The 52,056-nt window shown below is 41.9% G+C and overlaps 1 protein-coding gene across 3 annotated transcripts; it reads left to right on the top strand.

Annotated features, from left to right (window-relative positions):
- Window positions 1-9,312: 9,312 nt before the first annotated feature.
- Mtmr6 (myotubularin related protein 6) lies at window positions 9,313-47,607 on the top strand. 3 transcript variants are annotated; one of them, XM_052191275.1, is made up of 15 exons: window positions 9,313-9,471; window positions 21,323-21,439; window positions 24,541-24,703; window positions 26,646-26,803; window positions 30,263-30,391; window positions 33,880-34,014; window positions 35,021-35,134; window positions 36,323-36,455; window positions 37,246-37,355; window positions 37,716-37,841; window positions 40,752-40,801; window positions 41,208-41,408; window positions 42,721-42,852; window positions 43,535-43,661; window positions 45,790-47,607. In XM_052191275.1, the coding sequence occupies exons 1-15, from the start codon at window positions 9,448-9,450 to the stop codon at window positions 46,036-46,038; spliced, it is 1,968 nt and encodes a 655-aa protein (XP_052047235.1). In that variant the 5' UTR covers window positions 9,313-9,447; the 3' UTR covers window positions 46,039-47,607. The 3 variants fall into 3 exon arrangements, with proteins under 3 accessions (XP_052047235.1, XP_052047233.1, XP_052047234.1); XM_052191273.1 differs by lacking the exon at window positions 35,021-35,134 and having other exon boundaries at window positions 9,314-9,471; XM_052191274.1 differs by lacking the exons at window positions 9,313-9,471; window positions 24,541-24,703; window positions 35,021-35,134 and having other exon boundaries at window positions 21,346-21,439.
- Window positions 47,608-52,056: the final 4,449 nt, after the last annotated feature.

Here is a 52,056-nt window from a genome sequence, read left to right as displayed (position 1 = left end):
AACTGTGGGCATATGGAATACTTAAGGTAATTCTGTAAATCGGTGACTTTAAAATACAAAGTTTACTGAAAAATTTTAACTCTAATAGAAGCTTGTGAAAAAAAAAACATCAGAGGAGCCATTCAAATTAACAAGAAATGTTGTCTTAATCTAATTTTCATATATTTGTGTTTGATATATAAAGTTCACCTATACAACAGTGATAATTGATTCATATCCCACAGGGACAAAAGAAAACCTGGAAGTTTCAATCAATGATATTAAAATGTATGTAAGTCCCTTCCTTCTGTTGACACTTCCTATTGTATGTAATTCTACCACAGCAGCACACAGTCTTGAGAAGCTACAGTTTACAGCTGTGGAAAGTTAACTGAAGAGGGGATTCCATCTATGCACTTCTGGAGAAGCCCCCATGGCGCTGTGCTAAGCTTTCATATGCAGCTGTTTTGTACTCCTAACCCCCAGCCCACTCCTATGATTAAACCAGTGAATTTGTTGGTGGCCTAAACAAGATCTGGGTTGGATGTGTTCTTTTGTGCCCTATCTGGAGTGAGTAGGCATTTGTTCATATCTCCCCAGGAAAAGATCACACAAAACCTAGTTTGGTATAAACAACAAAACATTCTCTAAAGGATGTCTAAATACTCTTTATCATGACATTGCAATATTTTTTTTTATTTTTTATTTTTTTGCTTTTTTGGATTTGGTTTTTTTCAAGACAGGGTTTCTCTGCATAGCCCTGGCTGTCCTGGAACTCACTCTGTAGACCACGCTAGCCTCAAACTCAGAAATCCACCTGCCTCTGCCTCCCAGAGTGCTGGGATTACAGGTGTGTGCCACCACCGCCCAGCTTATTTTATTGTCTTTTATTTCCTTACACAGATCTGCATAATTTTTAGTAAGCTAAGCCTGATGAGAGATATAATCTCTTATTGCTCCTACCACTTCAAAAACTGTTACTTATGTACTCCTTTACTGTGATTTTAATTTAATTTTCCTTAGAAGATTAATTATCAGAATTATTTGAAGTTTATTACAAAGGCATATTGCACCAGCAAGGATTTGGTGCTTGCTACTATAAAGTCTTGAGTCACATTTAGCCCCAGCCCATTTAAACACCATTTACCTCTTGAATGTTCTTGGACTAGATAACTGAAATGAATCCAAATACAAATCTGCCTAATGGCATTTTTATGGTTGTAATGTTTCCAACACAAGCACCTCCCCTGCCCCTGTTCTCATTGTCAAGGTGGATTTCCTTCTCTGCGGCATTGGATTGGATGAGTTTCTTTCTGTCTAGGGCTTTATGTAGTTGGGACTTCCACTGGATTCTCACCTGAAGTGGACCCTGCACTTGGGCTTTTAGTTGGGCATCTAAGAGGGCATCAAAGCAGATAGCAAACTCACCTGATTGGCATGGCCTTCCTGCAGAATCGACATCAGTGTCCTGCTCACCTCTGTAGACGCATACCTTCCTCCATGTTTCTATGTAGAAGATCTTACTGTCTTGCCAGTTATTTAATTCTTCATAGAATTTGATTTTATATTTTCCATTACTTGAGGTTTTGTTTTAAGCAGAGTGATTTTCAAGCTTCTCATATTACCATAAATGGAACTTCAATATGGATTTTGAAAAGCAAGTCAATATAGAATGATTAATAAGAACACAGACTCTGGAGTCAGACTGTCTGGCTTTATGCCACGACTCTTGACTTTGTCTACTCTGTAATATCAGACAACTTCACCATATTTCATTTTTGTCATTTTTGGAATGAGAGAAGTAACAGTACTTTCCCCATAACACTGATAAGATACTTAGTGTCCTTCCTGTGACCTGATAATCACAGTAGACATTAACTAATATAAGTATTTCTGTCAGAAAATTTGGAAGAGAGAAAATGTTAACTGTCGAGATACAAGAGGGAGGGTGATGAACGGGTAAAACAATAGTTTGAACAAAATGACATAAAAAGTTTTACTATCAGAGTCTTGATGTAATGTGTCTTTCTGTATTCTCATCTTTTCAGAGCAGTGTGTGTGTGTGTGTGTGTGTGTGTGTGTGTGTGTGAGCAACTGTGCCACAGGACATCTGTAGAGGTTCTAGAGGTTCTAAGGCTTGAACTTGGGTTGTCAGAGTTTTGTTGCAGGCAGTTTACCCATGAGCTATCTTACCAGTCCTAAAAGTGCCATTTTCTGATTACAAATGTGAAACTGCTTACTTTATAAATCTTAGACGACATGGAGCAGGGCTTCTCCACCCTTCACCTCTGCCATCGAGGTCAGGAGGATTTGCTTCTCTGGGCTTTTCTGGCACATTGCAGCTGGCCTGGACCTACCAGCTGTCATTAGTATTCTGCCAGCCCAAATAAGATAATAAGATGGCTCCAGATTTTACCAGACATCCCATGGAAAGAAAATGCTTCTAAATAGTGTCAGAGGAGCTAAAAAAAAAATTACTCATGGTTCTATTTACAGCAGTTACAAACTATTTGCTGGTCACCTTGAACTTTCTGTATTGTAGGTAGCATTTTGTTCATGTAATAATATATTATCATTTTTGTTGAGAAATATCCCTCTATAGACACACACACACAAGTAAGAGAGAGAGAGAAAGAAATTTTGTATATAAGGTGTATGTGGGGTGTGTGTGTGTGTGTTTCTGTGTCTGAGTCTGTGTTGCATGCACAGAGGCCAGAAGCAGGCATCATGTGATCTCTTCTATCACTCTTAGCTGATTCCTTTGAGGCAAGATTTCTCACTGAACTTGAAGCTTGTGTTTTTCAGTGATGCTGATAGTTAGCAAGCCCTAGGCAATCCTGTCTTCATCGGTCGTCCGCTCTGGGCTTACCAGTATGCACAGACCACACCTGGCGTTGATGTAGATGCTAGAATCTGAATTCTGCTTCTTGTGATTTTGTGCAGCAAGTGCTTTTAACTGCTAAGTCACAATTTCTCCAGCCTCTAGAGAGCTAGTTTTAATGAGTGCCTACACTGACACGGAATGAACGCACATCAATCACAAAATCCTGAGGAGATGGAGAATTGTTTCAAATAAAACTACACTGTCTTATTTCTTTGGAATAAATCCAAGTGTTAGTAGAATCACTTCTCAAACTGAAATACAAATGTTTCTAGCAGTCTGGCTGGGTCCTCTAAGTCTCCATGTGTAGAAATCATGGAGTGAGCAGGGAGAAGCTAGTCTTTGACAGCCTGTGGCGCACTCAGGGTCTGATAACCAAGAGCAAGCCAGTGAGAGCCACAGCGGGCAATACCATTAGTGCTACTGCTCCAGTGTAGGCCTCAGGTAACTGGTATTCTAAGCTGTGCAGTTGCTACAGTTCTGGGATGGGCCTAGAGGAGCCCATGGGAGAAGATGGGACTGCAGTGTGTGTTTATGTGTGTGTTTGTGTGTGTGTGTGTGTGTGTGTGCACCCGCTTGAACCCGCGCATGCATGCGCATATGTAGGCAGTAAAGGCATCAGATACCCTGGAGCTGGAGACACACACAGGTGCTTATGATCCACTGGCCACAGGTACTCACAACTTCTCTATAAGAGCAGAAGATTCTCTTAATGGATGGGTCATCTTTTCAGCACCAATATTTCAACATAGTGAGTTTCAAGACAACCAGAGCTACACGGTGAGACTTAATCTCAAAGCAACAAAAAAAGAGAGAAATTTGTAAGCTACCTTTTACTCTGGGCCTCCAGGAGGGCGTCTCCCAGCTAAAGCCTGAACAGCCCTTCCCTTTATATAGGAGGGTATAGCGTCCATCACAGGGCATCCCGCATTTGTGCTTGCACCAGTCACAGAATCAGTTATACCAGGCCCTGCTAGGCTTCCTCCTCTAGACTAAGTGGCCATTGCTGCAGGATCATCTAGAGATCATGAAAGTTTGTGAGCGCAGTGTCTGGTATAAACTAAACCAATCCTGGCTGGCGCTGCACCATCAGGAGCCAAGACAATCAGCCATAATTATTATGTAGTTTTCTCAGACATTTGGAGAGCTTTGAAAGCAACTGGTGCTGGTTTGAAAAGCCAAGATGCAGATCCCAAAGCATGTCAGAACCGTGTTTTAATGTGCTAATCATGATGTTGACATGAGATATACAGCATTTTGGGAGTCTCAACTAGTTTTTATAGGGGCCTGCAAAAGAAATACAAAGAATACAAAAATCACACATTGATTCTTGTGCTGGTGAATTTTCTAAGTTTGGTTTAGTTATTTGGTTAAATCCTGGACATATAATCTTTATTAGTCTCACACTAAAAATCTTAAAAATCTTGACAGAATTTGTAATGACAGGCCTTTTGACATTGGAATGTTGGTATTGAAGAGATGGCCCATCTGTGAGGAGAACCTACTGCTCTTTTAGAGGACTCATGTTGCCAGCACCCATGGCCAGTGGAGCATAAACACAGGTATCTCCAGCTCCCAGGTATCTGATGTCTAAACTCACACCAATATAATGACTTCCCCGGTTGTTGCATAGATAATGTCCCTTCTTTAGTTAATCTTCCACACACTGTATACTCCAGCACCTCTGGAAACATGAGGCCATGCGCAATTATGGGCAGAAACACACAACAAACAACAGGAGGTATAGGAGGAACTGCCTGGAATCTCATGGTCCTATGAACCTCCTCAGCCCTTCCTGCTTTGAGAGAATGCCAACAGGCCTGAGCTGACAAGTAGACCTAGCATCTTTGATGAAGATGATGGATCGTAAGCTCAGAGGGTCCTGCTCCACAGCGTTAACTTATGGTACTTTAAATGTTTGTGCAGCAAGGTATTTTAAAAGAGAGATCAGACAATACTGAGTTGAAGAAAAGGAAAAGAGAAAAAACAGATAATGCTGATAATGGATTTAAAAATCTGTATATGCATAGAAAACTGCTGTGATAACTTTCCCCAGGGAAATGTGAGTGACATCATCTCATCTCAGATAAGGCACAATGACAGACCAAAGTTACAGTTCCACCCAAAGCTAGTGCTGGGAGACAATGAGTTGTTTTTTTAAAAACTCACTTACAGGAGTGTGATTGAAGGTTGAGCTACAGACATGAAATGTGGGTGATCGTAAAAAACTGTATCTCCAAATGTTTTCACCTCAGTATGGATGATAGCAGCACCGATGGAACCCCTTTTCTGTTAGTCTCCCACACTTTATACTCTGGCACCCCTAAGACCATGACCAGTGGAGCAGTATTACATGCAATTGAAACAAGGCACACAAGACAGTGTCTGGAATCTCAGCTCAGGGTGATCACACTCCACATCTCCTCTTTCTACATGAGGGTCCCTTGCAGGTACCACAACTTCTCTCATTAAGGTGGTAATAGCTTGTGTTCTTGGAAGACTACATTCTACAACAATATTTTCTTTTCATAGTGGCATCAGGCTATGAGTACATCTTATGTGATCTTTGCTGCCAAGTGTCAGGAGATAACACTGGTGTAGATAAAAGAACACTTTGACTTAAGATGCTACGTGATGACTTTTTTGGGGGGTGGATTTTGGTTTTTTTCAAGACAGGGTTTCTCTGTATAGCCCTGGCTGTGCTGGAACTCACTCTGTAGACCAGGCTGGCCTCAAATTCAGAAATCTGCCTGCCTCTGCCTCCCAGAATGTTGGGATTACAGACGTGCGCCACCACCGCCCGGCACGTGATGACTTTTTATTTGAAAGACATTTGTCAGGGCTAGAGAGATGGGTTGTCAGCTAAGAGCACATGCTGCTCTTCCAGAGGATCAATTTCCAGTACAGGTCAGGAGGTGCACAGCCTCCTGTAACTCCAGTTTCAGGGGACCCAACTTCTGATCTCCTCTGGCACCTTCATATCTTGTTGTTGTTGTTGTTGTTGTTTTAAATCCCAAACCTTTGATTTACCAAATGAAGATTCAGGAACCAGCTGCTGTGGTGAAAGCCTGCTACCTCAGCGTGGCAGAGCACGCACCCAGCTGACCTTCCTAGTCCATGAAAGTCCCAGAAGGAGAAAGCTCCTCCTCTTTCTCCATGCTGTCTTGAACACCCTTCAACTCAAAGGCCCTCCTTTCTCCTTGGGTTTTCTTATGCTCACCCCCTGTCATCTGGTTGCTTGATCCACCTCTTGCCCTAGAGTTGACTTTGTTTAGTTCTTGTTTACAGAGAGCTCTTGGGTTAAAGCTGTGTGCTAGGGCTGAGCCACACCACAGGAAATAGGTTTTTTCAGTTCACAATGTGATCAAATATCCTGCAACAGCACAGACAAACATATATACATGAAAACAAAATTAGTCATAAAAAGTTTGTCTGATTATTACTAATATATAATAGAAATTCAACTTGAAGTTAAAAGTGGGAAGAACAACCTTTTTGAAAGAGAAATTTACCTTTTTTTCATAGTTGTTTATATATGATGAATGTAAGTCGATGGACAGACCCTGGAGACATAGTATACTTGGCTATAAATCAAGGCTTAAAGCATATCTTTAAAGGCAGAATCAGAAGTACATTACTCTCCATCTTCCAGATCACAAAGGGAAGGGACTTAGCACTATCTTACATTTGGTTGAATTGCACACAATAGACATATTTTGAAGATTTAGATTTTGCCAACATAAGAACAGTTTTCAACGAGAATAAGAGTTTGTTGGGGTCCAGGAGTCACCTCATAAACCAACGTGAACACTGATCTCAGTCAGACATGGGTCGTTTATTGAGCATATGCCTCAAGATTGATCGATCATGGCTATAGGTCAGATGTGGGAGCTGACTGCAATGCTGAATCAATTCATGCCAAGTCATCCACCAGTTAGGATTTAGGGACAGGGCATTCCCTGGGAACATGCCCTTGTTGTGTATTTATCCTGACCCCATTGGCTGGGGTATTCAACTGTGCAGGGAACTTGTCTTGACTAACATTCATGTCTTAGCTTCCTACCAGTATGTCAGTTACCCACGTGCATGTCTATCAGTTCCTAGGGAAGTCTTGGGGACTTAAACTTTATTTGACTCCTAGTCAAAATGGAAGTCTTATTCCAAATATGTGCAAGTGTCTCTCTTATGGTGGGGTCCATACCAGAGGCAGCCTATAAAGGCAAATACGATAAAAGCCCATACATAGGTGCAGGATGTGCTGCTGGGTGGTTGGGTCTGGTCCAAGCTTATTGTGGCTAACTATAGAAAACAGTTCTAACTGACTTCTATTGTGATTGTTTTCCAACAACACCAAAGCACAGAACATCCTAGTTACAACATATGAGAAAGTTTTCTTATGGCATTGGTGACTGTAGCAAATGACAGGCTAGACAGATGACAGTTACACAGACCTTAACATTTTATCTAGGCCTTAACAAGTTGATTCTGGAGCCAGATTTGAGTGACCACTTTCAAGGGTCACATACCCAGGTTACCCCAAATACCATGTTACATGTTAGGAAGTTTATGAAATTTTGATACTAATAGAACAAAGAATGTTATACGTCAAGCCGTTTTGCAATTAGATCAGTGAAAATATCAGGAAGGCAGATTATAGCAAGGCAGACCAGTCTCTGCTTTGGTCTCAGATGCTCCCTGATGACAGTATTAACCTTTGGGTTAGTGGAAGCTAGGCATCTTGTTTGTACATTCTAAAAGAATAAACACAACAGTCATAAGGGTGTTAGGTCACACGCAAGAATGGACAGTAATTTGATGACTACTTAGGGGCTAAAGATAGCTCATGGTAATTTGGCTCCCACTTCCTAATCAGCTCTAGGTATTTGGCCAGATTCTTATGAGAATTATTACATTTCTGACAAACATTAACTTAATTTCTCCTTTTTAAAGTATGTTTTTGTGAAAGATCTCATATTATTAAAAGAATTGCTTTGGGAGGCAGAGGCAGGCAGATTTCTGAGGCCAGCCTGGTCTATATAGAGAAATCCTGTCTTGAAAACAAACAAAGAAAAAAACCAGAAGAATTGCTTATGGAGGAAATGAACACTAACCAAAAACAAAGTTGATTGATCAGACTTAACAGTGGCCTGTTTGGAAATCTTTCAAACATTTTTCAATCACGAATCCTTTTTGGCAGAAAAAATTTTACTTGTCCTTGGTTATATAGATACATACAATAGGTGTACAAATCAAACATTTGCTGATACTAATTTGCTTGTTTGTTTTTGTTATAGTCTCACTGTGTGGATCAGTATGCTTGGAAACTTACAGACAACTTGCCCCTGCCTCTGGGGTGATGGGATTAAAGGCACGTCCCTGCACACAAGGTAAATTTGTTTTTACATACAATTCTTTTGTAATACATCTTTACTACTTATTAATGAGTAAAGTTGAGATGGATATGTTTTTCCAATACAGCTCAATTCAAAGATACACAAATTTGATATATGCTAAGGAATGATAACAGGAAAATATGGAAAGTTTTGCTTTCTGTAATCAAACTGCTCTTCTGTAAGAGTAGAAATTTTTGTACAAACTAGACACCACAATTCATGACATATAGTAGATGAAATCTGAGCTGAGGCAGTTACTAGCATGAACAGAGCAAAGCACATTTGTAGAGTGTTGAGAACCAAAGCTTATTCCAGAAGCAATGCCAGAGATAGGCTGTGTTTTTAATTAAGCTTTGGTCAGCTATTGGCCCTCAGGATTACTATGTACAGTTTTAAAAGTTTGGGTTTAATTGAAAACCCTTTTGCAGGAGGCAGCAGAGAAGCTATCGGTTAGGAAGGTAAACTGCCCATCCCTAGCCATTTTTGTTTATGAAAAACAAAGGTCAAAAAATTTCCAATAAGAATTTAACAGATAAGCCAGCTTTCCAACCCTGAGCAATATCTTTCAAATATAAAAGACATTGATATAGCATCTTAAATTAAAGTGCAGTCTTATATACAAAACTATAAGAGTTATATCCTGCCTTTTGGCAACAAAGACCATATAAAATGTACTCAGACTTAATACTGATAATCATAATAGTTCATTACAGGATCCCAGTGCTTCATGAGTTAAATGTAATTTAACATGGCATGGAAATGGAATTTAGATGCATCCAGTCTCGAGCTCACTAGAAAATTCCTTTTGGTACGGATGTATCTTTAAACCTAGAAAAGTCTTCTAGTTCCTATTGCTGGTCCTGGCCAAGCAGAACAGTTGGTCAGTTTGGTTGGCCGGCGCAATACTAGTCCTCCATCAGAGAGGGCGCTGTATAATAGGCCATGCGTGCGACCCGCTAGCGCAAGCTCTCGATGGGCGACGCTCTGTCTGCTGTCAGGATGCCCTCTGTGGCTGGGATTTGCGGAAGTGTTTCTAGGCGACAGAGCTCTCAGACGACGCCTGCGCAGTGGCCGCCGGCGGCGGGGTGGCTGACGCTGCCGGGTTGAGGGAGTTCCTGCGGGTGGCTGTCACCGCCCCGTTTGTCTCCCGATGGTGCTCTCCTGAGGCCAGCTGCCTGCGGGCGTCGCCCCGGGATGGAGCACATCCGGACAACCAAGGTAGTCGGCGGGAGATCCTCGCAGCTGCCGGGTCCATCCCGGAGAGGCGGACGGGCAGTTTGGGGGTGCGGGGCCTCCGTTGCGGGCCGGCAGTTTGGGGGTGCGGAGGCCCTGTAGACGGCGCAGGCGCCTTGGCAGGAGGTGCTTGGGGAGTCGGTAAACGGTGGCCGCCCAACGAGCTTTGCTCTTTTGGACAAGACTAGGGCTGCTTTATTAATTTGGGGGGCTTTCGGCCGATCGCCGACTGGCTCGCCCCCAGTCGGGTGGGTCCAGTATCCATCGGTACACTAGTCTTGCTCTGGTTTAAGTGCCCCGCCCGCACTTTCCGCGGTGCAAATGTTAGCGCATCCGAGGCCACTCATTTTTCTAGTTCTTCAGCCACTTAGAGTTGATACTTCTGTGCTTCCAACTTTAGGCATTGTCCTAAGTGTAGGGAGCCAACTTGACAGCAGTTATGCAGAAGGGGAAAGAAAGGCTGTGTCTTATTGTAAAAGGTCCATGGAACTTTCCTATAACTGAGCTTGCTTGTCAAGTCCGTCCTTAATTTTTGTGTGAGAAGAATTCAGAGAATGGCCAAACTTCAGCCTCGGGAGGAGCCAAAACAGAAATGGAGATCAAAGGGCTTGAGTAACCTTTTAAGATGGGAAAAACAGCTCTCTGGGCTTCGCCAGGGCCTTGACTGTCACTTACTACCTGTCCTAAAGGTCTTAAAGTTACAGGTCATTTGGGAATAAACTGATTTTTTTTCTTCATTGTTCTTTAAAACGCCTCACAGCTTTTGATGTTATGGATAACATAACATGAATTTTGTTAGGATTTATTTTGGAGTTTGCCTATACTATTTGTAGTAAATGTGGAGGAGCTCCTTTCACGAAATTTTGGTTTTTTTCAAGGTAGGGTTTCTCTGTGTAGCCCTGACTGTACTGGAACTTGCACTGTTGACTATGCTTGCCTTGAATTTAGAGAGATCTATCTTCCTTTGACTTGAGTGCTGGAATTAAAGGTGTGCACCACCACTGCCCGGCAGATTTTTTTTTTTCCTTTAACGAGAAGGAGAGTTTAAGCTGCTGACATTTGAAATTTGAAAATGGGAGGATGATTCGATATCCAGCAGAAGGTGCTAAGGCAGGAAAGAGAATGAGAGTGGGCATGGGAGCCCTTCTTGTCCCAGTCACAGGGCCCTAACAGCTGTCGGCTCAGAAACTGCCGTCTACTCTGAGCCAGCCTCATTGCTTGCTGCTGAGAATCTATCTCTCTCTCTCTCTCTCTCTCTCTCTCTCTCTCCCTCCCTCTCTCCCTCTCTTTCTCTGTGTGTGTGTGTTTCTCTCTCTCTCACACACACACACTCACACACACAAACAAACACACAAACAGTGAAAGCAAATGGAATCTAGTGAACTAAACACACCCTATTTCTAAGTGAATAGTGAGAGTGAGCACTGGTGGGAAAATCTTGATGACACCCTTCATTAGTGAAAAAATTACCTCCATCAATTTATGAGGACACAGTCTGGCCTTTGGGGTCTATAACTGTGCTTTTATGATCCTGAAGGGTTTTCTTGAAACCGTACTTTCCCTGGTGGCCCATGCTGCTGGTGGGTAAGGCTGCTTTTTGCTCGAGTTTAGATCTGACTTCCTTATGTCTTTTTAAAGGGTAAGAGATTTCCAGTTGGTTTCCAACTGAAGTTGCCTCTTAAGGGAGCTCCTCTGTTATTTTGTGTCACTGTTGTGACAAGGGGGCATTTCTCTAGACTAGTCTTAAGTGGGTACATGTAGACTACAGTGGAGCAGAGGTTGCCAGGGACTGTCATGTACACACTTGCCTGACGCTGGGCATCCCACAGCAAGAGCAGCATGAGCCTCACAACGTAGTCTGATAATTGTTATATAGACTGTACCGTTTCCTTAAATTATGGTTTGGAAAAAGAGCATAGTCTTACAAAATTGCTTTGAACATAGCCAAGATTTTGTTTTTATTATGCATACTCTTCGTCTAGACATATTTAAATTGCTGCAAAAAATTTGTTTTAAACTCTGTGAGGTTTAGTTGGTATGATCAAAATTGTTTGTAGGGCTGTCAGAATGGCTCAGTGTGGGTAAAGGGACCTGATGCCAAGCCGGACAACCTGGTCAGGTTCTCCAGACCCCACACGGTGGTGGGGAGAGCCAACTTCTGAAAGAGTCTTTCTCACCTCCTCTCAGGTTTCTTGGCCTGTGCATGCCCACCCCACTCCTCAAGTAAAAGTAATACACATTTTTAATTGACTACGATAATGTGTGACTGTTCGGTGACTTTTTTTAAAAGTTTAACAGCTGTTTTTGAAAAGTAATGATTACCATCTGTTAGGCAATTATATCAGTGGACACAGTTAGATGATACTGTCATAATTTCACAATGTTTACATTTCACATATATGTTAGTTCATTAGCTCTCATCACCGTGATGTTTACTTTTAATAATCAACTTGACACAAGATAGAATCACTTGGGAAGGGAGTCCCAGTGAGGGACATTGGCCTGTGAGAGATTATTTTCTTTTTGTCTGAATTGGCTTGGGGTGGGACCGTGCATCCTAATGTGGGCAGCAGCATTTGTGGTCTGGATCCTGAATGTGTAAAAGTAGAGGAAGCAAGGAGTGTCATTTGTGCATGTATTCTGTCTCTGCTCAGCTGTAGATGTGACCAGCCTCCTCGAGCTCCTGCTGTGACTTCCCCACAATGGTGGTTGTGATTTGAAGCCAAATAAACCCTTGCTTTATGTCAGTATGTGTTATCACAGCAACAGACATGGAACTAGGACCATCATTGATTTAAAAATGAACCCTGCCAGTGGTTTTAGAATCTCCATTTATAGACGAGGAAGAAATTAGTAAGCTTGAATGACCTGTCAGATTAACCATGTGTGGCAGTTAGAATTTAAACTAATGTTTGACTCCAGAGGCGAGGTATGCTCTTCCTAGCATGAACAATTGTAATAAAATTGTTAAATTGATAAAAATCTTAAATTCATTAAGAAAACAAAAACTAAAAGGGTGTCCCTTCTCTAGATTTACCATACGTAATAGTTTTGCATTCTTGTTTTTGTATTGTTTAGAGTTCTCATTTGCTTTGCCTTCTGCTATTAGAGATTAAATAACTCGCTAGCTCCAACATTCGGTTGTTAGCGATGTCATCCTATTTTTCTATCACATTGCCTTGAAACAGGGTATCTCACTGAAGCAGATGCTCCCCCTTTTAGACGCTGGCAGAACTCTTTAGAACTCTTGTCTTTGCTCTCCCAGTGTTGGGGCCACAGGCACATATGACTATGGCTGGCTTTGCACATGGGCGCTGGGGATTCAGTCTTAGGTCCTTGTGTTTGCAGACCAAGTACTCTTACTCACCGAACTATCTCCCCAGCCTTGAGACCTCAAGGTTTTGCTTTTTTTTTTTTTTTTAATTATTACTATTTTTTTATTAGATTCATTCCTCTGGGTGGGTGTTTTGCCAGGATATCTGTTTGTACACCATGTGTGTGCTTGGTGCCCAAGGAGGTCAGAGGACGACAAGAGGGCCCGGGAACCACAGTTACTGATGGTTGTGAGACGCTGTTTGGGTGCTGAAACAACAAACACTTTTAATGAGTGACCTATCTTTCTACCCCCAGTTTTGGCTTTAAAGACTTTCATGTGTATGAGTGTTTTGCATGCCTGTTGCCTACAGAGGTTAGAAGAAGGCATTCTACCTCTGGAACTAGAGTAATGGATGAGTGTGGACCACCATGTGGCAACAAACCCAGGCCCTCTGCAGGGCAGCAAGTGTTCTCCACCACCAAGCCAGTTCTCCAGCCTGAGATCTTAGATTTTGAGGCAAACTTGAACACTTGCCCCAAGTAGGACACCACTTTAGCTAATACCGTTCCAGGTTCCAGGTAAGAAACCGCTGGTTTGTCAAGATTAAATAGCTTGCCCTGTGTCTGTTAGCTGACTAGGAATTAATTTTACCTTACTGGCTGCTGATAAGAGCTGGTTTCTGAGCTCCAGGTCTCTCAGATATGAAACCTTTCTCTTTACCACCACATTCCACTCCTAACAGAATAGTTATCTGGGGAAGATATTGGAGTGTGAATGTAGGGTGGTGTGAGCAGGTGTGGAGAAGACGAGATGGATGAGAGAAACTAGGTGGTAAGGTTTTGTGTCGTAACCAGCGAATCATGAGGATGTTGAGCCAGGGGGAAAGTCTGAGGAAGAGAAGCACGTATGGATGTCTAGGTAATCACTGAAAGTCTTCATTGGGGTAAGCTTATGTCAGAGAATACTTCAAGACTCCGCAGAAAAGTAAGGGAATGTTAGGGCCTAAGGCCTTGCAGAAAGGGGCATGCAGAAGTCATGGTGCTGAGGTTGGAAAAGGTGAGTAAAATAGAGGCTGAGAGTCAGAGGGTCAGAGAGCATTCTTTCATCCCTAATTCCCACTGTGCCCCTCTCTGCCTGCTGCTTGGGCCAGGCCTGTTGTACATACTAGGAAACCAGGCAAATGACATTGAAACACAAGAACTGCTTTGAGAAACAGAAAGCTGTGAGTTAAATGTGGAACTGTTGAGGGGAAGGGGCTTCCCAACAGAGGGAACATTGCCCTTTCGGGCCTAGCAGCTAAGAACTCAAGAGACACCTGGAGCACTGTGGGTAATGGAGATGGCCACAGAATATCAAAATCTGGAGACAAATTATTGCAGACTTTTGAAGGCCACCGTAAAAATCTTTTTAAAGTGTCTCTCTGTGTGTGTGTGTGTGTGTGTGTGTGTGTGTGTGTGTGTGTGTGTGTGTTTGTATGAGAGAGAGAGAGAGGGGAGGGAGGGAGTGAGAGAGGAGCGGGGAGAGACAGAGATAGAGAGACAGGGAGAGACAGAGACTTGAGTACTAAAATATATGTGTAGATATCAGAGGACACCTTACAGGAGGTAGCTCTTCTACCACATGGGTCCTGGGGTTGGACTCAGGACATTGGGCTTGGCAGCAAGTGCCTTTGCCCATGGATTTTTGATTCGATAATACTTTTTCCTTCTTAAGAGTTCCATAATTGCTTCACTAGTAATGTATGCTGCCAGGTGTCCTCCAAGCTGAGGACACAGGATCCAAGAGTCAGTGCCCTCACCTACTGTCTGCCCCTCGCATACCAGTGTAAAGTCCTCCTCTTCCTTTTCCACAGCTGGTTCTTCTCAGAGCTGTCTGTAGGATCTGAACGTCTCAGGAGATACATGGCTAGAGAGAAGCACCACCGTCCTCCCAGTAGCTGACTGTGCTTTCTGTGCAGGAGCCCCAGCCCACAGCATAACGTAGCTACAGACTAAGTGCTGTTCTTGATCACAGAAGTTTGGTTGAAGAGAAGGAAAAACAGGTGTCTGAAAGTCTTATACTCTAATTTTCTGAGTGGTGGTCTGTGCTTTTCATATCCCGTGGCCTAATCAGTTAAGTTTGACTTTCTCCTGTAAACCATGGACAGAGCACCTCCCAGTTTCTTTCTCCTTCCCCATGCTTTCTCCTTCTTTTGCCATTTGTCTTTCCCCATTTACCTTTCGCTTTCTAAGGATCCTGAGACTGCTTTTATGGTCCTCAAATAGTGACCTAAAATAGTTGTAATTGCTTCCAAAACAGGTACCTTAAAATATATGGGGGAAATGGGAAGGAGTTGCTGGGCTTTGGTCTGGCTTTTAATTTGTTTTTCGATGACTAACAAAGAAAAGTTTTTGGAGGAGGATTTGCAGTAAAGGGCAGAATACTAAGTGTGCTCCCCAAACTGCTCATTCTTCAGAGCTTTAAGCAGAAAGTAAATGTCCAGGTTTAACTTCAGATTAATGTCCTCATTCGCTCCGTCCACGTGCTGAGACACAGCAGAAGCTGCTGCCTGGGTGTAATGCTCTTCAGTGGTGCAGTTCCTTGGTTTGATGTAACCTGGCTTTTACTAAAGCACTGATTAACTCTCCATCAACTGTGCTCAAGATTGGCTTTTCTGACTCCCTTTCTCCTGACTGTGCCCACTCTGACAAGTCAACAAGGAATAAACAGTATCCCTCCATTTCAGAGTCCTTCTTTCTCCTCACACCAGTTTTGTCATTAGATAAAATGGGCTTCCTCTCTGCCCTGCTTCCTCCTGGCTCCATTATCTCTCCCAGCCGCACCTGCACTGTTCCCTTACTCTCTGCATTGATACTGCAGAGGTGGTGTCAGTGCCTACCATGGACTCCTTACTGCACTTATAGGCCTGTTTGGGTTCCTTCATCAGATAAAGTGCTGGTGTGCCTCCTCCAAGAATTCTGTTTTCTCTGTATTACTCTCCGTGGAGAGAGTGCTTTATTTCTTGCTCTCAACACTAGGCATTAGAGAAAGAGTATTTTACAGCTTTATATTACAGTAATTACTAAATTTTCCTTTATTTTAAACAAATTATTTTGTGTGGCAGTGGAAAGGGTGAGATGAAGGATATGTGCTGTGGTACACGTGTGCCATGCATGTATGTGAAGGTCAAAGCACAACTTGTGTCTGTTCATTCCTTCCACCATGTGTGGGCCTAGGAATTGGACTTAGGTGTTCAGGCTTGGATAGTTCTTGCCGAGCCGTCTTGCTGGGCCTTGAAATTGGTTTTTAGACACCACGGATACTTTTCCTTTCTCATTTTGAATTTAGTTAAAATGAGGACTAGCAGCCTCAAGCTGCCTTACCAGATAACTGCAGTAAGTTTTGCAAACATTTATTTAGTTTATTTCAGCATCTCACTGCTTCTGTTTATAGGGCACAAAGGGTACAGTCATTATCTAATCTGTTCCTCTCTTAGGAGTAGTTGCTTTTATTTTAAAGACTAGAGAATGAGACCAAATAGGTTAACCTTGAGTTAATAGGCAATAGATTTTTACTGAGAGGACTAGTAAATGCCCTTTTCTTTCTTTCTTTCTTTCTTTCTTTCTTTCTTTCTTTCTTTCTTTCTTTCTTTCTTTCTTTCTTTCTTCCTTCCTTCCTTCCTTCCTTCCTTCCTTCCTTCCTTCCTTCCTTCCTTCTTTCCTTCCTTCCTTTCTTTTTCCTTCTTTTCTTTCTTTTTCTTTTCTTTTCTTTCTTTTTTTTTTTTCTTTCGAGACAGGGTTTCTCTGTGTAGCCCTGGCTGGCCTCGAACTCAGAAATCTGCCTGCCTCTGCCTCTAAGCTGGGATTAAAGGCATGTGCTACCACTGCCCGGCTAAATGTCCTTTTCTTAACCCCCATGAATGGCGTTGCAGATGGTTGTGACCCAGTATGTGGGTTAAGGGAATTAAACCCAGAACCTCTGGAAGAACAGCCAGTGCTCTTAACCTCTGAGCCATCTCTCCAGCCCCTAACTGTCCTTTTCTTAATACTGTGTATTTATGTACATGTTCAAGAACTTGGAGTGAGTGTGCATGTCTGTGTGTTTGTTTTAAAGGGCCAACATTATAATAAAACCATTTAAAAAGTGGGAGACTTAGACATGCTGAGCCTCAAGTGTTTAGGGCAATAGTCTAAAGGTAGCAGGGGGAGAATTTGGACGAGAAATAGAAGGTAAGTTGTTGGATAAGAACAAGCAGAACTTCTTAAATACTGTCTTGGTTGTAGTCCTCCATCACATGGTAGGGTTGAGATGAGCCTGGGGACTGGCACCTTTGCAGTTTGGGATGTTATTCCAATGAACAGCTGGACCTTGAATCTTGAAAAGAGCCAACCAAATTTAAAGATCTAACTTTGAGGACAAGAAATAAACATATAGATAATTACATTATTTTCAATTGGAATTTTCACCTTGATGTAGACCTATAAAAATCCCATAATTCCTGAGTTCGAGGCCAGCCTGGTCTGCAGAGTGAGTTCCAGGACAGCCAGGGCTACACAGAAAAACCCTGTCTCACAAAAAAGAACCCCATGGTTCTCCACAGTGCTCGGAGAAAACACTTGTATTCTAGAGTACTCTAAATCTAATCTAATTTCTCTGAGAATTGCGGTGGGGACAGAGACTTGGACTTCCCAGTAAGAACCAGACAGTAGAGCAAGTTCAACAGTCTGTAGCCTAGTAGTTTTTCTACTTATTTTTAATTTTTGGCTCATACAAGGATTCCTGAATGAATATTTCCTGGTCAGCCACTGTAGAACGTGAAGGCAGCATGGGAAAATAACAGAATAATGAGATAAGGAAGAATCCAATTTTATAAATCCCTTTAATGATTTCAGCAAGGGACGACTGGCACACTGTGGGCATCTTACATTTGGTTTTCCATTATGAGAAGTGAGTTCCCTGTGGCAGTTCATCTGAAGTGAGTGAGCAGCCTTTGTATCAAACTCTATTCTCGCCACCAGGAGGGAGTCAGAAAGAACAAAAGAGACTGTGCTTGTCCTGAGAGATGTACTAGTTTTTAGCGGGAGAAACAGACACTCGAACAGGCTTTTGTTTTTGCATACTAAGTACTCTGATATTGGTGGAAGGAACAGAGCTTGGTGTAGCTGAGTAGGTGAGTCAAGTAGTTAGTAGGATGATTTCCAGTGCTGGCGACTTAATGTGGATGGTGTGACGTAAGTCACACATGAAATGCAAAATGAGAGGAAGGGGGGACATGAGCAAGTCGTGACTCTTAAGATGTTCAGGTGCAGATAGCATCATACCTGGCTACGTGGTCAGTTGGGCATCAGACTACTCAAGGCAGAACTGCTCTTCTGGTTCTGGGTAGTGTTCAGTTGTCTGTAGGTAGTAAGTGCCACTGGGGTTGGGAAAATGAAAATTAATAATGTATGTTAAGCATTTGTCATAATACTATGTCAGGCAATAGTCTTACACGGAGAGCAGACAGTAAGAACTCAGTTCAGCCAGATTCCGGGATCGTTAGCAAACAGGCTGAAATAACGATAAGGGATAAGATGCACGTGGAGAATGGAGCCTTAGCTGCCCAGGGCGAGGCCTGCCTGGCATGCCTCTATCCCAAGTCACAGGAGGCTGCAGCAAGAGGCTGAAAATGTCCAAGGTGGCCTGGGCTACCTGGCAAAACTACCTTCCTGACAACCCAGTGCAGCATAGGACATAGTATATACTGGGGAAACAGCTGTGAAGGACCAGGAGTACTGGAATGAAAACTGAGATTGTCTTCCATACAGACAAGCTTTGCAAGTAATTGTACCTTACAGAAAAAAAATGTACCACAATTTGAGGTTTGGTTGAGGCGAATTTACTGTCTTTTAAGGATTTACGAACCAAGAAGCTTCTCATGGACTTCCTTTTAAAGTTGACTTCCTGTTTGTTCATGGCCCCACCCTTTAAAACCCTTTTTTATTTTTTTCTGAGGAGCTCTTTGAAGTCCTACAAATCATTGATCTTTCCAGGGGTCTTGATACTTTCCCTTAACACTTAGCTCCATACATGGTCACTACTGTTCTTCTTAAAGGAAGTAAATTAAAAGATCATGTTGTGTTCTGGTCATTGTTACTGGTTGGCTGTGTCCCAGTAAATGTAACTAAAAATGAAACATAATATAAGATTTTATTTGTATAGTTAAGACAATAAATTTAGTGTAGCTACTTCCCACTGGAAACCCGGAAATAAGATCAGCTCAGGTGTGACAGTGGATCTGACATTTAACAAGTGATCTTTTCACACTAACATCGAGAACACAGGGGAGCCAGGTGTGGTGTTGATTGGAGAAGAATGGACAGTAAGTAGTTGGTCCTGTTTATCTTTAAATGTATTTAAATTGAAGTTCCAATTTTCAGTGTAGCTAAATGAAGCTGTATATTTTTTAACTTGAGGAAGAAGTGGTCTTAAACATTGAAATAAATGTTGACCTTCAAAAGATACCTTGATGGAGCAGAAAGCTTTTTTACCCCTCCCTGCCCCCACCTCCATCCCTTGCCGTAGGCCTTGAGCCCATGATTCTCTTCCACAGCCTCCCCAATGCACAACCACACCTGGCTCCCCTGTGTTCTTGATGTCAGTGTAAAATGAATACTTGTTAGATGTCAGATCCACTGTCAGACCTGAGCTGTATGTCAGACCATATTTCTGAATTTCCAGGGGGAAGTATCCACACTAGATTTATTATCTTAACCATGCAAATAAAAATTTATATTACATTTTTTTAAGTTACGTGTAAGTTTTAACTCATTTAAATAGTGATGTTACAATCAAGAATTCTCCCCATGGTAGTAAGTAATAGGGAATGAAGAAGGGTGAGTGTATGCTCTAGTATTAATACACACTAATACTGTTATAATTGTGTGTTCTTACCATGCTAGGCACTGTAGGAGACCAATGAAAACTTAGGATAGTTTGTGCCAGGGAACTTGGCAAAGAAAGAGACAAAGTGACATAAGTAATGAATTAACTTTATAACTAAGATTTGCCTTAGAAGGTGGGGCCAGTGAGTCCAGGCCAGGAGAAGGCTTGCCACTGGGCTGAGCACAGGACAGCCTTGTAGAAGAGCACGAGCCAGAGCTAGCTGCCTAGCTGTTGTGTTTGGTCCAGCAATGAGGGAATATAGACGTAAGCTGGAGCTTACAAACTGTTTCCTGAGTTAATTTTCTCAGTAGTATACTTCTAGAACTTTATGTGAGTACTTGATTTTCCACTTAAAACTGGATAGTGTTGTATAACAGAACTTGAGGAGTCACTACACACATCTCTGCTCACCTCAGTTAGGGAGCTCACAACAGAACAAAGTGTAAATACCATCAAAGTCCAATTTGATGAACCATGCATTTTATAGGAGTTACAGGGGTATGGGTGAGGGGTTACTTACAAAATCACACATGACTCCAAGACAGCTGCATCACCAAAGCCCACCCCAGGACTCATTGCACATTGCACAAAAGCTGGGAACCTGGAACACACTGCACAGCCTGCAGGCAGCACAACAGGTTGGAGAGTGCCCCCATTTAAGTGAATTACTTGCTCTAAATCTTTTCTAGGTAGTTCAGCTGCTTTCTGTTTCCTACTTCTTGCTGGCAGTGTGGGTCTGGTCTCAGAATCTTTGCAGTTTGCAGATGACTCGCAGAACTTTATTATCTCCTCTGCGAGGGAACAGCTTAGAGAATCTGGTCAGTTTCAGGGACTTCCTGAAGCTATTTTGAGTTGTTTACCTTCCTGATTAAGGAGCTTTCCTTAAGTATGGAAACTGCTGCCCAACGGATACTATAGGTGCTCTCTTTATAAAAATGGGCTCTTAGGTGTGAAACTCATGCTGTACTTCTTGTTCCTTGTACAATACTGTTAGTGTTTCTTAAAATCTTCCCTAGGTTACATTAGCTTCTAAATATCTGTGTTGCATGTGTTCCTTCAAGAGACAGAAGATATTTTACCCTGAATATTAAGCAGTTTCTTGGTTTGGGGGACAAAAAAGAGGAAGAATATGATAATGATTCATGTAGTTCCTGGGAGTAGAAAAATCATATTGATATTACTGTCCTGGTTAGCTTTAATTGTTCACTTAACTTAGTTTAGGGTTATCTGAAAGAAGAAACCTCAACTGAGGGATTGCCCAGGTTAGATTGTTCTGTGTCTGTGTCTGTGAGGGGTTGTCTTGATTGTTAACTGATATTGATTGATGCCCTGTGCACTGGGCAGCACCATTCCTTGGGTACTGGGCTGTGTCAGCAAGCCCTCTAAACATGAGCCTGTGATCAAGCAACGGTCCACAGAGTAAGTCATGTTCCTCCATGGTTTCTGCTTCAGGTTTCTGCCCTGACTTCCCTCGGTGATGGACTGTGACCCGGAAGGATGAGCCAGATAAACCTGTCCCTCCCCTAAGATGCTTTTGGTCAGAATGTTTTATCTCAGCAACAGAAATAAAAATACCCTAATTTTGATATGAAAAATAACATTTTTTTTCTTTCTTAGGTTGAACAAGTAAAGTTACTTGACCGGTTTAGTACCAACAACAAGGCACAGACAGGAACACTGTATCTTACGGCCACACACCTATTATTTATTGATGCTCAGCAAAAAGAAACCTGGGTAAGGTGAACTGTCCATCTTTGCAATAACAGTAGTAGGCTTGTTATTTAATCATTGGTTATTTATCTCAACAACTATCAACTAACAACTATCTTTGTTAGTTTTTTGTCTTTGTTGGTTTTGTTTTGGACAGGGTCTTGCTATATTTCCCAGGCTGGCCTTGAATTTCCTCTATCTTCTGGGGAGCTGGGATTATAGGCATGTGTAACTACTCAGAGATCAATTACAATTTTTTTCTGTTTTCAAATGACTCCTCCCTCTATGAATAATTTATATCATTTGCAATATGGAGTTTTGTAGAATAACAGACTTTTTAATCTTCATAAAACGTAGAAAATGTCTCTTTTTCCTTTAAAGGATTTTTTAAAAGTTAAGGTAATATTTGTGCATATTAGCAATCATTTGGGTTGATTGTATAGTATATTCTATAGTATTTTAATGCCAAATTACAGGTAGGAGATTTTTTTTTTTGTAACTTTAAACATTACACTATGCTTATGTAAATATTTTGTATATATGTCCAAATACTGCATTATAGGCAAACTTCTAAGTCGACGTGTATGTGTACATATGCAGATAGCGTGCAGTGGATGCTTCAGTGGCATGTTAGGTTTGCACTGTATAGGTCTCCTCGTTCACTGAGTTGTTTTCCTTTTTGTTTTTAAGATCTATTGTTTTTATGTGTATGGGTGCACTTCTGTGTTGGGGTATGTAAGAATTCTGGTGCCCTTGAAGTACAGAAGAGAGCATCAGATCTCTGAAACTGGAGTCACAGGTGGTTGTGAGACACTTGATGTAGGTGTAGGGAGCTGAACTCAGTTCCTCTGTAGGCCCAGTTCATGCTTTAAACTCCTGAGCGTATTGCCAGCTCTTTTCTTTTCCATTTTGTAGATTACAATTTGAAAAATAAACTTAACAGGTAAGTCATATAGCATAGGAATAGTGCATACATTAAGAAAAAGTTAAATATGTCATGGATACATTAAATATATGGTCATTTTTGTCATTATTACAAAATCAAATTATTATGCAAATTTATCAATATTTACACATATAAACACAAGGTGTTGATACTATTGGGAGTTAACATACTACATATTATACTACAGAAATTTGTAGCTACTTCTGGTACTATTGCAGCAAGATCACCTGCTGCCAAGAATCTGTGTAAAATGCTGTGGGCGCTGCTCACCAAATCACAAGCAGATCCTGATGGTTTCTCCAGGAAATTGCATAGTGTAATAAAAAGTGACATCCTGGGGACCTCTCATATTTTCACTGTTTCTAATGTATAACATAAAATGTATTGATGGGTTATACTGGAAATATTTGTAGTCTATGATGATTAGCAGTGAGGTGGTGGGGGCAGGGGCTATGTTAAGCTTGGGTTTTTATTTTTGTTTTTGTTTTCTTTTTTAACTGGAATAAAGGTATTAATGCCCCCAAATCCTGTGATATTGAAGGGTCAACTCCGCAAACATCTCGTGGGGCATTTCTTTCTGTATATGTTCTGGTGTTTCTCTTGGACATTTTCTCAGAATCAGAAGACATGGCTAGGTCTTGTAAACATGTATATTTAAACTTTCATATTGTTCCTTCAGATGGTTGTTCCAGGCTATTCCTCTTAGTGGAGTGTCAGGTTTTCCTGTTTCTTCAGCAACACTGTCATGGCCACTGTACAGATAGCCACCTGCCTACCTACCTAATTCAGATGAGCAACTAACTCTTACCTGGTTGAGTCCAGGGAAAACATCTCTGCACATGTTTTGGCTTGTGGGTTTCCTTTCTGTTAAATTATCTGTTCTTTTTATTTCTATTTATTGGCTTTTAAAAATTATTTTAATTTTTTGTGCTAGGGACAGGTTTAACTGAGCGACACCCCAGCCCAGTCTTCTGATATGAGAGCTCTGGGTTTCATCTCTCTATCAGTTTGTGTGTCATCACTGGTTTGTCTCAGCAACAGCTAGTCTTTTGTATGCTTTTATGTACATGTCTTTTCATTCAAGTTTACATTTTTTAACACAGATTTTTCAGTTTTTTTCTTTTATGTGTTTGTTTATGTGTAGTACAGTTAAGAAATCTTCCTATGTGTCAGGGTAAGGAAGTTCCCTTCAGAACTGTTTTCTTCAGAAGCTTTAAGTTTCATTGCCCTCCCGGCAGTTCTTAAACCACCTGGGAGAGACCTAGGGTATGGCATGACATGGGGCTAGGTACTATTTTTTGGCTGCTTTGTTTCTTTTGTTGCTAGATGCATATCTTTCAGGACAATGCTTAAGTGTGTATGGGGACACCACACACCAAAGCTCTGTTGGTGTTAGCAGTGAAGAGTTAGCAGTGTTAGCTATATATAAAGAGTTAGCAATACCTTTATCCCAGTTAAAAAAGAAAACAAAAACAAAAACCCAAGCTTAACATAGCCCCTGCCCCCCGCCACCTCACTGCTAACTCTTCAGAGCAACACACACTGTTGCCCTGTCTGTCCTGTTCTTTTGGCAATAGACTATACTCTACCTGCCTTGCTTCTTTGTTAACAGTAGCATCTTAGATGTGTTGGTACCAATCCTTTCTACTTGTTCTTCAAGGTTGTCATGGCTACCTGCTGTCTTTTCTTCTTCCCTATTCCTCATTCCTTTAGCAGATCCTGGCTGAGTACCTGCTGTGTTTTCATACCTCCATTCTAGGTATTTTGGAAACAATAGCCAATCTTAGTATAAAATTTCTGTTCTTGTTGAGATCACATTTTAGGCAAGAGAAACAAATGATAAATAAGTAAAATGTAAATTACACCCTAAGTGGAAACACTAGGAAATCGGTTGGCATACTCCAGATTCGGAGGGGGAGCCTTGGCTGCATTGCTAACCGCCTTGGTTCTGCTTCTACGCTCTGCCCCTAGCTCAGCCGGCATTTATGGACGTGGAGGAAAAGAAATGACAACATAATTCTTGACTCAGGCTCATTGCAATCAAGTCATTGCAGTGTGTTAAATGTGATAGCACCTAACATCTGAGGCTTTATTTGAGCAGTAACATGTATGTAGTCTAGAGAAGAACAAATACCAGTGCTTTGTGTGTTTGTCACTGGGGTGTCTATTTATGCTGTAGATACTACACCACCATATTGCCTCAGTGGAGAAACTCGCTCTGACCACTTCTGGATGCCCACTCGTGATTCAGTGCAAGAACTTCAGGATTGTGCATTTCATTGTTCCCAGGGAAAGAGATTGCCATGATATTTATAACTCTCTGCTCCAACTATCAAAACAAGGTATTGTTCTTAGCTCACATACTCAATCAAGATGGGTTTTCCAGGATACTTTAAGGTGTCATTATTTTACCCTTAAGTTATAGTCAGGTTCATATGTACTGTCAATCCCCTCAGTGGCATAGAAATCCTCCACAATGGCTTAGAAATAATAGAATTTAATGCTTTAAACTGTAAGATTAATGTTCAATAAAGAAATAATATAAGGAAAGGTATTTATAATATAGCCTTAGATTGATAAACAAGTAGCACATTATATATATGTTTATGTTTATGCAAATGTAGAAGCACGTGTGTGCATGTGTGTATGGAGGTCAGGATTCAGTGTCTTTACTTAGGAACTATCTACTTCAGTGTTTGAGGTAGGACTTGTCAGTTTAGGTGAGACTGGCTGGCGGTGAGCCCCAGGGAGCCACCTGTTTGCATCTCCCCAGCACTGGGATTACAGCCATGTGCTATCATAGCTGGCCTTTTACTTGGATGCTGGAGACTAAACTCAGGTCTTTGTGTTTTCATAGGAAGCACTTTACTGGCCAGACTATCTCCCAAGCTCCTTACTTTCTTTTTAATTTGGGTTTTCTCTACTAATGGAAGAAGTATTACTAAGTGAAAAGCCACAGATGGTCATGGTCCTCTAGTAGTAGTGGCTAGGGTAGTAGATGCATCAGGAGACAAGAGAACCTGTTGTAGTGGATAGAGGGTTGGGAGGGATAGAAGCCCTAAAAGTAAGTCTTCCATTACCCAAACATAACTTGGATTCTACTTGTGGCCTGGATTTCAGTTGCGCAGTTTAGATGGAGGCCCACGAGTGATCTAGGAGCAGGTTCATGTTCTTTCTGAGCATATAGAATTTTGTACATTCCATTGTCCTAAGTTGAACCAAGTATATAGCAAGGACATTGGTTATGTGCCAATGTTCTTGCTGGTTAGGGTCCATACTGACCTATAAGAATGGGTAATTCTGGGGCTGGAGAAGACAGTTCGATAATTAAGAGTATTGTCTGCTCTTCCAGAGGACCAGGGTTTGATTCCCAGCATCCTGAAGGTAGTTCACAACCATCTATAATTCCAGTTCCAGAGGATCCAATGTCCTCTTCTGGCCGGCACAGGCACCAGGACCAAATGTGTTTCTCAGACATAAATGCAGACAAAATACCCCCACACACTAAATTAACTTAAAAAGAACGTGTAAAGCAGTTTCATGCTGTCTTTGCCGCCTCTGTTTTGTTATTGTTTGACCCCTCCCTCCCTCTTTCTTTGATGTGCTCCCACTATATATCCTAGGCTGGTCTCAAACATAGTCCTTCTTTCTGCCTTGGACTTGTGAATGCTGGGGCTTTAGGCATGGATTTCACCTGGCCATTTCTAGTTTTTAGCCATGGTATTTTGTTTTGTTGTGTATTATGTGGAAAAGGATGAATAAGAAGTGTCTGTGTTTTAAAAATGTAATGTTGAAGAAGAAGGAAAAGTATGCAGTAGAAGGTCTAGCTTTTTTTTTTTTTTAATATTTGGCATGGTCAGGGATAGTGGTGGGTGCACACCTTCAGATTTATTTATTTTATGTATATGAATACACTGTTTCTGTCTTCAGACACACCAGAAGAGGGCATCAGATCCTCTTTATAGATGGTTGTGAGCCACCATGTGGTTGCTGGGAATTGAACTCAGGACCTCTGAAAGAGCAGTCCATGCACTTAACCACTGAACCATCTCTCCAACCTAAGGTCTAACTTAAGGTACCTTTTGCTATAACATAAATCTCAGGCTCATATATATGCCTTTAATTATAGTCATTTGTTGTAAGTTTTAGAATCAGGTATGTTCATGTCTTCACCACTTCTTTGAAGACTTTAAAGAAAAAAGGAAGAGAAACCCCTGAAAATTTGTTTTATCTGTAGTGCACTGCCTTATAAATTTCATTGTGTTGACTTTTACTGTTTTGCAGCAAAATATGAAGATCTCTATGCATTCTCTTATAATCCCAAGCAAAATGATACTGAACGACTGAATGGTTGGCAGCTTATTGACCTTGCTGCAGAGTATGAGAGGATGGGAGTGCCCAATGCAAACTGGCAACTGTCTGATGCCAACCGAGAGTACAAGGTAAGCAAGCATCCTCTGCAGTAGGTCAGAGGGCAGTGCTGAGGGCAGTGTGGGGCGGGGCAGCCACTGCTCTCACTGCTGTTGGTGTTTTAGAGGTGTCCTGTTTTGTTAGTTTTGTTGCTTATTTTTGCCTCACATTATCTGTCCAGTGTGTTACCTCTTTTTATGTAGGTATCTAGTGCTATGAACTTGCCTCTTAGAACTGCCTTCACTGTGTCCCATAAGTGTGGGTATGTTGTATTTTCATTTTATTAAATTCTAGAAAGTCTTTAATTTTTTTTCTTGATCCATTTTACTTTCATCAGAGAATTGTTCAGTTTCCATGATTTTGTAGGCTTTCTGTTGTTGAAATCCAGGTTTAATTCATGGTTGTCTGATAGGATGCAGGGTGTTATTTCAATTTTCTTGTATTGTTGAGACTTGTTTTGTGTCTGAGTATATGGTCAATTTTGGAGAAAGTTCTGTGAGGTTCTGGGAAGAAGGTATATTCTTTTGTGTTTGGGTAAAATGTTCTGTAGATATCTCTTTGGTGCATTACTTATATGTCCATTAGTTCCAGTATTTCTTTGTTTAGTTTCTGTCTGGATAACCTGTCTATTGGTAAGAGTAGGGTATTGAAATTTCCCACTATCAGTGTGTAAGGGTCAATATGTGATTAAGATATAGTAGTGTTTCTTGTATGCCCTTGTGTTTGGTGCACACATGTTATGAATTTCAAGTCCTCTTGGTGGATTTTTTCCTTTGATGAGTCTGTAGTATCCTTTCCTATTCTTCTGATTAGTTTTGGTTTGGATTACTGAATTTTCATTTAGATATTCCTTTTGCATCTAAGCAGATAAAAACTACTGGCCTGCTTCTCTGTTGCCAGTATCTGGTTTTGTTGTTATGGCTATGAAAATTCACAGAATGAGTCCAGAAATATTTCATTCTCTTCAGTTTTCCAGAAGAGTAGTATATAATTGTTGTTATCTATACCATAAATGTTTGATAGAATTTGTCAGTGACACCATCAAGGCTGAGAATTTTCTCTGTGTTAAGGTATTTAGATACAAAATCAATACTATTTTTTTAAGAAAGCAAAGGAAGACTTATTTTATCTAATTTATTTTTACTTTAACATTTTCATTCAAGTATATGACCTTGTACCCTCTACTCTCTCCTTTTTCTTCCCTCCTTCCTAAGTCCTCTGTTCTTCTGGACTGTTTCCTACTTTTATGTCCATATATGTGATTTTTCTTATGTTATATAAAATATAGGAAGCATAAATGAGAGGAAATGCACAATATTTGTCTGAGGTTGGCTTGATTTGCTTAATATAGATACAATTATCTATCTCATTCTGCCTCGCCTGCTGAATTCACCCATTTAAAAACACCGTTTAAAATAAGCAAGGCTGGTTTGCCAGTCCTCGGCTGTAACCGCAGAAGAAGGATGATGGCTGAAAATGCTCAGATTTTCACTTAAAAGAAACAAACAACATAATGCTAAATGAGGACTGAGGCATTCAAGTCTATTTGGTCAAATATTAAAATGGCTACATCCACTTGCTTCTTAGGTTCATTTTCTTGAAATATCTTTTTCCATTTTTTTTACCCTGAGGTAATAGATCCTTGATGTTAAGGTGTCTTTTTTTGGAAGATGGATCCTGGTTTCTCATCTATATTGTTCATCTGTGTGCTTTTATGGAGGATTGAGACCACTGATGTTGAGAGAGATCAATGACTAACGATTGTGATTTCCTTTTATTTTTGGTGGTGGTGGTGGTGGTGATGTGTGTGTGTGTGTGTGTGTGTGTGTGTGTGTGATTGACTTTGTTGCTCTGGGATTATTCCCTGTGTCTTTTGGGGTATGGTGGTTAACCTCTTTAGGTTGGCAATTTCATTCTGGTACCTTCTGCAGGGCTGGATTTATGGATAAATATTGCTTGAATTTGGTTTTATGATGAATATCTTAATTTATCCATCTATACTGATTGAAAATTCTTTTGTGTATACTAGTCTGGGCTGGCATCAGTGGTCTGTAGCACATCTGTCCAGGTAGCTTTCAGAATCTCTGTTGAGGGGCTTGGAGAGATGGCTCAGCACTTAAGAGCACTGACTGTTCTTCCCGAGGTCCTGAGTTCAATTCCCAGAAACCACATGGTGGCTCACATCCATCTGTAATGGGATCTGATGCCCTCTTCTGGTATATCTGAGGACAGTAACTATGTATTCATAAATAAAAATAAATAAAAATCATTTAAAAATTGTAAAAAAGAATCATTTGGCAGATAAATATCATTTAAAGAAAAAGAATCTCCATTGAGAAGTCAGGTGTAATTTCAATATGTCTGCCTTTATATGTTACTTGCTCATTTTCCTTTGAAGCATTTATTTATTTATTTATGCTCTGTACATGTATTGTTTTGATTATTTTGTGCTGAGGAACCTTCTTTTCTAGTCGCCTGTTTGGTGTTCTGTACGTTGACAGGTATCTCCAATTGAGTTGGGGGAAATTTTCCTCTCCTGTGCCTTTATCTGAGTTTCTTCTCCTTCCTTTGTTCCTATTTTTCTTGAATTTGGTCTCTTCGTGGTGTTCCAGGTTTCCTGCATGTCTTGTGCCAGAAGTTTCCTTAGACTTCACATTTTCTTCTCTCGCGTTTCCAGTGTCGCAGGTTCTCTCTTCCATCTCTTGTATCTGGTTGGTGAAGCTTGCCCCTATGATTCCTGTTCACTTTTCCGAATTTGTCATTCCACACTTTTCTGAGTTTGGGTTTTCCTTATTAATTCTTTTTCCACTTTCAGGTCTTTCACTGTTAGTTTGTGTTCTCATAGATTTCTTTAAGGGATGTATTTATTTCCTTTTTAAGGACCTCTGCTGTATTCATAAAGGCTGATTTTAGGTCTTTTTCTTGTGTTTCATGAGTCATGTTTATGATGGGATCCTCAGCGCCTACTGTAATAGAGACACGTTGTCTTGGCTGTTACTATGTTTTCATGCTGGTATCTAGGGATCTGACAGTGGGAAGATTGTAATTCTAGGTGCTGACATCTGGATTTGTCTTTGATGGGTATTTGTTCCGTAGTTTCTGTTTCATCTCTGGCTCTAGGAGAGTGTGGTGGTTGTGTGGTACTTGATAGGAAATATTCTGGTCCTGATTGGTGTGGTTACTGGGAGTTACAAGTAAAAATGTGTTTCTAGGTATTGGGGGTGGACACTTTGGGATGAGGATGGGCCAGGAGGGGCATTCAGGGGTCCGTAGGAGGGAGGAAAGCAGCTTGTTCTACCAGGATCTGCTTAGACTCCTGGGAGTTGGGGCAGAGAGGAAAGACCACAGTAGGTCTGCTACAGAGCTGGGGATGAGACTGGGGTTGGGTTTGGAGGAATAGAGGAGAAGTGAAGATATGCAGTCAACCTACCTGCTTCCACTAGCTTCTCGGTTTCTGATTGGAATTAAGTATTTTCATTTGATATTCCCAGGTCTGTGAGACTTATCCCAGAGAGCTGTATGTTCCTCGGACAGCTAGCCGGCCAGTGATTGTCGGCAGTTCCAACTTCCGGAGCAAGGGCAGACTTCCGGTCCTATCCTATTGCCGGCAGGGCACTGAGGTAAGAACCTTCTCTGCTTTATGCTTGCAGTGAACTGAAGTTGTGCTCTAAGCTTCTGGATGAACACTAACGTGTTGTTTTGTTTTGTTTTGTTTTGTTTGAGATAGGGTCTCACTATGTAGCTCTAGATGCCCTAGAACAAAACTACCCTGAAAATACTCCTTTTCTGCCTTTCTTTTCCAGAAATTCCTTAATAATGGGCCCAGTGAATAGATAGGTTCTGTTTCTTCTCTTCAGGTTTTCTGTAGTCCTATGTGTATTTAGAGAAATCAGATAGCTTGCTTGTGCCAAGGCAAGCGCTAAAAGCAAGAAGAGAGCCCAGGGCATCTGGGTTCTGCGTGCAGACCTCACAGGGAAAGGACTGTTAAGAGGAGGTAGAGGAGGCAGGTCAACTTTGCAAACTGATTTTTAAATACGTTCCCGGCTCCCCACCCAGAAGATGTTTCTTTTCCCCTGGGCTCTGGTATGTCATTTACAGACTATCCAGAAACTCAGATCTCAGCTTGGAGAAGGCACTTCCTGTTTCTGCAGAAGTTTCTTTTCTCTGTTGACTTTCTTTGTATTTTTTCTTTTTTAGCTTTTATAAGTTGAAAGACTTCCTGTGTAGCCTCCATGACTTTCAGTTTTCTGGAAGAGTTCCTTAATTCTATTTCTCATTCAACAATCAGATTCTTTATTTCTGAGACTGTGACATTTAAGGGTTCTTTCTCTACTGAATTTCTTTAGTGAATTTCCTGTTCTCTGATGTGGTGTCACCAACTCTCAAGCAGACTTTTTTTTATTGAAATTCTGTGAGACTGCCTCTCCTTCTCCTCATGTTTTGCTGTTTACAAGTTTGTATGCCTGAGGTTGCATGCCTTTGCATTTTTCAATTTTCCTGCTGTGCTTCTGGCTATGTCCCAGAGGCTGAGCTTTCGCTGGTGTGTCAGCAGAAGGGCTTGGTGTGTTGTACAGTCCGAACTCACCTTCCTCTTTGTAGACTAAGTGCACAGGAGGAAGGATCTGGAGGTCACAGCTCTTCTGTAGGTGTTCAGCCACACCCTGTGCTCTGACCTTGCTGCTGGATTCTCCCAGCTCCTTCCTGTAGCCGGCACTTCCTCTGCCAAACCAGTTCTCAGGCTGCTGTTGCCCCAGATGTCAGGGCCCGGAGTTTTTTTGTTCATGCTTGTCCTGGTGGTCCCATATTTGTTAGAACCTTGTTCAGGTAAATTTTTAACAGAAGTCTAATTAGTATACCTTAAGCCCTAGGGTGTTACCTGGTCACCTTTGACACATCTTGTTAGATTACATTGTTTATTGGAAAGGTAGGCTGGAAAATACTTGCTGTTGACTTAGTGAACCAAAAATAGGTGTCCAAGGAGTGTGGAGCACAGGATTCCTTTAAAACAAGAACCAGACCCTGCTTGTGCTCAAAGAATAAGACGCCACATCCAACAATAGAGAACTGACTAAAACACTTACACAAAGCAGGGCACAACTCTTGAACACTAAAAACAACACAGTAGTCCTCATTTTCTTTTGCCATTGTAATTTTTGAAGTTGAATTTTGTGTGTGTGGATGAAATATTCAAATATTTATACTTGTAACACTTTGTCCCAAGGATACTCTATTAGAATGCTTCTGTAGAGTTCACCTGGAGGTGACATGGGTCAGATAACAGAGGGTGTATATGCTTCTATATCTTTTACTTTATTTTTTTTTTTCTGTTAGGGCAGGGCAGGGCAGGGCAGGGCAGGGAAAGGTTCCAAGACAGGGTTTCTCTTTATAGCCCTGGCTGTCCTGGACTCACTCTGTAAACCAGTATGGCTTCAAACACATGAATCCACCTGCCTCTGCTTCTTGAGTGTGCCTCCCCTTAGATAATCTTTTCAAATCTTCATGTCTCACTTTATAAAAAGCTTTATGAGTTTTAGTAGGGAAATAAAATTTCAGCTGTAAGTTTATTTTTTTAGTTTTATTTTATACCACCTGACCCAAGAGGTTTGAGTGGAGAATTTCAGTATGTGGTCTAGAGACTATTTTTGTGGTATTTTGGTGAAGAGACACCATGACCAAGGCAGCTCTATAAAGGACAACATTTAATTGGGGCTGGCTTATAGGTTCAGAGATTGTGTCCATTATCATATTGGCAGGACATGCAGCTTCCAGACAGGGATGGTGCTGGTGGCACTGAGAGTTCTCCATCTTGATCTGACTGCACCCGGGAGAAAGCTGACTCTTCCACACTGAGCAGAGTTCAAAGCCCACCCCATAGTGACACACTACCTCTACCAAGGCCACGCCTCCTAACAGTACCATTCCCTATGGGCCAAGCATATTCAAACCACCACACACATATAGGTGCTTTGTTTGAATGTTTGTGTACCATGCATGCATGTGCCTGGTGCTTATAGGATCTCCTGGAACTAGAGTTATAAACGATTGTGAGCCTCCATGCTGGTGCTACCCTCTGGAAGAGCAGTGGGTGCTCTTACCTGTCAAACCATCTCTGCTGGTCAAGATTAAAAGTTCCTGGTAAGAGAAAGAGTGATGGTGCAGAGATTAAGTGCTTCCTGCTCTTCCAGAGGACTTGAGTTTAGTTCCTAGCACCCATGTCCAATAGATCACACTTGCCTGTATTTCCATCTCCAGGGCATTAAATACTCCCTTTTGGCCTCTAAGGGGACCCACATACAAGTGGCATGCACTTGCATAGGTCCACACTCATAAATAAAAATCTTGAAATTTCTTATTCTATATGTACTGTTAGCCCATCTTCTTTACTTGAACTTGAGTTGAAAGTACCCTGTAGCTCATCAAAAGCCTGGAATGCAGATGTTTCCTTAGCGTTTATGCCTTCATAGACAGCTAACCAAGTGTTGCTCCTTAATTTTGATTTGTATGTGTGTGGGGTGTGTGTGTGTGTGTACAAACTAGGCGAAGAAACATTTAATTTTCTTAGAATAAAATATTGGAAAGTTTCTTATATTTTTATTGCTATGAATAGATACTGTGACCACAGAAACCATTATAAAGGAAAATATTTTATTATGGCTGGCTTACATGTTCAAAGGTAGTTCATTACTGTCATGGCGTGAAGCATGGCTTTATGCAGGCAGACATGATGCTGGAGAAGCAGCTGAGAGGTCTACATCTGGATCAGCAGGCAGAAAGAAAGCCTGGCTTGAGCTTCTGAAATACTTTATGTGATACAGTTCCTGCCGCAAGGCCACAGCTACTCCAACAAGGCCTCACCTTCAATAATGCCACTGTGGTGATCTACGAGTCTATGGGGGCCATGTTCATATAACCACCACAGGAAGTGTAGGCAGCATCTAGATTTTGAGAAGTATTCAAATCAAATAATTTTGTAAAAATTAATACTGTCTAAATTTCTTTCTGATTTTTAAATAGATTGTGCGTTTGATTGTAATACTTTGAGTCTTTTTTAAAAAAAAAAAACCTTTAGAGTCTTTTTATAATCTGCTTTCTGTCTTTTCAAAATTAGGCTGCCATTTGTCGATGCAGTCAGCCATTGTCAGGCTTCAGTGCCAGGTGCCTAGAGGACGAGCATCTGCTTCAAGCCATCAGTAAAGCCAACCCAGGAAACCGCTACATGTATGTCGTGGACACCAGGCCCAAGGTGTGTGTCCAGGGCCATGCATTCTGTTATCTTTATTGTTTTATGTCTTTAATTAACGGGAGTAAATATATCTGCCCAGATATAACATATCTGAATTGTAGTTTTAAATTAACCAAAGCTAATGCTATGAAGAAAATCTGTCCTTTGAGGGATACTAAAGTTCTCAATGCCCTTGGTCATAATTTTTTCTGTCTCATGATGTATAGATAATATATATGTATATATATGTATGTATGTTTATCTAGATATGTTTATATATATCTATACACACAGACAAATGGAACTATGTTTTCTTTTGTTGTTGTTTGGTTTGCTTTGGTTTGGCTTGGTTTCATTTTACATGATGGTTTCACTGTATAGCTCTGGCTGATGAGGAACTCACTCTGTGGACTAGGCTGGCCTAGAACGCAGAGATTTTCCTGTCTGTGCCTCCCAAGTGCTAGAATTAAAGATGTGAGCCAACACACCCTGCCACATATGGAACTCTTGAGGATGTTTTAATTAGTCTTATGTTATTTTGAAGAAATACTGGATAGTGCATGATGTAATAATTTAGAAATTTTCAATACCTTCTCCCCCTCCTTTACTTTCTTTTTTGTTGTTGATACTTAGTTTCTTTGTGACAGGCTCTCATGTAGCATTTGTACTATGTAGCTAATCCTGATCCTCTGCCTCCACCTCACAAATGCTGGAATTATAGCCATGCACCACTGCACCTACTTTATTATTCTTCATTAATGAAACTGTTAAATTATCAAAACACTTTGTTTTAAAATAATTTGGCCATAATGTGAAAGACTAAAAAAAAAAAAAAATGTAATGAACAGGAAATTGCTGTTCTCCTGATGTCTGTGGTACAAGGCTGAATTCTTATTATTGAGACCAAGCCGGAATCTGTACTTCTTTTTATGTGCACAGTAAACAGCTGATTCACATAGGACCCTGAAATTAGAGTAATTACAATCTTCAACGGTGAGAGCTAACTTTATTTTGATTTTTATTATAGCATCGCATGCAGAGCTGGTGGGATACACAAAAGGACATTGGCAGAATTATAGTGAGGATTTCTTCAAAAATCTGGAATGATGAGAAAATAAGAGAAAGCGATGAGAAAAAGCGAGTGAGCACTGTAGAACGATTGTAGGCAGCACTGTGAGAGGGCCCAGAGCTGCTGCAGAGTGATCTGATCGCATCACTGTGCAGTCGCACAAAAGACAATGGAGAACACAGACGATGAGAATAATTTGAATAAATTAGAAAGTATCAAAAATTAGGACTTGGTATTGATAATCTAAGACTCAAGAGTTGGCAATATCTCATAAGAAAAATTGTGTTCCCTTGTTACTAGAGGTGTATAAGCTAATGATTCTTTTTAGGTGATATTATACTTAAAAGGTATGACTGTGATTGTAACTCAAGACTTAATAGTTTTTATTTATATAACTGTCATTGATACAGTCTTTTTTTTTTTCACTTGCTTTTCTAAGTTTAAAATTAAGTAGTAGTAATGTAGACACATTTTTAATTTTGCTTCAGATTTTACTTCAGGGTAGGTAACTGTTGAGCCAACAGGTACAATTCACCTGTACCTGCTGCCAACCAAGAGTCTGTCCACTTAATGAAAATGACCCAGTGTAGGCCATTTGCTTTATCCACGCTCATATGAAAAGAATAGTAATTACAGTAACATACTATAACATATATGAAAGAAGCCAGCAAGCCAAATCTTACGGGTGTCTCAGATCAGTGTGTGTCCCCCTCTAGAGAGCAGTTTATGTGAGGCACAGTTCTTAGAGCTGTGCTAGGCTGGTCGGGTACTGTACACACGCAGCATGGTACAGTGCTGGGTCTCCGTGGGTGAGCCCGGTGGCATAGGCCATATAGTTCACATCTGACTCTCAGGGCCCCTGTGGTCCGACCATACAGACCGCTTCTGTGAACTGAGCTTCCCAGCTCTGCCCGGCTCCAAACCCAGATTTAGACAGGAAACATTCCTTCTTAATTGTGAGATGTCACAGAAATGTGGAAAGCTGATGAGAAAGTACTTGAATTATCTTTTTGAATTTTGAGTCTTCTTGACTAGGTTTTCCTCTGTGTAAACAACCACATTCCGCTGCACACTGCCCTTCTTCACTGTTGGTTGGTGATGTGGCAGGTTTGCTTATTAAAAAATAGTAGCTTATTCAGTTTTGATGAGTTTCCTTAAATGTTGTCCTGCTATAAAATGTGACTTAGTGCTTTTATGACATTCTGATAAATTAAAGATAAAAATAATTTGACTGTAAATTTCTAAAATTTTGATTTTTAGCTCAATGCAATGGCTAACAGAGCAGCTGGAAAAGGTTATGAAAATGAAGACAACTATTCTAATATTAGATTTCAGTTTGTTGGAATAGAAAATATTCATGTCATGAGATCCAGCCTTCAGAAATTACTGGAAGGTATGATTATTGTACACCTTTTAGAGAGCTTTGTGCAATGGAGGTACAGTGGCAGTCATATAGGGCTTTGACTGTCCTGTCAGTCCCTCCACCTCACCCTCCTCCTTTCTTCCTTCTCTCTTTCCTCTCCCCTCCCCCACTTACTAAGTTGCTCACTCACACCTTTTTTGAGACAAAGTCTCTCTGAGTCTAAGGCATCCGCAGACTGCCTCTGCAGCCAAGGCTTGCCTTGCAGTGCTGATCCTCTCGCTTCAGCTCCTCAGGGGCCGGGATTACAGGTATGCACAAGCAGCCAGGGAGCTCCTCTGTTGTCATCCAGCCATTGAAAGCAGTCATTCTTTGTTCTTACATCTCACTTCAACACAGGCACATTGTGGATGGTAGCTGTCCTGTCTGCAGTTCTAATGGTCACTGTTGTTAGAGATCACTGAGTGGTCACTACACTCTTAATGATGTCGTATGTGTGTGTGTGTGTGTATATACACACACACACACATATACACACACACACATACACACACACACACATACATATACACACACATATATACATACACACACACACACACACACACACATAAAATTCAAACATTTGGGCTACCTTTTAAAAAGGCAATTGAACATTTCTTTTAAGCCTAAGGAGGGACAGAAAAAATGTCAGCTCCTCATAGCACATTTAATTGATATGCGTGTTCCCCAATTCACTCCCCAAGATCTCTGCAGGACAGGAGGTGAAAGGATGGGTGGGCACTCGGCCCCATCCTGATTGAAAACCTTCTCTATTTCACAGTGAATGGCAGCAAGGGGCTTTCTGTCAGTGATTTCTACTCTGGTTTGGAGAGTTCAGGATGGCTACGCCATATCAAGGCTGTTTTGGATGCTGCAATCTTCTTAGCCAAAGTAACTATCTCTCATTGGTTCAGGTTTGTAATGGTTGGGGAAGGAATGGACTTAGCCTTGGTAAGTCTTAGTTCTGCTCAGACAACTTTTTCTGTTCTTTGCCTCTTTAATGGGGTTCACTTCAGTTCGAAGTGGTACCTAATCTGGAGATTTATAATCCCCAACTACTTACAAACAGCTTTTTTTGTTTGCTTGTTTTATTTTTGTTGTGTGTTTTAATTATGCTGTGGTCACAGTGTTATTGAGGGTCGGGTCTCCTTTATGGTGTGTATCTTCTGGTGTGGGCTTTATTACAGAACCTTTCTGATTTATATGAGAGGAATTGTGCAAGAATCTGAGTGTGCCATCCCACACCCCCAGGCTATAGTGGTTGAAAATGCAAGTGTGCTGGTGCACTGTTCTGACGGCTGGGACAGGACCTCCCAGGTGTGTTCCCTCGGGTCGCTCTTGTTGGATTCCTACTACAGGACACTGAAAGGATTCATGGTAAGGATGTGCTCCATTGAACCCATGACTTCTGTACCCAGGGGGTGCTTGGCAGCATGCCTAGACAGTTTTATCCTGAGGCCATGTGGCTGACAGAGCCTGATAGGCAGCTGAGCCTGCACAGAGCAGCTCCAGGTACACAGTCCTTGGGCCCTCGATGTGACGTCTGTGCTTCTGCAGCAGAGAACCTGAAGGCAGACCGATCTCTATTTGTGCAACATTTTTTTGGCCAAATACTTTAGATTTAGAGGTTGATGCACCACCACCACCGCCGCCACTGCCCACCCTAAAGTATTGCAAAATTGTTGATATTTTCTCTCTCACCTTTATCTAGTAAAAGTAATGTAAAATACTTTAATTACAATTAAAATAAATTTAATTGTAAACCATGTTGAGGGAATGTTCATCTACAGCACCCTGATGTTAAGTTAAACATTGTGTCATTTCTGTTTATAAAACCAAATTTATACTTAAACAATTTTCTTCTAGGCAGGAATTTATTTTCTCTTTCGTATCTGATTAGATCAACTTTGAAATCTTTGTGTAAAGCAGGTTTGGGAGGTGTAGAGGGACAGGTCAAGAGTTGAAGGTCATCCTTTACTATGTTATCACTTTGAGAGCATCCTGAGCTACATGAGACCTGTCTAAGAACAAAACAAAATTCCCACCAAAGCACATAGTGAGTAGATGAAGAGGTATTAGAGAGGTGTACGCGCTAATTAATAATTACATCACAGTCCTGTGATGACAGGGTGATGTAAAGTCTCAGACCTGGCTCAGCAGCATTCTCTCTCATACTAAGAAAACTACGTGAAAATGGTGCTAATAAAAATAACACTAGGGAGCGGGACAGTGGCGCATGCCTTTACTTCCAGTACTTGGTAGGCAGAGGCAGGTGGATCTCTGAGTGTGAGGCCAGCCTTGTCTATAGAGCTAGTTCCAGGCCATCCAAAGCTGCACAGAGAAACCCTGTCTTGGAAAAGCAACAAGTACAAAAACCACTTAGTAAAATAAAATAACATGAAGCTTCCTTTGAAAGGATGAGTGAGGAATGTCATCCTCAGCTCATTTGTCAGGCGTCTGAATGGAAGCATGGAGTGAGTGACCAGGCCCACAGCAGAGCCCTGCGGAGCATGAGGGTGGGCTGAGTGTGTGTGAGAGTGAGCCCGGGGCTGAGGAGGCGAGAGAGAGCCTGAGGAAGAGGATGCTGGGATGGGTACTTTCCCCTGAGGAAGAGGATGCTGGGATGTGTACTTTCCCCTGAGGAAGAGGATGCTGGGATGTGTACTTTCCCCTCTAGGCAGTGGGAGCCGGCGGGCAGAGCAAGCAGTAGCTTGATGAGAGATGCTCTGTGAGAAGATGGCTTGGCCTCTTGAAGGCAGAAGGGAATGGGATGGAGGCTGAGGGTCCAGGGTAGGGACTACTGGTCCATCTGAAGGGGGGGGAACTGAAAGTCAGGCAGCAGGACTCACACAAGTCTGCAGAGGTGGCGGTCTCAGGGGACACTGACAAAGGAGGACTAGTACAAGCTGCCCATAGATTGAGCAGAAGTTGGATAGGATTCCTCATCTGGGTTTCCAGGCTGCTGAGTCAGCTTCCTGCTCTTCTCTGAGCTAAGCAGGGGAGGAGGTTAGAGAAGGAAACTAAGTCGGGAAGAATGGAATGATAGAGGACCCAGCATAAAATCTGTATTTCCACCCATGGTCACAGCATAGAGGTGACAATGACACCTATGATAGGACCTGTAAATGTGCTCAAGAAACTGTATCCTTGACCAGTGTGCTCTTTTAAATGGATTTAAGGCAACATTGGAGATGTCAAAATGGCCATCCTGACACTGAGAAAAGATATGTTTGATGATTATATAATGAGATTATAAGGTATGTCAAGCACTAAGAAGTTACTTCAGATCTGACTGAAAACATTAGAGATCTGTTCTCTCATTGGCTATGGTGATGCATGTTCTTGGGAAGCTGAGACAGGAAGATGGAGAGTTCAGCCCAACCTGTATTTCATATTGAAAAGTTGATTCAAAAAAAAAAAAAAAAAAAGGAAAAGAAAAGTAAGAGCTGTTATTTTGGTGGAATTAGTCAATAGAGAAGCCATGACCTGAAGACTGAACTACATATGCAAGGAAGCCAATGTTGGCATCTGAATAAAAACTAGCTCTTTTATTGACTTTGTTTTGTGTTCCAAGAGACAGGGTCTCGCTCTCATTTTTCTTATGCTTTACATAAACAATGTACAAATACACCAATGGTTTACACCCCTGCCCCTGCACTACAGAGCGGCCATTATTAGTGTTTTAGTTACATTTCTAATTCCCCTCTTGCACCCCACACTCTATTTGAAGACAAAGTTCCCCCTGATACCTTTCTGGTCTCTGATTCTCTATTCTCTTGCCTGAGTCTCTGAGTGTTGGAGTTCAGCTGGCTTTTCCATGTTATTTTTGTATGTACAAAAATGTAATGTTGCCTTACCAAGTGTGTTTTTAATGAATGCAACCAGAATTGTTTGTTGTAAGACTACATCCCATGTCTTTTTACTCTGGTAACCCTCATCTAGGTTCTGCCTACTTTGGGATTTGGTTTTTTCGAGACAGGGTTTCTCTGTGTAGCCCTGGCTGTCCTGGAACTCACTCTGTAGACCAGGCTGGCCTCGAACTCAGAAATCCGCCTGCCTCTGCCTCCCAGAGTGCTGGGATTACAGGTGTGCGCCACCACTGCCCGTCTGGTTCTGCCCACTTTTTTTTTTTCCTTTTTGCTAATCTCTCTCTTTCTTTTCTTTTTTTTTTTTTTTTTGGTTCTGCCCACTTTTAATTTTTTTTTAATCTCTTTTCTTAGCAGAACTGTCACTGTATTTTTTAAAGTTGAAAGTAGTTATATAGTTGATTTTGCTTTTTCTCACTAGGTTTTAATAGAAAAAGATTGGATATCATTTGGGCATAAATTTTCAGAGAGGTGAGTAGCTATGATATATTTAAATTTTTGCAAAATTTCATCACCATGGTTTTCCTTGTTGAAATTTACATATCTCTGTGGCATGGGAACTATGGCTCTGTATTATATGAATCTAGACATAATGTCTCTGTTATTTTTTTTCTCTTAGTGCCTTTGTTAGCTCTCATAGCCATTGATGTTTGGTCTTGTAGCAAGGCTGGCCTTGAATTTCTGGTCCTCCTGCTTCTCCTTCCTGAGGACTGGGGTTACAGATGTCCACTAAAATGATGGTTACAAATGGACTTTTATTGTACATATTATATATGTAATACCTGTATGTATAGTTTGTAGGCTTAAGTTTACAATGCCTAAGTAATGAACTTCTTGCAGAGACATTTTTCAAAGCCTGTGCTTTCTGGGGGTTTAGGTGTGGCCATTTGGATGGTGACCCAAAGGAAGTCTCACCAGTGTTTACTCAGTTCTTGGAGTGTGTATGGCATCTTACTGAGCAGTTCCCACAAGCCTTTGAGTTCAATGAAGCATTTCTTCTTCAGATCCATGAGCACATTCATTCGTGCCAGTTTGGGAACTTCCTTGGCAACTGTCAGAAGGAAAGAGAGGAACTCAGGTAAGTAGTAGATGGTAAAATAAGCCTTTTCCTTCTGCACCACCAAGCCATCCCACCATAAATCATGGCTGTAAAATGAAGTGCCCTGATGGTTTTAGGTAGAATTGAATTTTCTTTAGAGTTCCTTATCTGTGTTTTTGAAGCTAAAGTACCCCACTAATATCTTCCACCTTTCTGTTTTAAAATATATTTTGAAGTAGAATAGGATCCAGAAAAGTACATGTAGGATTACTTACACACACACACACACACACACACACACACACACACACACACACAGCTATTACCCAGAGCAAGAACCCCATGCTGTTCCCTAAAAGTTTTGGTGCTCTTTTGCATTTTAAATATATATTTTAGAAGAGAGAAATCTTTACATAATTTGTTTCTCAGAAAGTGTTGGTCCCCACTTTTATAGTGGTGGAAGGGATAAATCAGTGGGTTTGTCTTATGGAAAGGTGGCAGGTGCAGCTCTCCTCCCTGTGAGGCAGACAAGCCTGCTGGCATTGTTCCACGGGGACCCTGATGGGGTCTCATGCGGGCACTAAGTGCCACCCTTGACCCCTTGCCTGTTCTTTATACCAGCTTGTAGTTTAGGGGTTTGGATTCTGCGTTTAGGTTTCTTATAATAACAGTGAATCTAGACTTTACAAGTGACATGTAGAAAGGCTACAGTGACTTCCTATAATTTGGATCAGGTGGCTTTTCTTGGAGTACAAATCTATTTTTGGAGAAACTTCTTTCTCAATTGGTACCAAACTCAAAAAAATAAGAAGAGGAAAACACAAATGGCTATTTCTTAGTAGTCTTTCTTAGAACATACCTGTAGGCCATCTTAGGGCATATGGTACTATGCGTGCCTAAAGCATCTGTTAGACTTACCTGCTGTGGATATGCCTCCTCTGTAGCCATCTGTCCATCAAATGTGTGCCTTTAGACAAGCGACTGGCATTCCAGAATCTTCCACTGAAATGTGTTTCTGTCCTGTGGTAGTTACCCTCATGGCCCAGCATGATGGGGTTGTGAGAATAAGGCAGAACAACTGAATCAGTGTTCTGTTGCAAGGTGTGGCAGTCCTGGGATATGAGGAGAATCCCTAAGTAGACAAATGAGATACAGTGGTCGACCTGTATTGTGCCCAAGACACATTTATTACATGGTCACAAATGAGAAAGGAAATGCAAGGAAAGCAGAACTCAGACAGGAGAGGTGAGTGGGTTTCCAGCTGGAGGCCGCTGAAAGCAACCGCCTGATCTATAGCGTTAGCAGGGCGCTGAGTATCACTGGTAAGACTTTTATGTTCTTATTCCCTAAGGTTAAAGGAGAGAACTTACTCCCTGTGGCCCTTTCTTTTGGATGACAAAAAGAAGTACTTAAATCCTCTCTACAGTTCCAAATCTCAGAGACTGACAGTCTTGGAACCAAATACAGCCTCTTTCAATTTTAAGTAAGTTGGCCATTGAAGCGTTTATATGTGATTTTTCTCAAACAAATTTTGGGAACTTTTAAAAATAGGGTTAACTTTATTTTTATTATCATCATCATAAGTATTATTTGTATGAGAGTTTTGCCTGTGTGCAGTGTGTGTGTGTGTGTGTGTGTGTGTGTGTGTGTGTTGCTTGTTGAGGTCAGAAGAGGTTATCAGATTCCTTGGAACTGAAGTTGTAGATGGTTGTGAGGCCTGCATGTATGTGCTGGGAACTGAACCCAGGTCCTCTGGAAAGGTAGCCAGTGTTCTTAAGCACCAAGCCATCTCCCCATCCCCTAAAAATATTATTTTAGTTAAACATATTCATGTATGATCATTGTATGCATGCAATGTAATGAGCAAATCAAGATAGTATTCCCATGTTTTTAAGTTTTCTTAATTTTAATGGACATACAATGTATGTTTATGAACAATGAGGTATTTTGGAACCTGTGTATAGCATGTGGCAATCAGAACAGACCAGTTGGTGTTTCTGTCTGCTCCTTGTTACTGTGTGTGAGCTCCTCACTTCCAGTTGTTTAGAGAACTTGGAATAGGCTTTGTGAGCTGTTCTCACTCTGTCATGCTGGGAGCTCTAGAGCTCCCTATTTCATCTAAAGGTGTTGTGGTTAAAAACTTCCTACATTTCTTTGTCATAAAGATTTTGGAGAAACATGTACCATCAGTTTGATCGGACGCTCCATCCTCGGCAGTCTGTACTGAACATAATTATGAATATGAATGAGCAAAACAAGCAGTTAGAGGAAGACATTAAAGACCTAGAGGCGGTAAGTATTCTGAGTTTGTGGGTTAAAATGGTGGCCTGCATGTGGCCAGGGCTTGGGCCTCTGGGCAAGGCGGATGCACACCCCATGCTTCTGCCACCCACCTGCTAGTGGGCATCCAGCTGTGAGAAGCTGCAGGACCCTGCTATGAGGGTGGGGGGTGGGGAAGCGCAGTCTGGGATCCCTGGGGAACTGGCGGAAGCCAGCTTGTGGGTTCCCAGGCCTCAGGCAGGTTCCAGCTCTTGGACACCACAGATGCCAATGAATGTAGCAGAAGAACTGAGAATGGAATGGGGGCCTGCAGGCCAGCTTTAGCCTGGAGTCCACGGAGACCATGGCTGGAAGTGCAGGGAGGCCCCCTGAAAGAGGTTGGACAGGACTCTTTAGAGGAAGACCTGCTCCATTGCTTTAGCATGGTGGATCCAGATGAGAGGAGGTAGTCCATGGTTTTAAAACGTTTATTGTTGGCAGAGAGTTGTGATGAGTGAAAACATACCCCACTTTCTCAGGGCGGGCCTGAGGTTAGTAGAGGCAGGGAAAGGCAGGAAGAAGGAGAAGTAGAGGCCGGCCATAGCCACATGGAGAGATGGGGGAAGGGAATGTGAGGGGGGAGCAAGAGAGGCAAGGGTAAGAGAGAGAGAGAGAGAGGAGGCCGCAAGCAGCTCCTTTTGGGCCAGGCCTCTTGCCAGGTAACTGTCGGCGGGGGGTGGGGGGGGGTGGGGGGGGCGGGGGGGGGGTGGTGGGGGGCGGGGGGGGTGGGGGGGGTTGGGGGTGGAGTCCAGACAATACCGGGGTGCTTAGGGTGTTGCCATACATGACTGATGGCCACAGAATTCTGGAGAACTGAGGCCTCATGTCAGGAGCCTAGTACCTGGGAGCATGGCAAACAGGCCTTCGGTCCCTTGCAGGAACACCTGCTGGGTCTCCAGGGTTTGAACCTAGCTCGACCAGAAAACAGGCTGCCTTTCACAGTCTCACATGAGTTGTCTAATAAAGCATATTTGTTTAATTTACTGTATGACAGTTTCATCCATTTTGGGCTCTTGATTACAGATAAAGAGAATTTATTGGGCATTTTGTTTGTTTGTTTGTTGAGAATCAACATCCAAATTTTGCTCACTTTTCTCTTGGCCTGTTTGCCATTTTTCTTTTTGATTTGTCAGGGTTCCTCATATACTAGATACTAAATCTCTGTTAGGGTTATTGCAAATAACTTTGGCTTATTCTGTCTTCTTCATCTTACTGTTGTTATCTTTATGCTTTGCCGCGTGTGTGTGTGTGTGTGTGTGTGTGTGTGTGTGTGTGTGTGTGAGTACACATGCTTCTTTTTAATGCTAGACAGTTCTGTTTTGTACAGAGAACTGTCCTGTCTGCCTCAGAGAGCGGTAACTGCTTGGGTAAACTAGAGGGCACAAATGAGTATTAACGTTGTCTGGAGTTGATTTGGAGAGCATGATGCTTTGCCACAGGACACTTTAAATATTATGTTTAAAAAAAAAATTGTGCTACTTTCCAAAGACTGATCTGTTCACTTGGCAACCCTTAGTGAGGGATGTGAGAATCTCGTCATGGTCAGCAGGACCTTCAGCTGAGTTAGGTGTGGTTGCTGTGTTAGAGTGAATTCAGGCTGATCATATCCTCTGCATCCTTGTCCTTATACAATGATTACTTGTTAAACTTCCTATGGAATATGTGTGTTTCTGCCATGTGAAGACCTGGGTCCCATACAGTCAAATCTGGTTGAATTGATTGACAAACGTAAACACTTAATGAAGTGTTTTCTTTGATAAATTTCAAGCTCTTGTGATTTTTTTTTAAAGATTTTATTTATTACATGTAAGTACATTGTAGCTGTCTTCAGACACTCCAGAAGAGGGCATCAGATCTTGTTAGGGATGGTTGTGAGCCACCATGTGGTTGCTGGGATTTGAACTCAGGACCTTTGGAAGAGCAGTTGGTGTTCTTAACCACTGAGCCATCTCTCCAACCCGTTCTTGTGATTTTTTAGTTATTAAGTTCATAACTGTGTATCATGCACAAGGGGAACACTTGTGAAAGCATGTTTTCTTCACTCCATGTAAACCTGTTAACTGTAGTTACTAAAGTTTTTTTATGTCTTGTTTTGCTTTAGAAAATTAAGCAGTGCAAAAATGGCATCCTAACGAAGGACTTGCTGCAAGTCGTTCACCCTGAGTCTCCTGCCCTGAAAACCTCACTGTGTCTGAAAGAGCAGAGTCTGCTTCCAGTGAAGGACACACTCCGAGCTATAGAGGGCAGCAGCCCAGCAGATAATCGGTACTGTGACTATGCCGAGGAATTTTCTAAGTCGGAGACTACTGTGGTCAGCTTGGAGTATGGTGTGGCCAGAATGACTTGTTAGCATCCAGTTCTTCCTGGATGACTCTAGTGTAAGAAATGTATAGTTGTGAGGATGATCTGTACACATGGGCAGGAGGGTTTGTTGAGTGACTTTGGGGCTTAGCAGTAGGTGAATAGCTGAGAAAAGGATCACAGGAGCAATTCAGAGGAATAGGTCAGCTAAGTGCCATTTGTAGCAAGAACGATACTCATTTCTGTAGGAAGTGAGTGCTAGTGTGTATACTTACTGGAAATGATTTATGCAGTACAGGTGAGCTAAAAGTCTGTTGATTCAGATGTTAATTACAGACAAGCTCAATAGCTTTCCTTAAGTGTAATTTAACTCTGAGAACACAGACCTGACCACCTGAGCCCTCAGTGACTGACACTGCGTGTGCTCTCAGTCCTGCAGCTGGGTGACTACGTATTTTGCCATTTAGTGATGTTTTAACATTAAAATGCCATGAAAAGTACTTCTGAGACAGCCTTAAAATAGACTCTCAGTTTATTCTGGAGGCTTTATAGCCGAGAACAGGATGTTTGATCCTCCTTTAATCAGCCTTATTTCATATGAAGAACTGCACTCTGATTACCTGGGGGCCACACACTGTGGTGCTTCTCCATGGAAAGTAGTAGACATACTCTGCTAGTTCGTGATCAGCCAGCTCCACCCACAGTTCATCAGTCACAGCTCAGAGCACTCGTCTCTTAGGCTGGTACAAGCACACTTGGCATTTACTTTCGGCTTACTGCACTCTAATAATTCTTACTCCGTGGTTGGCTTTAATCCTTTGGTAGCTGTACATTTAAAGTGGCAAAGGGAGCACTGAGGGAGCCAGTTCATGTACAACAGAAGCAGCTTTGACGCCAGAAAAGGGTTTATTTTGCTTTGTTAGGCTCATTGTTTATTCTGTGCACAGGGACAGACATACCTTTTCTAAAAAAATCACTTGCAACTGGCAGTATTACCAGCTGGTTCTCAAACAAAGTTTAATAATACTGTTGATGGTGTGATGTACAGTTCAGGGGCACTACAAAATCTGTGTATGTTATCTTATATATCTCCTGATTACACCTATATCTGTAATATTTCTTGTATTAGTTTTGAACATATGTATCTTTTGGAAAAAAAGAAAACTGAATTGTATGTGATTTTATCTAATCCTTATTTTTCCATTCACTTCTGTAAGACCTTATGTAATAAAAACACTTCATTTTAAAAAGTAACAGAAATATACTAAAAATTACAATGTATAATGAAAAGTGTTTAGACATTGAGAAAGGAAACTTAATCTCTGTGGCCACAACAGGAGTTTTTTGTGCCTCGGTTCCAGTCAGGTTGTGGTTTTAGACTTCTGTGGCAGACTTCCTCGTCATATCCAGTTCATTATGCTAATCTTCAGCTTCACATGTATATATGTGTTTACATGCTCACACACAGATAACATCCTGAGTGACATACAGGGCATATGTTGGCAAAAGTCTGTGTAAATGTCTCATAAAATTAGACTTATGTTCATCGTATTTTGGGATGTATAGCATGTAAATTATTTCATGTATTATTTAAAGGCAATTAAATGTTCATGTTTTACTTTGAATGTTTTTCTTTTGGGAAAAAACAAATGAGAATCTTAGAGGAGAACCTGTTATTGTTACTTTACTGAACCAGCATGATTCCTAACTGCATGGCTCAGGGAACACAGCAGAAGTGGGGTGGACAGAAAGATTGGATAAGCTGGAAGAGCCAGAGAACCAGGAAATTTGCTTGGATTTTGTGTTTCTTAGCAGTTACATGGGAGCTACACACCTATCATAGCACAGCAATATGGTGGTCTGAACAAGGCCTGAACTCTGACAGCACCAGTTGACATGACAACAGGGATGGGGGAAGTCTCACAGGACCTCACCAGAGACATAGGACTATAGGAAACTAATCATTGCTGAGGGAGCGAGAATCCGTCTGCCCTAGGGATGAGCCCAGAAAATGGTTATCTAATAGCAAGTGGTCAGCCCTGAAATCATGCACATACAAAAGACAAATCAAATGACTTCAAGTTGTGCTTTTTGTTTCCTTGCTTAGGCAAAGGGTCTTATACATTACCTTAACACAACAGTAAAGTTTTAGCATTTCATTTTCCAAAGGTTATTGGCAAACTCCTTTTAGACACAAACATGCTTTCTGAGTAATTGACCCAGGCTGTGGTTCAGTAGAGAGTGGTGAAGTTGGGGACATCCCTCGGTCGGCGGTGTGTTATCTGCGCTGTTACCAGCTTGCAGGTAGAAGCCTGGGTCCACCAAGTAGATACATTCAAGGTGAACTGGCCCAGTGCCAGTATAAAGAAGAAATGGCAGCCAAGAAATGGGCAGCTTTGTTAGGACTGTTTGGAACTCCCGGTCTTCTGGGTGAGAAGCAGTGTGGGAAACTGAGGAAAAACATGCCCTGTTCTCTCGCTCCCTCTCTCTCACTGTTCATCTGATGTGCATGTGCAGGGGTGTCGGGGGAGCCTCCGTTCTTAGGAAGGGTTTTGCAGGTCAACTTGAGAATTACGGAAGTACTCCAACTAGCCCTTCTAAGAAACCCACATAGCCATTTGGGTATGTCCACCCTGCAGCCTGTGGGCTTCATGTCTCCAGGGTACATATATTATGACTACAGCTCTTCACATTTTGTGGATGGGAGTATCATATTGCAATAAAAGATTAGACACCCCTGAAGTTTTAAAGGCATCACTTCCCATTTTTACCGGCCAAAAAAATCTTAATTATGGTCTTTTCCAAATACAAATCTAGGGCGTTTTCATGGCTCAAGTGAATATACAACCGTTAACCTTCAGGAAATTAGAAGAAAGACAGCCTACAGTCTTGAGTAGTTAACTCAAAGACTCAACATCATGTATTTGATACCTTAGGAGAAAACAGAAGCCTGGTGTTACAGTGAACAGTGACCCAGCTCTTTCTAGGAGAGTGAAATGTCCCCATGCAAGGCAACAGTGCAATGCATGGCCGTATCAGCTTTCAGCTGAGTGGATGCTGAAGCCCCGTCTCAGTTTCTGACTCATAAGTACACTCTACAACTCCGAGGCTGCAAGCAGTGGCTAGGAATGCATATTAGAATTTAGCAATGTTGGGACTGGAGACATTTGCCCAGTTTCCAGTACCCATGTCAGATAGTTCACAACAGCTTTGGGGGTTCTGACTCCCTCTTCTAAGTTCCTCAGGTTATGAACTGAGCACAGGGTCCCCAATGGGGGAGCTAGAGAAAGGACCCAAGGAGCTGAAGGGGTTTGCAGCACCATAGGACGAACGATATGAGCCACCCAGTACTCCCAGAGCTCCCAGGGACAAAAACTACTTCCCACAAATACATGGCCAACATACATAGACATTGATAATTTGTGAGCAGATACCACGGCCAAGGCAAGTCTTATAAAGACAACATTTAATTGGGGCTGGTTTACAGGTCCAGAGGTTCAGTCCATTATCATCAAGGTAGGAGCAGGGCAGCATCTAAGCAGGCATGGTGCAGGAGGAGCTGAGAGTTCTACATCTTCATCTGAAGGCAGCTAGTAAAATACTGACTTCCAGGCAGCTAAGATGAAGGTCTTAAAGCCACAGCAACTACTACTGCATGACAATTACAGAGGGGGACACTCTCAGCCAGCCATTGAACTGAGCACAGGGTCCCCAATGGGTGAGCTAGAGAAAGGACCCAAGGAGCTGAAGGGGTTTGCAGCACCATAGGAGGAACAATGATATGAGGCACCCAGTACTCCCAGAGCTCCCAGGGACAAAAACATCAACCAGATAGTACACACGGTGTTACCCATGGCTCCAGATGCATAGGCAGCAGAGGATGGCCTTGTTGGACACCAAAGGGAGGAGAGGCCCCTGGTCCTGGAAAGGCTCGATGCTGCAGTGTAGGGGAATACCGGACAGGAAGTGGGAGGGGGTTGATTGGGGAACAGGGGGAGGGGAGATGGCTTATGGGACTTTCGGGGGTGGGGAAGAACCAGGAAAGGGGGAATCATTTGAATATAAATAAAGAGTATATCTAATAAAAAATAAAATAAAATATTAAATATTTAAATTTATTATTTTTTAAAAAGCCACAGTGACACACCTACTCCAACAAGGCACACCTACTCCAACAGGGCCACACCCTCTAATAGTGCCACTCCCTGGGCCGAGCATATACAAACCATCACAAACACACACACTTATAGTTAAAAGTCTTACAAAAGGACTAAGTTTATTGTTACCAAAATCAATAGCCACTTTTCTTGTCACAGTGATAAAATAACAGAAGAAGCAGCTTGAGAGAGGAAGGATTTCTTTTGTGGTTTGAGAGTGTGTGGTGAGTTGTGGGGAAGGCGTGGAAGAACTCATGATCGCTTGCGGCTATGGCTGGTGTGTGAAGTAGCTACGTTCTGAGTGAGGCAGTCTAGAAGCAGACAACCCCAGCTGGCAGGAACTCTAGCCCTGCTTGCATTGTCCCAAGTGCCAGCGACACCCTGTATCCAGAATGTCCTAGGGCCTCCAAAGCAATGCCTCCAGCTGGGGACCATTCACATCTCAGCTGTGGCAGTTCATAGCATGCAGTGACCGTGGCTGGCTATTGTGAGAAATGGCAACCAGCCATTCTTCAACGAGCCATCAGCCTTTTAAACCAGGAAACAACATTTAGAAACCAAACTACATTCTTTCTAGCATTGTTCCATGCTAGGAGTGCTAGGCATGGCTTCAAGTGTTTAATTTTTTTTTTTTAAGTATTTGATTTACCTACATAGAATTTGTGTTTGTACATAGAAAGATAACCGGATCCAAACTTATCCCAAAATGACTGTTTTTTAATTAATAACTTGTATGTTTATTATAATAACATCACTCCTATGTAATTCTTAGTTTCTGTCTGTGTACCAAAGTCCTGTACAGTCGGGCATGGTGACAGAAACCTATAATCACAGTACTCTGGAGGAGCAGACAGGTAAAGGCACAGCTAGCTGGGAAATCTGTTTCAAAAAAATAAAACAATTCAGCAACCAAAAAAAAAAAAAAAGCCAATCAAAACAATAATGACCCCATGGTGACACAGTTGTAATTATCAGGGTTGTGCGGTTCTATTTTGTCTTGGGGTCTTGGGGCGTTCTTTGCCATGCTTTTTGTTTTGTTTTGTATTTCCATTGAAGAAATCTCAACCATTGAGCAGAGTTGCAAAGGCAATTGAAGGACACAGACAAATCAAGCTGGACCTGAGCTGGAAGCTTCTTTCCTGCTGGCCAACCCGTTGAGGACCCTGTGTGTGGCTGTGCTGATGAGTCAGGCAAGCTGAGTCCTCTGGTGCCACAATGCAAAGCCCATTACGGTGGAGCCTTGACTGTTTCCTAAATTAATTCATTTCACAAACATTTGGCATGGCTACCATGTGCAAGATATGACAGGGAGATGGGCACAAATGAGGAAAAGAACTGAACGCCCTGGCCCAGAGGAAGCCATCTTTGCAGGGGCAGCACGGATGAGGGATACCAATGCAATGGATAATATGCTTGTCACCAGACTAGATGTGTAGCATCTGTGGTGTTTGGCGAGGCACGTGTCTTAGGTATCTGTTGATATTTCTAGTATTAACTGAAGGTGGAACACACTCCCTGACTGTGGGTGGTTCTGTCCCACTGCTGTCAGCCTAAATGAGCAGGAAAAGGAAAAACTTAACAGGTGGCTAGCTTTCTGCTCTGCCTGTTTTCTGTTCCATTGAGATGCCAGCAAGCAGCCGCCACAAATTCCCGTGGTCTCGGCATCAGCTGCCCCATGCCCTACCCACCATGGTGAACTGTCTCCTCTCAGACTGTAAGCCAAACAAACTCTGCCAGGTATTTGGTCACAGCCATGAGAAAAGTAACTAATAGAGATGAGACCCGTTGGCAATCCCGGTGCGCACAGCTGGTTCGGACAGGCACATGCATCTGGCTACACTTCATGTCTCAGGGCCGACGGCTTCACTGAGATGATTTCCACAAGCTAACCTTGACCTGCTTTAGGTGTG

This window comes from Apodemus sylvaticus, chromosome 8 (assembly GCF_947179515.1).
Source record: "Apodemus sylvaticus chromosome 8, mApoSyl1.1, whole genome shotgun sequence".
NCBI lineage: Eukaryota > Metazoa > Chordata > Mammalia > Rodentia > Muridae > Apodemus > Apodemus sylvaticus.
This window is presented reverse-complemented; position numbering and strand designations above follow the sequence as displayed.

Bases quoted from the DNA above. Each gene is read 5' to 3' on its own strand.
- Mtmr6 (XM_052191275.1), top strand. From the start codon at position 9,448: ATGGAGCACATCCGGACAACCAAG. The intron at 37,356-37,715 runs GTAACTATCTCT...CCACACCCCCAG, and splicing joins CTGCAATCTTCTTAGCCAAA to GCTATAGTGGTTGAAAATGC. The intron at 41,409-42,720 runs GTAAGTAGTAGA...TTATTCCCTAAG, and splicing joins AAGGAAAGAGAGGAACTCAG to GTTAAAGGAGAGAACTTACT.